The sequence below is a fragment of the Homo sapiens genome, chromosome 7 (genome assembly GCF_000001405.40).
Source record: "Homo sapiens chromosome 7, GRCh38.p14 Primary Assembly".
NCBI classification, from domain to species: domain Eukaryota; kingdom Metazoa; phylum Chordata; class Mammalia; order Primates; family Hominidae; genus Homo; species Homo sapiens.
Window position 1 is genome coordinate 60,756,144 of NC_000007.14, and position 72,089 is coordinate 60,828,232.

The 72,089-nt window shown below is 39.0% G+C and overlaps 1 annotated feature.

The window, feature by feature from the left end:
* Nucleotides 1-72,089: part of a centromere (Linear centromere model derived predominantly from reads generated in PMID: 17803354. This region does not represent an actual centromere sequence, as long-range ordering of repeats and unmapped WGS contigs is not provided by the model. For details of model production, see http://arxiv.org/abs/1307.0035.) that runs on past both edges of the window.

The following is a 72,089-nucleotide window of genomic DNA, read 5'->3' on the forward strand; positions in this document are numbered from 1 at the left end:
AGAAAAGGAAATATCTTCAAATAAAAACTAGACAGAATCATTCTCAGAAACTACTTTGTGATGTGTGCCTTCAACTCACAGAGTTTAACCTTTCTTTTCTTAGAGCAGTTTAGAAACACTCTGCTTGTTATGTCTGCAAGTGGATATTTGGACCTCTTTGAGGCCTTCGTTGCAAACGGGGTTTCTTCTTTCATGCTAGACTAAGAAGAGTTCTCAGTAACTTTTCTGTGTTGTGTGTATTCAACTCACAGAGTTGAACCTTGCTTTAGAGAGAGCAGATTTGAAACACTCTTGCTGTGGCATTTTCAGGTGGAGATTTCAAGCGTTTTGAGGACAATTGCAGAAAAGGAAATATCTTCGTATAATAACCAGACAGAATCATTCTCAGAAAGTGCTTTGTGATGTGTGCGTTCAACTCACAGAGTTTAACCTTTCTTTTCATAGAGGAGTTTGGAAACACACTGTTTGTAAAGTCTGCAAGTGGATATATGGACCTGTTTGAGGCCTTCGTTGGAAACGGGATTTCTTCATTGAATGCTAGACGGAAGAATTCTCAGTAAATTCTTTGTGTTGTGTGCATTCAACTCACAGAGTGGAACTTCCCTTTAGACAGAGCACATTTGAAACACTCTTTTTGCGGAATTTGCAAGTGGAGATTTCTAGCCATTTGATGCCAACAGTAGAAAGGGAAATATCTTCAAATAAAAACTAGACAGAATCATCCTCAGAAAATTCTTTGTGATGTGTGCGTTCAACTCACATAGTTTAACCTTTCTTTTCATAGAGCAGTTTGGAAACACTCTGTTGGTAATGTCTGCAAGTGGATATATGGACCGCTTTGAGGCCTTCGTTGGAAACGGGATTTCTTCATTTCAGGCTAGACAGAAGAATTCTCAGTAACTTCTTTGTGTTGTGTGCATTCAACTCACAGAATGGAACGTCCCTTTACACAGAGCAGATTTGAAACACTCTTTTTGTGGAATTTGCAAGTGGAGATTTCAAGCGATTTGATGCCAACAGTAGAAAAGGAAATATCTGCAAATAAAAACTAGACAGAACCATTCTCAGAAACTACTTTGTGATGTGTGCCTTCAACTCACAGAGTTTAACCTTTCTTTTCTTAGAGCAGTTTAGAAACACTCTGCTTGTTATGTCTGCAAGTGGATATTTGGACCTCTTTGAGGCCTTCGTTGCAAACGGGGTTTCTTCCTTTCATGCTAGACTAAGAAGAGTTCTCAGTAACTTTTTTGTGTTGTGTGTATTCAACTCACAGAGTTGAACCTTGCTTTAGAGAGAGCAGATTTGAAACACTCTTGCTGTGGCATTTTCAGGTGGAGATTTCAAGCGATTTGAGGACAATTGCAGAAAAGGAAATATCTTCGTATAACAACCAGACAGAATCATTCTCAGAAAGTGCTTTGTGATGTGTGCGTTCCACTCACAGAGTTTAACCTTTCTTTTCATAGAGGAGTTTGGAAACACACTGTTTGTAAAGTCTGCAAGTGGATATATGGACCTGTTTGAGGCCTTCGTTGGAAACGGGATTTCTTCATTGAATGCTAGACGGAAGAATTCTCAGTAAATTCTTTGTGTGGTGTGCATTCAACTCACAGAGTGGAACGTCCCTTTAGACAGAGCAGATTTGAAACACTCTTTTTGCGGAATTTGCAAGTGGAGATTTCTAGCCATTTGATGCCAACAGTAGAAAGGGAAATATCTTCAAATAAAAACCAGACAGAATCATTCTCAGAAAATTCTTTGTGATGTGTGCGTTCAACTCACATAGTTTAACCTTTCTTTTCATAGAGCAGTTTGGAAACACTCTGTTTGTAAAGTCTGCAAGTGGATATATGGACCGCATTGAGGCCTTCGTTGGAAACGGGATTTCTTCATTTCATGCTAGACAGAAGAATTCTCAGTAACTTCTTTGTGCTGTGTGTATTCAACTCACAGAGTGGAACGTTCCTTTACACAGAGAAGATTTGAAACACTCTTTTTGTGGAATTTGCAAGTGGAGATTTCAAGCGATTTGATGCCAACAGTAGAAAAGGAAATATCTTCAAATAAAAACTAGACAGAATCATTCTCAGAAACTACTTTGTGATGTGTGCCTTCAACTCACAGAGTTTAACCTTTCTTTTCTTAGAGCAGTTTAGAAACACTCTGCTTGTTATGTCTGCAAGTGGATATTTGGACCTCTTTGAGGCCTTCGTTGCAAACGGGGTTTCTTCCTTTCATGCTAGACTAAGAAGAGTTCTCAGTAACTTTTTTGTGTTGTGTGTATTCAACTCACAGAGCTGAACCTTGCTTTAGAGAGAGCAGATTTGAAACACTCTTGCTGTGGCATTTTCAGGTGGAGATTTCAAGCGATTTGAGGACAATTGCAGAAAAGGAAATATCTTCGTATAACAACCAGACAGAATCATTCTCAGAAAGTGCTTTGTGATGTGTGCATTCAACTCACGGAGTTTAACCTTTCTTTTCATTGAGGAGTTTGTAAACACACTGTTTGTAAAGTCTGCAATTGGATATATGGACCTGTTTGAGGCCTTCGTTGGAAACGGGATTTCTTCATTGAATGCTAGACGGAAGAATTCTCAGTAAATTCTTTGTGTTGTGTGCATTCAACTGACAGAGTGGAACGTCCCTTTAGACAGAGCAGATTTGAAACACTCTTTTTGCGGAATTTGCAAGTGGAGATTTTTAGCCATTTGATGCCAACAGTAGAAAGGGAAATATCTTCAAATAAAAACCAGACAGAATCATTCTCAGAAAATTCTTTGTGATGTGTGCGTTCAACTCACATAGTTTAACCTTTCTTTTCATAGAGCAGTTTGGAAACACTCTGTTTGTAAAGTCTGCAAGTGGATATATGGACCGCATTGAGGCCTTCGTTGGAAACGGGATTTCTTCATTTCATGCTAGACAGAAGAATTCTCAGTAACTTCTTTGTGCTGTGTGTATTCAACTCACAGAGTGGAACGTCCCTTTGCACAGAGCAGATTTGAAACACTCTTTTTGTGGAATTTGCAAGTGGAGATTTCAAGCGATTTGATGCCAACAGTAGAAAAGGAAATATCTTCAAATAAAAACTAGACAGAATCATTCTCAGAAACGACTTTGTGATGTGTGCCTTCAACTCACAGAGTTTAACCTTTCTTTTCTTAGAGCAGTTTAGAAACACTCTGCTTGTTATGTCTGCAAGTGGATATTTGGACCTCTTTGAGGCCTTCGTTGCAAACGGGATTTCTTCCTTTAATGCTAGACTAAGAAGAGTTCTCAGTAACTTTTTTGTGTTGTGTGTATTCAACTCACAGAGTTGAACCTTGCTTTAGAGAGAGCAGATTTGAAACACTCTTGCTGTGGCATTTTCAGGTGGAGATTTCAAGCGATTTGAGGACAATTGCAGAAAAGGAAATATCTTCGTATAATAACCAGACAGAATCATTCTCAGAAAGTGCTTTGTGATGTGTGCGTTCAACTCACAGAGTTTAACCTTTCTTTTCATAGAGGAGTTTGGAAACACACTGTTTGTAAAGTCTGCAAGTGGATATATGGACCGCTTTGAGGCATTCGTTGGAAACGGGATTTCTTCATTGAATGCTAGACAGAAGAATTCTCAGTAAATTCTTTGTGTTGTGTGCATTCAACTGACAGAGTGGAACGTCCCTTTAGACAGAGCAGATTTGAAACACTCTTTTTGCGGAATTTGCAAGTGGAGATTTCTAGCCATTTGATGCCAACAGTAGAAAGGGAAATATCTTCAAATAAAAACCAGACAGAATCATTCTCAGAAAATTCTTTGTGATGTGTGCGTTCAACTCACATAGTTTAACCTTTCTTTTCATAGAGCAGTTTGGAAACACTCTGTTTGTAAAGTCTGCAAGTGGATATATGGACCGCATTGAGGCCTTCGTTGGAAACGGGATTTCTTCATTTCATGCTAGACAGAAGAATTCTCAGTAACTTCTTTGTGCTGTGTGTATTCAACTCACAGAGTGGAACGTCCCTTTACACAGAGCAGATTTGAAACACTCTTTTTGTGGAGTTTGCAAGTGGAGATTTCAAGCGATTTGATGCCAACAGTAGAAAAGGAAATATCTTCAAATAAAAACTAGACAGAATCATTCTCAGAAACTACTTTGTGATGTGTGCCTTCAACTCACAGAGTTTAACCTTTCTTTTCTTAGAGCAGTTTAGAAACACTCTGCTTGTTATGTCTGCAAGTGGATATTTGGACCTCTTTGAGGCCTTCGTTGCAAACGGGGTTTCTTCCTTTCATGCTAGACTAAGAAGAGTTCTCAGTAACTTTTTTGTGTTGTGTGTATTCAACTCACAGAGTTGAACCTTGCTTTAGAGAGAGCAGATTTGAAACACTCTTGCTGTGGCATTTTCAGGTGGAGATTTCAAGCGATTTGAGGACAATTGCAGAAAAGGAAATATCTTCGTATAATAACCAGACAGAATCATTCTCAGAAAGTGCTTTGTGATGTGTGCGTTCCACTCACAGAGTTTAACCTTTCTTTTCATAGAGGAGTTTGGAAACACACTGTTTGTAAAGTCTGCAAGTGGATATATGGACCTGTTTGAGGCCTTCGTTGGAAACGGGATTTCTTCATTGAATGCTAGACGGAAGAATTCTCAGTAAATTCTTTGTGTTGTGTGCATTCAACTGACAGAGTGGAACGTCCCTTTAGACAGAGCAGATTTGAAACACTCTTTTTGCGGAATTTGCAAGTGGAGATTTCTAGCCATTTGATGCCAACAGTAGAAAGGGAAATATCTTCAAATAAAAACCAGACAGAATCATTCTCAGAAAATTCTTTGTGATGTGTGCGTTCAACTCACAATAGTATAACCTTTCTTTTCATAGAGCAGTTTGGAAACACTCTGTTTGTAAAGTCTGCAAGTGGATATATGGACCGCATTGAGGCCTTCGTTGGAAACGGGATTTCTTCATTTCATGCTAGACAGAAGAATTCTCAGTAACTTCTTTGTGCTGTGTGTATTCAACTCACAGAGTGGAACGTCCCTTTACACAGAGCAGATTTGAAACACTCTTTTTGTGGAGTTTGCAAGTGGATATTTCAAGCGATTTGATGCCAACAGTAGAAAAGGAAATATCTTCAAATAAAAACTAGACAGAATCATTCTCAGAAACTACTTTGTGATGTCTGCCTTCAACTCACAGAGTTTAACCTTTCTTTTCTTAGAGCAGTTTAGAAACACTCTGCTTGTTATGTCTGCAAGTGGATATTTGGACCTTCTTTGAGGCCTTCGTTGCAAACGGGGTTTCTTCCTTTCATGCTAGACTAAGAAGAGTTCTCAGTAACTTTTTTGTGTTGTGTGTATTCAACTCACAGAGCTGAACCTTGCTTTAGAGAGAGCAGATTTGAAACACTCTTGCTGTGGCATTTTCAGGTGGAGATTTCAAGCGATTTGAGGACAATTGCAGAAAAGGAAATATCTTCGTATAACAACCAGACAGAATCATTCTCAGAAAGTGCTTTGTGTTGTGTGCGTTCAACTCACAGAGTTTAACCTTTCTTTTCATAGAGGAGTTTGGAAACACACTGTTTGTAAAGTCTGCAATTGGATATATGGACCTGTTTGAGGCCTTCGTTGGAAACGGGATTTCTTCATTGAATGCTAGACGGAAGAATTCTCAGTAAATTCTTTGTGTGGTGTGCATTCAACTCACAGAGTGGAACGTCCCTTTAGACAGAGCAGATTTGAAACACTCTTTTTGCGGAATTTGCAAGTGGAGATTTCTAGCCATTTGATGCCAACAGTAGAAAGGGAAATATCTTCAAATAAAAACCAGACAGAATCATTCTCAGAAAATTCTTTGTGATGTGTGCGTTCAACTCACATAGTTTAACCTTTCTTTTCATAGAGCAGTTTGGAAACACTCTGTTTGTAAAGTCTGCAAGTGGATATATGGACCGCATTGAGGCCTTCGTTGGAAACGGGATTTCTTCATTTCATGCTAGACAGAAGAATTCTCAGTAACTTCTTTGTGCTGTGTGTATTCAACTCACAGAGTGGAACGTCCCTTTGCACAGAGCAGATTTGAAACACTCTTTTTGTGGAATTTGCAAGTGGAGATTTCAAGCGATTTGATGCCAACAGTAGAAAAGGAAATATCTTCAAATAAAAACTAGACAGAATCATTCTCAGAAACTACTTTGTGATGTGTGCCTTCAACTCACAGAGTTTAACCTTTCTTTTCTTAGAGCAGTTTAGAAACACTCTGCTTGTTATGTCTGCAAGTGGATATTTGGACCTCTTTGAGGCCTTCGTTGCAAACGGGGTTTCTTCCTTTCATGCTAGACTAAGAAGAGTTCTCAGTAACTTTTTTGTGTTGTGTGTATTCAACTCACAGAGTTGAACCTTGCTTTAGAGAGAGCAGATTTGAAACACTCTTGCTGTGGCATTTTCAGGTGGAGATTTCAAGCGATTTGAGGACAATTGCAGAAAAGGAAATATCTTCGTATAATAACCAGACAGAATCATTCTCAGAAAGTGCTTTGTGATGTGTGCGTTCCACTCACAGAGTTTAACCTTTCTTTTCATAGAGGAGTTTGGAAACACACTGTTTGTAAAGTCTGCAAGTGGATATATGGACCTGTTTGAGGCCTTCGTTGGAAACGGGATTTCTTCATTGAATGCTAGACGGAAGAATTCTCAGTAAATTCTTTGTGTTGTCTGCATTCAACTCACAGAGTGGAACGTCCTTTTAGACAGAGCAGATTTGAAACACTCTTTGTCTGGAATTTGCAAATGGAGATTTCAAGCGATTTGATGACAACAGTAGAAAAGGAAATATCTTCAAATAAAAACCAGACAGAATCATTCTCAGAAAATTCTTTGTGATGTGTGCGTTCAACTCACATAGTTTAACCTTTCTTTTCATAGAGCAGTTTGGAAACACTCTGTTTGTAAAGTCTGCAAGTGGATATATAGACCGCATTGAGGCCTTCGTTGGAAACGGGATTTCTTCATTTCATGCTAGACAGAAGAATTCTCAGTAACTTCTTTGTGCTGTGTGTATTGAACTCACAGAGTGGAACGTCCCTTTGCACAGAGCAGATTTGAAACACTCTTTTTGTGGAATTTGCAAGTGGAGATTTCAAGCGATCTGATGCCAACAGTAGAAAAGGAAATATCTTCAAATAAAAACTAGACAGAATCATTCTCAGAAACTACTTTGTGATGTGTGCCTTCAACTCACAGAGTTTAACCTTTCTTTTCTTAGAGCAGTTTAGAAACACTCTGCTTGTTATGTCTGCAAGTGGATATTTGGACCTCTTTGAGGCCTTCGTTGCAAACGGGGTTTCTTCCTTTAATGCTAGACTAAGAAGAGTTCTCAGTAACTTTTTTGTGTTGTGTGTATTCAACTCACAGAGTTGAACCTTGCTTTAGAGAGAGCAGATTTGAAACACTCTTGCTGTGGCATTTTCAGGTGGAGATTTCAAGCGATTTGAGGACAATTGCAGAAAAGGAAATATCTTCGTATAATAACCAGACAGAATCATTCTCAGAAAGTGCTTTGTGATGTGTGCGTTCAACTCACAGAGTTTAACCTTTCTTTTCATAGAGGAGTTTGGAAACACACTGTTTGTAACGTCTGCAAGTGGATATATGGACCTGTTTGAGGCCTTCGTTGGAAACGGGATTTCTTCATTGAATGCTAGACGGAAGAATTCTCAGTAAATTCTTTGTGTTGTGTGCATTCAACTCACAGAGTGGAACGTCCCTTTAGACAGAGCAGATTTGAAACACTCTTTTTGTGGAATTTGCAAGTGGAGATTTCTAGCCATTTGATGCCAACAGTAGAAAGGGAAATATCTTCAAATAAAAACCAGACAGAATCATTCTCAGAAAATTCTTTGTGATGTGTGCGTTCAACTCACATAGTTTAACCTTTCTTTTCATAGAGCAGTTTGGAAACACTCTGTTTGTAAAGTCTGCAAGTGGATATATGGACCGCATTGAGGCCTTCGTTGGAAACGGGATTTCTTCATTTCATGCTAGACAGAAGAATTCTCAGTAACTTCTTTGTGCTGTGTGTATTCAACTCACAGAGTGGAACGTCCCTTTGCACAGAGCAGATTTGAAACACTCTTTTTGTGGAGTTTGCAAGTGGAGATTTCAAGCGATTTGATGCCAACAGTAGAAAAGGAAATATCTTCAAATAAAAACTAGACAGAATCATTCTCAGAAACTACTTTGTGATGTGTGCCTTCAACTCACAGAGTTTAACCTTTCTTTTCTTAGAGCAGTTTAGAAACACTCTGCTTGTTATGTCTGCAAGTGGATATTTGGACCTCTTTGAGGCCTTCGTTGCAAACGGGGTTTCTTCCTTTAATGCTAGACTAAGAAGAGTTCTCAGTAACTTTTTTGTGTTGTGTGTATTCAACTCACAGAGTTGAACCTTGCTTTAGAGAGAGCAGATTTGAAACACTCTTGCTGTGGTATTTTCAGGTGGAGATTTCAAGCGATTTGAGGACAATTGCAGAAAAGGAAATATCTTCGTATAACAACCAGACAGATAATCATTCTCAGAAAGTGCTTTGTGATGTGTGCGTTCCACTCACAGAGTTTAACCTTTCTTTTCATAGAGGAGTTTGGAAACACACTGTTTGTAAAGTCTGCAAGTGGATATATGGACCTGTTTGAGGCCTTCGTTGGAAACGGGATTTCTTCATTGAATGCTAGACGGAAGAATTCTCAGTAAATTCTTTGTGTTGTGTGCATTCAACTCACAGAGTGGAACGTCCCTTTAGACAGAGCAGATTTGAAACACTCTTTTTGCGGAATTTGCAAGTGGAGATTTCTAGCCATTTGATGCCAACAGTAGAAAGGGAAATATCTTCAAATAAAAACCAGACAGAATCATTCTCAGAAAATTCTTTGTGATGTGTGCGTTCAACTCACATAGTTTAACCTTTCTTTTCATAGAGCAGTTTGGGAACACTCTGTTTGTAAAGTCTGCAAGTGGATATATGGACCGCATTGAGGCCTTCGTTGGAAACGGGATTTCTTCATTTCATGCTAGACAGAGAATTCTCAGTAACTTCTTTGTGCTGTGTGTATTCAACTCACAGAGTGGAACGTCCCTTTGCACAGAGCAGATTTGAAACACTCTTTTTGTGGAATTTGCAAGTGGAGATTTCAAGCGATTTGATGCCAACAGTAGAAAAGGAAATATCTTCAAATAAAAACTAGACAGAATCATTCTCAGAAACTACTTTGTGATGTGTGCCTTCAACTCACAGAGTTTAACCTTTCTTTTCTTAGAGCAGTTTAGAAACACTCTGCTTGTTATGTCTGCAAGTGGATATTTGGACCTCTTTGAGGCCTTCGTTGCAAACGGGGTTTCTTCCTTTCATGCTAGACTAAGAAGAGTTCTCAGTAACTTTTTTGTGTTGTGTGTATTCAACTCACAGAGTTGAACCTTGCTTTAGAGAGAGCAGATTTGAAACACTCTTGCTGTGGCATTTTCAGGTGGAGATTTCAAGCGTTTTGAGGACAATTGCAGAAAAGGAAATATCTTCGTATAATAACCAGACAGAATCATCCTCAGAAAATTCTTTGTGATGTGTGCGTTCAACTCACATAGTTTAACCTTTCTTTTCATAGACAAGTCTGGAAACACTCTGTTGGTAATATCTGCAAGTGGATATATGGACCGCTTTGAGGACTTCGTTGGAAACGGGATTTCTTAATTTCATGCTAGACAGAAGAATTCTCAGTAACTTCTTTGTGTTGTGTGTATTCAACTGACAGATTGGAATATCCCATTACATAGAGCAGTTTTGAAACACTCTTTTTGTGGAATTTAAAAGTGGAGAATTCAAGCGATTTGATGCCAACAGTTGAAAAGGAAATATCTTCAAATAAAAACTAGACAGAATCATTCTCAGAAAATTCTTTGTGATGTGTGCGTTCAGCTCACATGGTTTAACCTTTCTTTTCATAGAGCAGTTTCGAAACACACTGTAAAATCTGCAAGTGGATATATGTACCGCTTTGAGGCATTCCTTGGAAACGGGATTTCTTCATTGAATGCTAGACAGAAGAATTCTCAGTAACTTCTTTGTGCTGTGTGTATTCAACTCACAGAGTGGAACGTCCCTTTACACAGAGCAGATTTGAAACACTCTTTTTGTGGAGTTTGCAAGTGGAGATTTCAAGCGATTTGATGCCAACAGTAGAAAAGGAAATATCTTCAAATAAAAACTAGACAGAATCATTCTCAGAAACTACTTTGTGATGTGTGCCTTCAACTCACAGAGTTTAACCTTTCTTTTCTTAGAGCAGTTTAGAAACACTCTGCTTGTTATGTCTGCAAGTGGATATTTGGACCTCTTTGAGGCCTTCGTTGCAAACGGGGTTTCTTCCTTTCATGCTAGACTAAGAAGAGTTCTCAGTAACTTTTTTGTGTTGTGTGTATTCAACTCACAGAGTTGAACCTTGCTTTAGAGAGAGCAGATTTGAAACACTCTTGCTGTGGCATTTTCAGGTGGAGATTTCAAGCGATTTGAGGACAATTGCAGAAAAGGAAATATCTTCGTATAATAACCAGACAGAATCATTCTCAGAAAGTGCTTTGTGATGTGTGCGTTCAACTCACAGAGTTTAACCTTTCTTTTCATTGAGGAGTTTGGAAACACACTGTTTGTAAAGTCTGCAATTGGATATATGGACCTGTTTGAGGCCTTCGTTGGAAACGGGATTTCTTCATTGAATGCTAGACGGAAGAATTCTCAGTAAATTCTTTGTGTTGTGTGCATTCAACTCACAGAGTGGAACGTCCCTTTAGACAGAGCAGATTTGAAACACTCTTTTTGCGGAATTTGCAAGTGGAGATTTCTAGCCATTTGATGCCAACAGTAGAAAGGGAAATATCTTCAAATAAAAACCAGACAGAATCATTCTCAGAAAATTCTTTGTGATGTGTGCGTTCAACTCACATAGTTTAACCTTTCTTTTCATAGAGCAGTTTGGAAACACTCTGTTTGTAAGTCTGCAAGTGGATATATGGACCGCATTGAGGCCTTCGTTGGAAACGGGATTTCTTCATTTCATGCTAGACAGAAGAATTCTCAGTAACTTCTTTGTGCTGTGTGTATTCAACTCACAGAGTGGAACGTCCCTTTGCACAGAGCAGATTTGAAACACCTTTTTGTGGAATTTGCAAGTGGAGATTTCAAGCGATTTGATGCCAACAGTAGAAAAGGAAATATCTTCAAATAAAAACTAGACAGAATCATTCTCAGAAACTACTTTGTGATGTGTGCCTTCAACTCACAGAGTTTAACCTTTCTTTTCTTAGAGCAGTTTAGAAACACTCTGCTTGTTATGTCTGCAAGTGGATATTTGGACCTCTTTGAGGCCTTCGTTGCAAACGGGGTTTCTTCCTTTCATGCTAGACTAAGAAGAGTTCTCAGTAACTTTTTTGTGTTGTGTGTATTCAACTCACAGAGTTGAACCTTGCTTTAGAGAGAGCAGATTTGAAACACTCTTGCTGTGGCATTTTCAGGTGGAGATTTCAAGCGATTTGAGGACAATTGCAGAAAAGGAAATATCTTCGTATAATAACCAGACAGAATCATTCTCAGAAAGTGCTTTGTGATGTGTGCGTTCCACTCACAGAGTTTAACCTTTCTTTTCATAGAGGAGTTTGGAAACACACTGTTTGTAAAGTCTGCAAGTGGATATATGGACCTGTTTGAGGCCTTCGTTGGAAACGGGATTTCTTCATTGAATGCTAGACGGAAGAATTCTCAGTAAATTCTTTGTGTTGTGTGCATTCAACTGACAGAGTGGAACGTCCCTTTAGACAGAGCAGATTTGAAACACTCTTTTTGCGGAATTTGCAAGTGGAGATTTCTAGCCATTTGATGCCAACAGTAGAAAGGGAAATATCTTCAAATAAAAACCAGACAGAATCATTCTCAGGAAAATTCTTTGTGATGTGTGCGTTCAACTCACATAGTTTTACCTTTCTTTTCATAGAGCAGTTTGGAAACACTCTGTTTGTAAAGTCTGCAAGTGGATATATGGACCGCATTGAGGCCTTCGTTGGAAACGGGATTTCTTCATTTCCTGCTAGACAGAAGAATTCTCAGTAACTTCTTTGTGCTGTGTGTATTCAACTCACAGAGTGGAACGTCCCTTTACACAGAGCAGATTTGAAACACTCTTTTTGTGGAGTTTGCAAGTGGAGATTTCAAGCGATTTGATGCCAACAGTAGAAAAGGAAATATCTTCAAATAAAAACTAGACAGAATCATTCTCAGAAACTACTTTGTGATGTGTGCCTTCAACTCACAGAGTTTAACCTTTCTTTTCTTAGAGCAGTTTAGAAACACTCTGCTTGTTATGTCTGCAAGTGGATATTTGGACCTCTTTGAGGCCTTCGTTGCAAACGGGGTTTCTTCCTTTCATGCTAGACTAAGAAGAGTTCTCAGTAACTTTTTTGTGTTGTGTGTATTCAACTCACAGAGTTGAACCTTGCTTTAGAGAGAGCAGATTTGAAACACTCTTGCTGTGGCATTTTCAGGTGGAGATTTCAAGCGATTTGAGGACAATTGCAGAAAAGGAAATATCTTCGTATAATAACCAGACAGAATCATTCTCAGAAAGTGCTTTGTGATGTGTGCGTTCCACTCACAGAGTTTAACCTTTCTTTTCATAGAGGAGTTTGGAAACACACTGTTTGTAAAGTCTGCAAGTGGATATATGGACCTGTTTGAGGCCTTCGTTGGAAACGGGATTTCTTCATTGAATGCTAGACGGAAGAATTCTCAGTAAATTCTTTGTGTTGTGTGCATTCAACTCACAGAGTGGAACGTCCCTTTAGACAGAGCAGATTTGAAACACTCTTTTTGCGGAATTTGCAAGTGGAGATTTCTAGCCATTTGATGCCAACAGTAGAAAGGGAAATATCTTCAAATAAAAACCAGACAGAATCATCCTCAGAAAATTCTTTGTGATGTGTGCGTTCAACTCACATAGTTTAACCTTTCTTTTCATAGACCAGTTTGGAAACACTCTGTTGGTAATGTCTGCAAGTGGATATATGGACCGCTTTGAGGACTTCGTTGGAAACGGAATTTCTTAATTTCATGCTAGACAGAAGAATTCTCAGTAACTTCTTTGTGCTGTGTGTATTCAACTCACAGAGTGGAACATCCCTTTACACAGAGCAGATTTGAAACACTCTTTTTGTGGAGTTTGCAAGTGGAGATTTGAAGCGATTTGATGCCAACAGTAGAAAAGGATATATCTTCAAATAAAAACTAGACAGAATCATTCTCAGAAACTACTTTGTGATGTGTGCCTTCAACTCACAGAGTTTAACCTTTCTTTTCTTAGAGCAGTTTAGAAACACTCTGCTTGTTATGTCTGCAAGTGGATATTTGGACCTCTTTGAGGCCTTCGTTGCAAACGGGGTTTCTTCCTTTAATGCTAGACTAAGAAGAGTTCTCAGTAACTTTTTTGTGTTGTGTGTATTCAACTCACAGAGTTGAACCTTGCTTTAGAGAGAGCAGATTTGAAACACTCTTGCTGTGGCATTTTCAGGTGGAGATTTCAAGCGATTTGAGGACAATTGCAGAAAAGGAAATATCTTCGTATAATAACCAGACAGAATCATTCTCAGAAAGTGCTTTGTGATGTGTGCGTTCCACTCACAGAGTTTAACCTTTCTTTTCATAGAGGAGTTTGGAAACACACTGTTTGTAAAGTCTGCAAGTGGATATATGGACCTGTTTGAGGCCTTCGTTGGAAACGGGATTTCTTCATTGAATGCTAGACGGAAGAATTCTCAGTAAATTCTTTGTGTTGTGTGCATTCAACTCACAGAGTGGAACGTCCCTTTAGACAGAGCAGATTTGAAACACTCTTTTTGCGGAATTTGCAAGTGGAGATTTCTAGCCATTTGATGCCAACAGTAGAAAGGGAAATATCTTCAAATAAAAACCAGACAGAATCATTCTCAGAAAATTCTTTGTGATGTGTGCGTTCAACTCACATAGTTTAACCTTTCTTTTCATAGAGCAGTTTGGAAACACTCTGTTTGTAAAGTCTGCAAGTGGATATATGGACCGCATTGAGGCCTTCGTTGGAAACGGGATTTCTTCATTTCATGCTAGACAGAAGAATTCTCAGTAACTTCTTTGTGCTGTGTGTATTCAACTCACAGAGTGGAACGTCCCTTTACACAGAGCAGATTTGAAACACTCTTTTTGTGGAATTTGCAAGTGGAGATTTCAAGCGATTTGATGCCAACAGTAGAAAAAGAAATATCTTCAAATAAAAACTAGACAGAATCATTCTCAGAAACTACTTTGTGATGTGTGCCTTCAACTCACAGAGTTTAACCTTTCTTTTCTTAGAGCAGTTTAGAAACACTCTGCTTGTTATGTCTGCAAGTGGATATTTGGACCTCTTTGAGGCCTTCGTTGCAAACGGGGTTTCTTCCTTTCATGCTAGACTAAGAAGAGTTCTCAGTAACTTTTTTGTGTTGTGTGTATTCAACTCACAGAGTTGAACCTTGCTTTAGAGAGAGCAGATTTGAAACACTCTTGCTGTGGCATTTTCAGGTGGAGATTTCAAGCGATTTGAGGACAATTGCAGAAAAGGAAATATCTTCGTATAATAACCAGACAGAATCATTCTCAGAAAGTGCTTTGTGATGTGTGCGTTCCACTCACAGAGTTTAACCTTTCTTTTCATAGAGGAGTTTGGAAACACACTGTTTGTAAACTCTGCAAGTGGATATATGGACCTGTTTGAGGCCTTCGTTGGAAACGGGATTTCTTCATTGAATGCTAGACGGAAGAATTCTCAGTAAATTCTTTGTGTTGTGTGCATTCAACTCACAGAGTGGATCGTCCCTTTAGACAGAGCAGATTTGAAACACTCTTTTTGCGGAATTTGCAAGTGGAGATTTCTAGCCATTTGATGCCAACAGTAGAAAGGGAAATATCTTCAAATAAAAACCAGACAGAATCATTCTCAGAAAATTCTTTGTGATGTGTGCGTTCAAATCACATAGTTTAAACTTTCTTTTCATAGAGCAGTTTGGAAACACTCTGTTTGCAAAGTCTGCAAGTGGATATATGGACCGCATTGAGGCCTTCGTTGGAAACGGGATTTCTTCATTTCATGCTAGACAGAAGAATTCTCAGTAACTTCTTTGTGCTGTGTGTATTCAACTCACAGAGTGGAACGTCCCTTTGCACAGAGCAGATTTGAAACGCTCTTTTTGTGGAATTTGCAAGTGGAGATTTCAAGCGATTTGATGCCAACAGTAGAAAAGGAAATATCTTCAAATAAAAACTAGACAGAATCATTCTCAGAAACTACTTTGTGATGTGTGCCTTCAACTCACAGAGTTTACCCTTTCTTTTCTTAGAGCAGTTTAGAAACACTCTGCTTGTTATGTCTGCAAGTGGATATTTGGACCTCTTTGAGGCCTTCGTTGCAAACGGGGTTTCTTCCTTTCATGCTAGACTAAGAAGAGTTCTCAGTAACTTTTTTGTGTTGTGTGTATTCAACTCACAGAGTTGAACCTTGCTTTAGAGAGAGCAGATTTGAAACACTCTTGCTGTGGCATTTTCAGGTGGAGATTTCAAGCGATTTGAGGACAATTGCAGAAAAGGAAATATCTTCGTATAATAACCAGACAGAATCATTCTCAGAAAGTGCTTTGTGATGTGTGCGTTCCACTCACAGAGTTTAACCTTTCTTTTCATAGAGGAGTTTGGAAACACACTGTTTGTAAACTCTGCAAGTGGATATATGGACCTGTTTGAGGCCTTCGTTGGAAACGGGATTTCTTCATTGAATGCTAGACGGAAGAATTCTCAGTAAATTCTTTGTGTTGTGTGCATTGAACTCACAGAGTGGAACGTCCCTTTACACAGAGCAGATTTGAAACACTCTTTTTGCGGAATTTGCAAGTGGAGATTTCTAGCCATTTGATGCCAACAGTAGAAAGGGAAATATCTTCAAATAAAAACCAGACAGAATCATTCTCAGAAAATTCTTTGTGATGTGTGCGTTCAACTCACAGAGTTTAACCTTTCTTTTCATAGAGCAGTTTGGAAACACTCTGTTTGTAAAGTCTGCAAGTGGATCTATGGACCGCATTGAGGCCTTCGTTGGAAACGGGATTTCTTCATTTCATGCTAGACAGAAGAATTCTCAGTAACTTCTTTGTGCTGTGTGTATTCAACTCACAGAGTGGAACGTCCCTTTGCACAGAGCAGATTTGAAACACTCTTTTTGTGGAGTTTGCAAGTGGAGATTTCAAGCGATTTGATGCCAACAGTAGAAAAGGAAATATCTTCAAATAAAAACTAGACAGAATCATTCTCAGAAACTACTTTGTGATGTGTGCCTTCAACTCACAGAGTTTAACCTTTCTTTTCTTAGAGCAGTTTAGAAACACTCTGCTTGTTATGTCTGCAAGTGGATATTTGGACCTCTTTGAGGCCTTCGTTGCAAACGGGGTTTCTTCCTTTCATGCTAGACTAAGAAGAGTTCTCAGTAACTTTTTTGTGTTGTGTGTATTCAACTCACAGAGTTGAACCTTGCTTTAGAGAGAGCAGATTTGAAACACTCTTGCTGTGGCATTTTCAGGTGGAGATTTCAAGCGATTTGAGGACAATTGCAGAAAAGGAAATATCTTCGTATAATAACCAGACAGAATCATTCTCAGAAAGTGCTTTGTGATGTGTGCGTTCAACTCACAGAGTTTAACCTTTCTTTTCATAGAGGAGTTTGGAAACACACTGTTTGTAAAGTCTGCAAGTGGATATATGGACCTGTTTGAGGCCTTCGTTGGAAACGGGATTTCTTCATTGAATGCTAGACGGAAGAATTCTCAGTAAATTCTTTGTGTTGTGTGCATTCAACTCACAGAGTGGAACGTCCCTTTAGACAGAGCAGATTTGAAACACTCTTTTTGCGGAATTTGCAAGTGGAGATTTCTAGCCATTTGATGCCAACAGTAGAAAGGGAAATATCTTCAAATAAAAAGCAGACAGAATCATTCTCAGAAAATTCTTTGTGATGTGTGCGTTCAACTCACATAGTTTAACCTTTCTTTTCATAGAGCAGTTTGGAAACACTCTGTTTGTAAAGTCTGCAAGTGGATATATGGACCGCATTGAGGCCTTCGTTGGAAACGGGATTTCTTCATTTCATGCTAGACAGAAGAATTCTCAGTATCTTCTTTGTGCTGTGTGTATTCAACTCACAGAGTGGAACGTCCCTTTGCACAGAGCAGATTTGAAACACTCTTTTTGTGGAGTTTGCAAGTGGAGATTTCAAGCGATTTGATGCCAACAGTAGAAAAGGAAATATCTTCAAATAAAAACTAGACAGAATCATTCTCAGAAACTACTTTGTGATGTGTGCCTTCAACTCACAGAGTTTAACCTTTCTTTTCTTAGAGCAGTTTAGAAACACTCTGCTTGTTATGTCTGCAAGTGGATATTTGGACCTCTTTGAGGCCTTCGTTGCAAACGGGGTTTCTTCCTTTCATGCTAGACTAAGAAGAGTTCTCAGTAACTTTTTTGTGTTGTGTGTATTCAACTCACAGAGTTGAACCTTGCTTTAGAGAGAGCAGATTTGAAACACTCTTGCTGTGGCATTTTCAGGTGGAGATTTCAAGCGATTTGAGGACAATTGCAGAAAAGGAAATATCTTCGTATAATAACCAGACAGAATCATTCTCAGAAAGTGCTTTGTGATGTGTGCGTTCAACTCACAGAGTTTAACCTTTCTTTTCATAGAGGAGTTTGGAAACACACTGTTTGTAAAGTCTGCAATTGGATATATGGACCTGTTTGAGGCCTTCGTTGGAAACGGGATTTCTTCATTGAATGCTAGACGGAAGAATTCTCAGTAAATTCTTTGTGTTGTGTGCATTCAACTCACAGAGTGGAACGTCCCTTTAGACAGAGCAGATTTGAAACACTCTTTTTGCGGAATTTGCAAGTGGAGATTTCTAGCCATTTGATGCCAACAGTAGAAAGGGAAATATCTTCAAATAAAAACCAGACAGAATCATTCTCAGAAAATTCTTTGTGATGTGTGCGTTCAACTCACATAGTTTAACCTTTCTTTTCATAGAGCAGTTTGGAAACACTCTGTTTGTAAAGTCTGCAAGTGGATATATGGACCGCATTGAGGCCTTCGTTGGAAACGGGATTTCTTCATTTCATGCTAGACAGAAGAATTCTCAGTAACTTCTTTGTGCTGTGTGTATTCAACTCACAGAGTGGAACGTCCCTTTGCACAGAGCAGATTTGAAACACTCTTTTTGTGGAGTTTGCAAGTGGAGATTTCAAGCGATTTGATGCCAATAGTAGAAAAGGAAATATCTTCAAATAAAAACTAGACAGAATCATTCTCAGAAACTACTTTGTGATGTCTGCCTTCAACTCACAGAGTTTAACCTTTCTTTTCTTAGAGCAGTTTAGAAACACTCTGCTTGTTATGTCTGCAAGTGGATATTTGGACCTCTTTGAGGCCTTCGTTGCAAACGGGGTTTCTTCCTTTCATGCTAGACTAAGAAGAGTTCTCAGTAACTTTTCTGTGTTGTGTGTATTCAACTCACAGAGTTGAACCTTGCTTTAGAGAGAGCAGATTTGAAACACTCTCGCTGTGGAATTTTCAGGTGGAGATTTCAAGCGATTTGAGGACAATTGCAGAAAAGGAAATATCTTCGTATAATAACCAGACAGAATCATTCTCAGAAAGTGCTTTGTGATGTGTGCGTTCAACTCACAGAGTTTAACCTTTCTTTTCATAGAGGAGTTTGGAAACACACTGTTTGTAAAGTCTGCAATTGGATATATGGACCTGTTTGAGGCCTTCGTTGGAAACGGGATTTCTTCATTGCATGCTAGACGGAAGAATTCTCAGTAAATTCTTTGTGTTGTGTGCATTCAACTCACAGAGTGGAACGTCCCTTTAGACAGAGCAGATTTGAAACACTCTTTTTGCGGAATTTGCAAGTGGAGATTTCTAGCCATTTGATGCCAACAGTAGAAAGGGAAATATCTTCAAATAAAAACCAGACAGAATCATTCTCAGAAAATTCTTTGTGATGTGTGCGTTCAACTCACATAGTTTAACCTTTCTTTTCATAGAGCAGTTTGGAAACACTCTGTTTGTAAAGTCTGCAAGTGGATATATGGACCGCATTGAGGCCTTCGTTGGAAACGGGATTTCTTCATTTCATGCGAGACAGAAGAATTCTCAGTAACTTCTTTGTGCTGTGTGTATTCAACTCACAGAGTGGAACGTCCCTTTACACAGAGCAGATTTGAAACACTCTTTTTGTGGAGTTTGCAAATGGAGATTTCAAGCGATTTGATGCCAACAGTAGAAAAGGAAATATCTTCAAATAAAAACTAGACAGAATCATTCTCAGAAACTACTTTGTGATGTGTGCCTTCAACTCACAGAGTTTAACCTTTCTTTTCTTAGAGCAGTTTAGAAACACTCTGCTTGTTATGTCTGCAAGTGGATATTTGGACCTCTTTGAGGCCTTCGTTGCAAACGGGGTTTCTTCCTTTCATGCTAGACTAAGAAGAGTTCTCAGTAACTTTTTTGTGTTGTGTGTATTCAACTCACAGAGTTGAACCTTGCTTTAGAGAGAGCAGATTTGAAACACTCTTGCTGTGGCATTTTCAGGTGGAGATTTCAAGCGATTTGAGGACAATTGCAGAAAAGGAAATATCTTCGTATAATAACCAGACAGAATCATTCTCAGAAAGTGCTTTGTGATGTGTGCGTTCCACTCACAGAGTTTAACCTTTCTTTTCATAGAGGAGTTTGGAAACAAACTGTTTGTAAACTCTGCAAGTGGATATATGGACCTGTTTGAGGCCTTCGTTGGAAACGGGATTTCTTCATTGAATGCTAGACGGAAGAATTCTCAGTAAATTCTTTGTGTTGTGTGCATTCAACTCACAGAGTGGAACGTCCCTTTAGACAGAGCAGATTTGAAACACTCTTTTTGCGGAATTTGCAAGTGGAGATTTCTAGCCATTTGATGCCAACAGTAGAAAGGGAAATATCTTCAAATAAAAACCAGACAGAATCATTCTCAGAAAATTCTTTGTGATGTGTGCGTTCAACTCACATAGTTTAACCTTTCTTTTCATAGAGCAGTTTGGAAACACTCTGTTTGTAAAGTCTGCAAGTGGATATATGGACCGCATTGAGGCCTTCGTTGGAAACGGGATTTCTTCATTTCATGCTAGACAGAAGAATTCTCAGTAACTTCTTTGTGCTGTGTGTATTCAACTCACAGAGTGGAACGTCCCTTTACACAGAGCAGATTTGAAACACTCTTTTTGTGGAGTTTGCAAGTGGAGATTTCAAGCGATTTGATGCCAGCAGTAGAAAAGGAAATATCTTCAAATAAAAACTAGACAGAATCATTCTCAGAAACTACTTTGTGATGTGTGCCTTCAACTCACAGAGTTCAACCTTTCTTTTCTTAGAGCAGTTTAGAAACACTCTGCTTGTTATGTCTGCAAGTGGATATTTGGACCTCTTTGAGGCCTTCGTTGCAAACGGGGTTTCTTCCTTTCATGCTAGACTAAGAAGAGTTCTCAGTAACTTTTTTGTGTTGTGTGTATTCAACTCACAGAGTTGAACCTTGCTTTAGAGAGAGCAGATTTGAAACACTCTTGCTGTGGCATTTTCAGGTGGAGATTTCAAGCGATTTGAGGACAATTGCAGAAAAGGAAATATCTTCGTATAATAACCAGACAGAATCATTCTCAGAAAGTGCTTTGTGATGTGTGCGTTCAACTCACAGAGTTTAACCTTTCTTTTCATAGAGGAGTTTGGAAACACACTGTTTGTAAAGTCTGCAAGTGGATATATGGACCTGTTTGAGGCCTTCGTTGGAAACGGGATTTCTTCATTGAATGCTAGACGGAAGAATTCTCAGTAAATTCTTTGTGTTGTGTGCATTCAACTCACAGAGTGGAACGTCCCTTTAGACAGAGCAGATTTGAAACACTCTTTTTGCGGAATTTGCAAGTGGAGATTTCTAGCCATTTGATGCCAACAGTAGAAAGGGAAATATCTTCAAATAAAAACCAGACAGAATCATTCTCAGAAAATTCTTTGTGATGTGTGCGTTCAACTCACATAGTTTAACCTTTCTTTTCATAGAGCAGTTTGGGAACACTCTGTTGGTAATGTCTGCAAGTGGATATATGGACCGCTTTGAGGCCTTCGTTGGAAACGGGATTTCTTCATTTCATGCTAGACAGAAGAATTCTCAGTAACTTCTTTGTGCTGTGTGTATTCAACTCACAGAGTGGAACGTCCCTTTGCACAGAGCAGATTTGAAACACTCTTTTTGTGGAGTTTGCAAGTGGAGATTTCAAGCGATTTGATGCCAACAGTAGAAAAGGAAATATCTTCAAATAAAAACTAGACAGAATCATTCTCAGAAACTACTTTGTGATGTGTGCCTTCAACTCACAGAGTTTAACCTTTCTTTTCTTAGAGCAGTTTAGAAACACTCTGCTTGTTATGTCTGCAAGTGGATATTTGGACCTCTTTGAGGCCTTCGTTGCAAACGGGGTTTCTTCCTTTCATGCTAGACTAAGAAGAGTTCTCAGTAACTTTTTTGTGTTGTGTGTATTCAACTCACAGAGTTGAACCTTGCTTTAGAGAGAGCAGATTTGAAACACTCTTGCTGTGGCATTTTCAGGTGGAGATTTCAAGCGTTTTGAGGACAATTGCAGAAAAGGAAATATCTTCGTATAATAACCAGACAGAATCATTCTCAGAAAGTGCTTTGTGATGTGTGCGTTCCACTCACAGAGTTTAACCTTTCTTTTCATAGAGGAGTTTGGAAACACACTGTTTGTAAAGTCTGCAAGTGGATATATGGACCTGTTTGAGGCCTTCGTTGGAAACGGGATTTCTTCATTGAATGCTAGACGGAAGAATTCTCAGTAAATTCTTTGTGTTGTGTGCATTCAACTGACAGAGTGGAACGTCCCTTTAGACAGAGCAGATTTGAAACACTCTTTTTGCGGAATTTGCAAGTGGAGATTTCTAGCCATTTGATGCCAACAGTAGAAAGGGAAATATCTTCAAATAAAAACCAGACAGAATCATTCTCAGAAAATTCTTTGTGATGTGTGCGTTCAACTCACATAGTTTAACCTTTCTTTTCATAGAGCAGTTTGGAAACACTCTGTTTGTAAAGTCTGCAAGTGGATATATGGACCGCATTGAGGCCTTCGTTGGAAACGGGATTTCTTCATTTCATGCTAGACAGAAGAATTCTCAGTAACTTCTTTGTGCTGTGTGTATTCAACTCACAGAGTGGAACGTCCCTTTGCACAGAGCAGATTTGAAACACTCTTTTTGTGGAATTTGCAAGTGGAGATTTCAAGCGATTTGATGCCAACAGTAGAAAAGGAAATATCTTCAAATAAAAACTAGACAGAATCATTCTCAGAAACTACTTTGTGATGTGTGCCTTCAACTCACAGAGTTTAACCTTTCTTTTCTTAGAGCAGTTTAGAAACACTCTGCTTGTTATGTCTGCAAGTGGATATTTGGACCTCTTTGAGGCCTTCGTTGCAAACGGGGTTTCTTCCTTTCATGCTAGACTAAGAAGAGTTCTCAGTAACTTTTTTGTGTTGTGTGTATTCAACTCACAGAGTTGAACCTTGCTTTAGAGAGAGCAGATTTGAAACACTCTTGCTGTGGCATTTTCAGGTGGAGATTTCAAGCGATTTGAGGACAATTGCAGAAAAGGAAATATCTTCGTATAATAACCAGACAGAATCATTCTCAGAAAGTGCTTTGTGATGTGTGCGTTCAACTCACAGAGTTTAATCTTTCTTTTCATAGAGGAGTTTGGAAACACACTGTTTGTAAAGTCTGCAATTGGATATATGGACCTGTTTGAGGCCTTCGTTGGAAACGGGATTTCTTCATTGAATGCTAGACGGAAGAATTCTCAATAAATTCTTTGTGTTGTGTGCATTCAACTGACAGAGTGGAACGTCCCTTTAGACAGAGCAGATTTGAAACACTCTTTTTGCGGAATTTGCAAGTGGAGATTTCTAGCCATTTGATGCCAACAGTAGAAAGGGAAATATCTTCAAATAAAAACCAGACAGAATCATTCTCAGAAAATTCTTTGTGATGTGTGCGTTCAACTCACATAGTTTAACCTTTCTTTTCATAGAGCAGTTTGGAAACACTCTGTTTGTAAAGTCTGCAAGTGGATATATGGACCGCATTGAGGCTTTCGTTGGAAACGGGATTTCTTCATTTCATACTAGACAGAAGAATTCTCAGTAACTTCTTTGTGCTGTGTGTATTCAACTCACAGAGTGGAACTTCCCTTTGCACAGAGCAGATTTGAAACACTCTTTTTGTGGAGTTTGCAAGTGGAGATTTCAAGCGATTTGATGCCAACAGTAGAAAAGGAAATATCTTCAAATAAAAACTAGACAGAATCATTCTCAGAAACTTCTTTGTGATGTGTGCCCTCAACTCACAGAGTTTAACCTTTCTTTTCTTAGAGCAGTTTAGAAACACTCTGCTTGTTATGTCTGCAAGTGGATATTTGGACCTCTTTGAGGCCTTCCTTGCAAACGGGGTTTCTTCCTTTCATGCTAGACTAAGAGAGAGTTCTCAGTAACTTTTTTGTGCTGTGTGTATTCAACTCACAGAGTTGAACCTTGCTTTAGAGAGAGCAGATTTGAAACACTCTTGCTGTGGCATTTTCAGGTGGAGATTTCAAGCGATTTGAGGACAATTGCAGAAAAGGAAATATCTTCGTATAACAACCAGACAGAATCATTCTCAGAAAGTGCTTTGTGATGTGTGCGTTCCACTCACAGAGTTTAACCTTTCTTTTCATAGAGGAGTTTGGAAACACACTGTTTGTAAAGTCTGCAAGTGGATATATGGACCTGTTTGAGGCCTTCGTTGGAAACGGGATTTCTTCATTGAATGCTAGACGGAAGAGTTCTCAGTAACTTTTTTGTGTTGTGTGCATTCAACTCACAGAGTGGAACGTCCCTTTAGACAGAGCAGATTTGAAACACTCTTTTTGCGGAAGTTGCAAGTGGAGATTTCTAGCCATTTGATGCCAACAGTACAAAGGGAAATATCTTCAAATAAAAACTAGACAGAATCATTCTCAGAAAATTCTTTGTGATGTGTGCGTTCAACTCACATAGTTTAACCTTTCTTTTCATAGAGCAGTTTGGAAACACTCTGTTTGTAAAGTCTGCAAGTGGATATATGGACCGCATTGAGGCCTTCATTGGAAACGGGATTTCTTCATTTCATGCTAGACAGAAGAATTCTCAGTAACTTCTTTGTGCTGTGTGTATTCAACTCACAGAGTGGAACGTCCCTTTGCACAGAGCAGATTTGAAACACTCTTTTTGTGGAGTTTGCAAGTGGAGATTTCAAGCGATTTGATGCCAACAGTAGAAAAGGAAATATCTTCAAATAAAAACTAGACAGAATCATTCTCAGAAACTACTTTGTGATGTGTGCCTTCAACTCACAGAGTTTAACCTTTCTTTTCTTAGAGCAGTTTAGAAACACTCTGCTTGTTATGTCTGCAAGTGGATATTTGGACCTCTTTGAGGCCTTCGTTGCAAACGGGGTTTCTTCCTTTCATGCTAGACTAAGAAGAGTTCTCAGTAACTTTTTTGTGTTGTGTGTATTCAACTCACAGAGTTGAACCTTGCTTTAGAGAGAGCAGATTTGAAACACTCTTGCTGTGGCATTTTCAGGTGGAGATTTCAAGCGATTTGAGGACAATTGCAGAAAAGGAAATATCTTCGTATAATAACCAGACAGAATCATTCTCAGAAAGTGCTTTGTGATGTGTGCGTTCAACTCACAGAGTTTAACCTTTCTTTTCATAGAGGAGTTTGGAAACACACTGTTTGTAAAGTCTGCAATTGGATATATGGACCTGTTTGAGGCCTTCGTTGGAAACGGGATTTCTTCATTGAATGCTAGACGGAAGAATTCTCAGTAAATTCTTTGTGTTGTGTGCATTCAACTCACAGAGTGGAACGTCCCTTTAGACAGAGCAGATTTGAAACACTCTTTTTGCGGAATTTGCAAGTGGAGATTTCTAGCCATTTGATGCCAACAGTAGAAAGGGAAATATCTTCAAATAAAAACCAGACAGAATCATTCTCAGAAAATTCTTTGTGATGTGTGCGTTCAACTCACATAGTTTAACCTTTCTTTTCATAGAGCAGTTTGGAAACACTCTGTTTGTAAAGTCTGCAAGTGGATCTATGGACCGCATTGAGGCCTTCGTTGGAAACGGGATTTCTTCATTTCATGCTAGACAGAAGAATTCTCAGTAACTTCTTTGTGCTGTGTGTATTCAACTCACAGAGTGGAACGTCCCTTTACACAGAGCAGATTTGAAACACTCTTTTTGTGGAGTTTGCAAGTGGAGATTTCAAGCGATTTGATGCCAACAGTAGAAAAGGAAATATCTTCAAATAAAAACTAGACAGAATCATTCTCAGAAACTACTTTGTGATGTGTGCCTTCAACTCACAGAGTTTAACCTTTCTTTTCTTAGAGCAGTTTAGAAACACTCTGCTTGTTATGTCTGCAAGTGGATATTTGGACCTCTTTGAGGCCTTCGTTGCAAACGGGGTTTCTTCCTTTCATGCTAGACTAAGAGAAGAGTTCTCAGTAACTTTTTTGTGTTGTGTGTATTCAACTCACAGAGTTGAACCTTGCTTTAGAGAGAGCAGATTTGAAACACTCTTGCTGTGGAATTTTCAGGTGGAGATTTCAAGCGATTTGAGGACAATTGCAGAAAAGGAAATATCTTCGTATAATAACCAGACAGAATCATTCTCAGAAAGTGCTTTGTGATGTGTGCGTTCAACTCACGGAGTTTAACCTTTCTTTTCATAGAGCAGTTTGGAAACACACTGTTTGTAAAATCTACGAGTGGATATTTGGACCTCTTTGAGGCCTTCATTGGAAATGGGATTTTTTCATATAATGCTAGACGGAAGAATTCTCAGTAAATTCTTTGTGTTGTGTGCATTCAACTGACAGAGTGGAACGTCCCTTTAGACAGAGCAGATTTGAAACACTCTTTTTGCGGAATTTGCAAGTGGAGATTTCTAGCCATTTGATGCCAACAGTAGAAAGGGAAATATCTTCAAATAAAAACCAGACAGAATCATTCTCAGAAAATTCTTTGTGATGTGTGCGTTCAACTCACATAGTTTAACCTTTCTTTTCATAGAGCAGTTTGGGAACACTCTGTTGGTAATGTCTGCAAGTGGATATATGGACCGCTTTGAGGCCTTCGTTGGAAACGGGATTTCTTCATTTCATGCTAGACAGAAGAATTCTCAGTAACTTCTTTGTGCTGTGTGTATTCAACTCACAGAGTGGAACGTCCCTTTGCACAGAGCAGATTTGAAACACTCTTTTTGTGGAGTTTGCAAGTGGAGATTTCAAGCGATTTGATGCCAACAGTAGAAAAGGAAATATCTTCAAATAAAAACTAGACAGAATCATTCTCAGAAACTACTTTGTGATGTGTGCCTTCAACTCACAGAGTTTAACCTTTCTTTTCTTAGAGCAGTTTAGAAACACTCTGCTTGTTATGTCTGCAAGTGGATATTTGGACCTCTTTGAGGCCTTCGTTGCAAACGGGGTTTCTTCCTTTCATGCTAGACTAAGAAGAGTTCTCAGTAACTTTTTTGTGTTGTGTGTATTCAACTCACAGAGTTGAACCTTGCTTTAGAGAGAGCAGATTTGAAACACTCTTGCTGTGGCATTTTCAGGTGGAGATTTCAAGCGATTTGAGGACAATTGCAGAAAAGGAAATATCTTCGTATAATAACCAGACAGAATCATTCTCAGAAAGTGCTTTGTGATGTGTGCGTTCAACTCACAGAGTTTAACCTTTCTTTTCATAGAGGAGTTTGGAAACACACTGTTTGTAAAGTCTGCAAGTGGATATATGGACCTGTTTGAGGCCTTCGTTGGAAACGGGATTTCTTCATTGAATGCTAGGCGGAAGAATTCTCAGTAAATTCTTTGTGTTGTGTGCATTCAACTCACAGAGTGGAACGTCCCTTTAGACAGAGCAGATTTGAAACACTCTTTTTGCGGAATTTGCAAGTGGAGATTTCTAGCCATTTGATGCCAACAGTAGAAAGGGAAATATCTTCAAATAAAAACCAGACAGAATCATTCTCAGAAAATTCTTTGTGATGTGTGCGTTCAACTCACATAGTTTAACCTTTCTTTTCATAGAGCAGTTTGGAAACACTCTGTTTGTAAAGTCTGCAAGTGGATCTATGGACCGCATTGAGGCCTTCGTTGGAAACGGGATTTCTTCATTTCATGCTAGACAGAAGAATTCTCAGTAACTTCTTTGTGCTGTGTGTATTCAACTCACAGAGTGGAACGTCCCTTTGCACAGAGCAGATTTGAAACACTCTTTTTGTGGAATTTGCAAGTGGAGATTTCAAGCGATTTGATGCCAACAGTAGAAAAGGAAATATCTTCAAATAAAAACTAGACAGAATCATTCTCAGAAACTACTTTGTGATGTGTGCCTTCAACTCACAGAGTTTAACCTTTCTTTTCTTAGAGCAGTTTAGAAACACTCTGCTTGTTATGTCTGCAAGTGGATATTTGGACCTCTTTGAGGCCTTCGTTGCAAACGGGGTTTCTTCCTTTAATGCTAGACTAAGAAGAGTTCTCAGTAACTTTTTTGTGTTGTGTGTATTCAACTCACAGAGCTGAACCTTGCTTTAGAGAGAGCAGATTTGAAACACTCTTGCTGTGGCATTTTCAGGTGGAGATTTCAAGCGATTTGAGGACAATTGCAGAAAAGGAAATATCTTCGTATAACAACCAGACAGAATCATTCTCAGAAAGTGCTTTGTGATGTGTGCGTTCAACTCACACAGTTTAACCTTTCTTTCCATAGAGGAGTTTGGAAACACACTGTTTGTAAAGTCTGCAAGTGGATATATGGACCTGTTTGAGGCCTTCGTTGGAAACGGGATTTCTTCATTGAATGCTAGACGGAAGAATTCTCAGTAAATTCTTTGTGTTGTGTGCATTCAACTCACAGAGTGAAACATCCCTTTAGACAGAGCAGATTTGAAACACTCTTTTTGCGGAATTTGCAAGTGGAGATTTCTAGCCATTTGATGCCAACAGTAGAAAGGGAAACATCTTCAAATAAAAACCAGACAGAATCATTCTCAGAAAATTCTTTGTGATGTGTGCGTTCAACTCACATAGTTTAACCTTTCTTTTCATAGAGCAGTTTGGAAACACTCTGTTTGTAAAGTCTGCAAGTGGATATATGGACCGCATTGAGGCCTTCGTTGGAAACGGGATTTCTTCATTTCATGCTAGACAGAAGAATTCTCAGTAACTTCTTTGTGCTGTGTGTATTCAACTCACAGAGTGGAACGTCCCTTTGCACAGAGCAGATTTGAAACACTCTTTTTGTGGAATTTGCAAGTGGAGATTTCAAGCGATTTGATGCCAACAGTAGAAAAGGAAATATCTTCAAATAAAAACTAGACAGAATCATTCTCAGAAACTACTTTGTGATGTGTGCCTTCAACTCACAGAGTTTAACCTTTCTTTTCTTAGAGCAGTTTAGAAACACTCTGCTTGTTATGTCTGCAAGTGGATATTTGGACCTCTTTGAGGCCTTCGTTGCAAACGGGGTTTCTTCCTTTCATGCTAGACTAAGAAGAGTTCTCAGTAACTTTTTTGTGTTGTGTGTATTCAACTCACAGAGCTGAACCTTGCTTTAGAGAGAGCAGATTTGAAACACTCTTGCTGTGGCATTTTCAGGTGGAGATTTCAAGCGATTTGAGGACAATTGCAGAAAAGGAAATATCTTCGTATAACAACCAGACAGAATCATTCTCAGAAAGTGCTTTGTGATGTGTGCGTTCAACTCACAGAGTTTAACCTTTCTTTTCATAGAGGAGTTTGGAAACACACTGTTTGTAAAGTCTGCAATTGGATATATGGACCTGTTTGAGGCCTTCGTTGGAAACGGGATTTTATCATATAATGATAGACGGAAGAATTCTCAGTAAATTCTTTGTGTTGTGTGCATTCAACTCACAGAGTGGAACGTCCCTTTAGACAGAGCAGATTTGAAACACTCTTTTTGCGGAATTTGCAAGTGGAGATTTCTAGCCATTTGATGCCAACAGTAGAAAGGGAAATATCTTCAAATAAAAACCAGACAGAATCATTCTCAGAAAATTCTTTGTGATGTGTGCGTTCAACTCACATAGTTTAACCTTTCTTTTCATAGAGCAGTTTGGAAACACTCTGTTTGTAAAGTCTGCAAGTGGATATATGGACCGCATTGAGGCCTTCGTTGGAAACGGGATTTCTTCATTTCATGCTAGACAGAAGAATTCTCAGTAACTTCTTTGTGCTGTGTGTATTCAACTCACAGAGTGGAACGTCCCTTTGCACAGAGCAGATTTGAAACACTCTTTTTGTGGAGTTTGCAAGTGGAGATTTCAAGCGATTTGATGCCAACAGTAGAAAAGGAAATATCTTCAAATAAAAACTAGACAGAATCATTCTCAGAAACTACTTTGTGATGTGTGCCTTCAACTCACAGAGTTTAACCTTTCTTTTCTTAGAGCAGTTTAGAAACACTCTGCTTGTTATGTCTGCAAGTGGATATTTGGACCTCTTTGAGGCCTTCGTTGCAAACGGGGTTTCTTCCTTTCATGCTAGACTAAGAAGAGTTCTCAGTAACTTTTTTGTGTTGTGTGTATTCAACTCACAGAGTTGAACCTTGCTTTAGAGAGAGCAGATTTGAAACACTCTTGCTGTGGCATTTTCAGGTGGAGATTTCAAGCGATTTGAGGACAATTACAGAAAAGGAAATATCTTCGTATAACAACCAGACAGAATCATTCTCAGAAAGTGCTTTGTGATGTGTGCGTTCAACTCACAGAGTTTAACCTTTCTTTTCATAGAGGAGTTTGGAAACACACTGTTTGTAAAGTCTGCAAGTGGATATATGGACCTGTTTGAGGCCTTCGTTGGAAACGGGATTTCTTCATTGAATGCTAGACAGAAGAATTCTCAGTAAATTCTTTGTGTTGTGTGCATTCAACTCACAGAGTGGAACGTCCCTTTAGACAGAGCAGATTTGAAACACTCTTTTTGCGGAATTTGCAAGTGGAGATTTCTAGCCATTTGATGCCAACAGTAGAAAGGGAAATATCTTCAAATAAAAACCAGACAGAATCATTCTCAGAAAATTATTTGTGATGTGTGCGTTCAACTCACATAGTTTAACCTTTCTTTTCATAGAGCAGTTTGGAAACACTCTGTTTGTAAAGTCTGCAAGTGGATATATGGACCGCATTGAGGCCTTCGTTGGAAACGGGATTTCTTCATTTCATGCTAGACAGAAGAATTCTCAGTAACTTCTTTGTGCTGTGTGTATTCAACTCACAGAGTGGAACGTCCCTTTGCACAGAGCAGATTTGAAACACTCTTTTTGTGGAATTTGCAAGTGGAGATTTCAAGCGATTTGATGCCAACAGTAGAAAAGGAAATATCTTCAAATAAAAACTAGACAGAATCATTCTCAGAAACTACTTTGTGATGTGTGCCTTCAACTCACAGAGTTTAACCTTTCTTTTCTTAGAGCAGTTTAGAAACACTCTGCTTGTTATGTCTGCAAGTGGATATTTGGACCTCTTTGAGGCCTTCGTTGCAAACGGGGTTTCTTCCTTTCATGCTAGACTAAGAAGAGTTCTCAGTAACTTTTCTGTGTTGTGTGTATTCAACTCACAGAGTTGAACCTTGCTTTAGAGAGAGCAGATATGAAACACTCTTGCTGTGACATTTTCAGGTGGAGATTTCAAGCGATTTGAGGACAATTGCAGAAAAGGAAATATCTTCGTATAACAACCAGACAGAATCATTCTCAGAAAGTGCTTTGTGATGTGTGCGTTCCACTCACAGAGTTTAACCTTTCTTTTCATAGAGGAGTTTGGAAACACACTGTTTGTAAAGTCTGCAAGTGGATATATGGACCTGTTTGAGGCCTTCGTTGGAAACGGGATTTCTTCATTGAATGCTAGACGGAAGAATTCTCAGTAAATTCTTTGTGTTGTGTGCATTCAACTCACAGAGTGGAACGTCCCTTTAGACAGAGCAGATTTGAAACACTCTTTTTGCGGAATTTGCAAGTGGAGATTTCTAGCCATTTGATGCCAACAGTAGAAAGGGAAATATCTTCAAATAAAAACCAGACAGAATCATTCTCAGAAAATTCTTTGTGATGTGTGCGTTCAACTCACATAGTTTAACCTTTCTTTTCATAGAGCAGTTTGGAAACACTCTGTTTGTAAAGTCTGCAAGTGGATATATGGACCGCATTGAGGCCTTCGTTGGAAACGGGATTTCTTCATTTCATGCTAGACAGAAGAATTCTCAGTAACTTCTTTGTGCTGTGTGTATTCAACTCACAGAGTGGAACGTCCCTTTGCACAGAGCAGATTTGAAACACTCTTTTTGTGGAATTTGCAAGTGGAGATTTCAAGCGATTTGATGCCAACAGTAGAAAAGGAAATATCTTCAAATAAAAACTAGACAGAATCATTCTCAGAAACTACTTTGTGATGTGTGCCTTCAACTCACAGAGTTTAACCTTTCTTTTCTTAGAGCAGTTTAGAAACACTCTGCTTGTTATGTCTGCAAGTGGATATTTGGACCTCTTTGAGGCCTTCGTTGCAAACGGGGTTTCTTCCTTTCATGCTAGACTAAGAAGAGTTCTCAGTAACTTTTTTGTGTTGTGTGTATTCACCTCACAGAGTTGAACCTTGCTTTAGAGAGAGCAGATTTGAAACACTCTCGCTGTGGCATTTTCAGGTGGAGATTTCAAGCGATTTGAGGACAATTGCAGAAAAGGAAATATCTTCGTATAATAACCAGACAGAATCATTCTCAGAAAGTGCTTTGTGATGTGTGCGTTCAACTCACAGAGTTTAACCTTTCTTTTCATAGAGGAGTTTGGAAACACACTGTTTGTAAAGTCTGCAATTGGATATATGGACCTGTTTGAGGCCTTCGTTGGAAACGGGATTTCTTCATTGAATGCTAGACGGAAGAATTCTCAGTAAATTCTTTGTGTTGTGTGCATTCAACTGACAGAGTGGAACGTCCCTTTAGACAGAGCAGATTTGAAACACTCTTTTTGCGGAATTTGCAAGTGGAGATTTCTAGCCATTTGATGCCAACAGTAGAAAGGGAAATATCTTCAAATAAAAACCAGACAGAATCATTCTCAGAAAATTCTTTGTGATGTGTGCGTTCAACTCACATAGTTTAACCTTTCTTTTCATAGAGCAGTTTGGAAACACTCTGTTTGTAAAGTCTGCAAGTGGATATATGGACCGCATTGAGGCCTTCGTTGGAAACGGGATTTCTTCATTTCATGCTAGACAGAAGAATTCTCAGTAACTTCTTTGTGCTGTGTGTATTCAACTCACAGAGTGGAACGTCCCTTTGCACAGAGCAGATTTGAAACACTCTTTTTGTGGAATTTGCAAGTGGAGATTTCAAGCGATTTGATGCCAACAGTAGAAAAGGAAATATCTTCAAATAAAAACTAGACAGAATCATTCTCAGAAACTACTTTGTGAAGTATGCCTTCAACTCACAGAGTTTAACCTTTCTTTTCTTAGAGCCGTTTAGAAACACTCTGCTTGTTATGTCTGCAAGTGGATATTTGGACCTCTTTGAGGCCTTCGTTGCAAACGGGATTTCTTCATTTAATTCTAGACTAATTCGAGTTCTCAGTAACTTTTTTGTGTTGTGTGTATTCAACTCACAGGGTTGAACCTTGCTTTAGAGAGAGCAGATTTGAAACACTCTTGCTGTGGTATTTTCAGTTGGAGATTTCAAGCGATTTGAGGACAATTGCAGAAAAGGAAATGTCTTCGTATAAAAACCAGACAGAATCATTCTCCGAAAGTGCTTTGTGATGTGTGCGTTCAACTCACAGAGTTTAACCTTTCTTTTCATAGAGGAGTTTGGAAACACACTGTTTGTAAAGTCTGCAAGTGGATATATGGACCTGTTTGAGGCCTTCGTTGGAAACGGGATTTCATCATATAATGCTAGACGGAAGAATTCTCAGTAAATTCTTTGTGTTGTGTGCATTCAACTCACAGAGTGGAACGTCCCTTTAGACAGAGCAGATTTGAAACACTCTTTTTGCGGAATTTGCAAGTGGAGATTTCTAGCCATTTGATGCCAACAGTAGAAAGGGAAATATCTTCAAATAAAAACCAGACAGAATCATTCTCAGAAAATTCTTTGTGATGTGTGCGTTCAACTCACATAGTTTAACCTTTCTTTTCATAGAGCAGTTTGGAAACACTCTGTTTGTAAAGTCTGCAAGTGGATATATGGACCGCATTGAGGCCTTCGTTGGAAACGGGATTTCTTCATTTCATGCTAGACAGAAGAATTCTCAGTAACTTCTTTGTGCTGTGTGTATTCAACTCACAGAGTGGAACGTCCCTTTGCACAGAGCAGATTTGAAACACTCTTTTTGTGGAGTTTGCAAGTGGAGATTTCAAGCGATTTGATGCCAACAGTAGAAAAGGAAATATCTTCAAATAAAAACTAGACAGAATCATTCTCAGAAACTACTTTGTGATGTGTGCCTTCAACTCACAGAGTTTAACCTTTCTTTTCTTAGAGCAATTTAGAAACACTCTGCTTGTTATGTCTGCTAGTTGATATTTGGACCTCTTTGAGGCCTTCGTTGCAAACGGGGTTTCTTCCTTTCATGCTAGACTAAGAAGAGTTCTCAGTAACTTTTTTGTGTTGTGTGTATTCAACTCACAGAGTTGAACCTTGCTTTAGAGAGAGCAGATTTGAAACACTCTTGCTGTGGCATTTTCAGGTGGAGATTTCAAGCGATTTGAGGACAATTGCAGAAAAGGAAATATCTTCGTATAATAACCAGACAGAATCATTCTCAGAAAGTGCTTTGTGATGTGTGCGTTCAACTCACAGAGTTTAACCTTTCTTTTCATAGAGGAGTTTGGAAACACACTGTTTGTAAAGTCTGCAATTGGATATATGGACCTGTTTGAGGCCTTCGTTGGAAACGGGATTTCTTCATTGAATGCTAGACGGAAGAATTCTCAGTAAATTCTTTGTGTTGTGTGCATTCAACTCACAGAGTGGAACGTCCCTTTAGACAGAGCAGATTTGAAACACTCTTTTTGCGGAATTTGCAAGTGGAGATTTCTAGCCATTTGATGCCAACAGTAGAAAGGGAAATATCTTCAAATAAAAACCAGACAGAATCATTCTCAGAAAATTCTTTGTGATGTGTGCGTTCAACTCACATAGTTTAACCTTTCTTTTCATAGAGCAGTTTGGAAACACTCTGTTTGTAAAGTCTGCAAGTGGATATATGGACCGCATTGAGGCCTTCGTTGGAAACGGGATTTCTTCATTTCATGCTAGACAGAAGAATTCTCAGTAACTTCTTTGTGCTGTGTGTATTCAACTCACAGAGTGGAACGTCCCTTTACACAGAGCAGATTTGAAACACTCTTTTTGTGGAGTTTGCAAGTGGAGATTTCAAGCGATTTGATGCCAACAGTAGAAAAGGAAATATCTTCAAATAAAAACTAGACAGAATCATTCTCAGAAACTACTTTGTGATGTGTGCCTTCAACTCACAGAGTTTAACCTTTCTTTTCTTAGAGCAGTTTAGAAACACTCTGCTTGTTATGTCTGCAAGTGGATATTTGGACCTCTTTGAGGCCTTCGTTGCAAACGGGGTTTCTTCCTTTCATGCTAGACTAAGAAGAGTTCTCAGTAACTTTTTTGTGTTGTGTGTATTCAACTCACAGAGTTGAACCTTGCTTTAGAGAGAGCAGATTTGAAACACTCTTGCTGTGGCATTTTCAGGTGGAGATTTCAAGCGATTTGAGGACAATTGCAGAAAAGGAAATATCTTCGTATAATAACCAGACAGAATCATTCTCAGAAAGTGCTTTGTGATGTGTGCGTTCAACTCACAGAGTTTAACCTTTCTTTTCATAGAGGAGTTTGGAAACACACTGTTTGTAAAGTCTGCAATTGGATATATGGACCTGTTTGAGGCCTTCTTTGGAAACGGGATTTCTTCATTGAATGCTAGACGGAAGAATTCTCAGTAAATTCTTTGTGTTGTGTGCATTCAACTGACAGAGTGGAACGTCCCTTTAGACAGAGCAGATTTGAAACACTCTTTTTGCGGAATTTGCAAGTGGAGATTTCTAGCCATTTGATGCCAACAGTAGAAAGGGAAATATCTTCAAATAAAAACCAGACAGAATCATTCTCAGAAAATTCTTTGTGATGTGTGCGTTCAACTCACATAGTTTAACCTTTCTTTTCATAGAGCAGTTTGGAAACACTCTGTTTGTAAAGTCTGCAAGTGGATATATGGACCGCATTGAGGCCTTCGTTGGAAACCGGATTTCTTCATTTCATGCTAGACAGAAGAATTCTCAGTAACTTCTTTGTGCTGTGTGTATTCAACTCACAGAGTGGAACGTCCCTTTACACAGAGCAGATTTGAAACACTCTTTTTGTGGAGTTTGCAAGTGGAGATTTCAAGCGATTTGATGCCAACAGTAGAAAAGGAAATATCTTCAAATAAAAACTAGACAGAATCATTCTCAGAAACTACTTTGTGATGTGTGCCTTCAACTCACAGAGTTTAACCTTTCTTTTCTTAGAGCAGTTTAGAAACACTCTGCTTGTTATGTCTGCAAGTGGATATTTGGACCTCTTTGAGGCCTTCGTTGCAAACGGGGTTTCTTCCTTTCATGCTAGACTAAGAAGAGTTCTCAGTAACTTTTTTGTGTTGTGTGTATTCAACTCACAGAGTTGAACCTTGCTTTAGAGAGAGCAGATTTGAAACACTCTTGCTGTGGCATTTTCAGGTGGAGATTTCAAGCGATTTGAGGACAATTGCAGAAAAGGAAATATCTTCGTATAATAACCAGACAGAATCATTCTCAGAAAGTGCTTTGTGATGTGTGCGTTCAACTCACAGAGTTTAACCTTTCTTTTCATAGAGGAGCTTGGAAACACACTGTTTGTAAAGTCTGCAATTGGATATATGGACCGCATTGAGGCCTCCGTTGGAAACGGGATTTCTTCATTGAATGCTAGACGGAAGAATTCTCAGTAAATTCTTTGTGTTGTGTGCATTCAACTCACAGAGTGGAACGTCCCTTTAGACAGAGCAGATTTGAAACACTCTTTTTGCGGAATTTGCAACTGGAGATTTCTAGCCATTTGATGCCAAGAGTAGAAAGGGAAATATCTTCAAATAAAAACCAGACAGAATCATTCTCAGAAAATTCTTTGTGATGTGTGCGTTCAACTCACATAGTTTAACCTTTCTTTTCATAGAGCAGTTTGGAAACACTCTGTTTGTAAAGTCTGCAAGTGGATATATGGACCGCATTGAGGCCTTCGTTGGAAACGGGATTTCTTCATTTCATGCTAGACAGAAGAATTCTCAGTAACTTCTTTGTGCTGTGTGTATTCAACTCACAGAGTGGAACGTCCCTTTACACAGAGCAGATTTGAAACACTCTTTTTGTGGAGTTTGCAAGTGGAGATTTCAAGCGATTTGATGCCAACAGTAGAAAAGGAAATATCTTCAAATAAAAACTAGACAGAATCATTCTCAGAAACTACTTTGTGATGTGTGCCTTCAACTCACAGAGTTTAACCTTTCTTTTCTTAGAGCAGTTTAGAAACACTCTGCTTGTTATGTCTGCAAGTGGATATTTGGACCTCTTTGAGGCCTTCGTTGCAAACGGGGTTTCTTCCTTTCATGCTAGACTAAGAAGAGTTCTCAGTAACTTTTTTGTGTTGTGTGTATTCAACTCACAGAGTTGAACCTTGCTTTAGAGAGAGCAGATTTGAAACACTCTCGCTGTGGAATTTTCATGTGGAGATTTCAAGCGATTTGAGGACAATTGCAGAAAAGGAAATATCTTCGTATAATAACCAGACAGAATCATTCTCAGAAAGTGCTTTGTGATGTGTGCGTTCCACTCACAGAGTTTAACCTTTCTTTTCATAGAGGAGTTTGGAAACACACTGTTTGTAAAGTCTGCAAGTGGATATATGGACCTCTTTGAGGCCTTCGTTGGAAACGGGATTTCTTCATTGAATGCTAGACGGAAGAATTCTCAGTAAACTCTTTTTGTTGTGTGCATTCAACTCACTGAGTGGAACGTCCCTTTAGACAGAGCAGATTTGAAACACTCTTTTTGCGAAATTTGGAAGTGCAGATTTCAAGCCATTTGATGCCAACAATAGAAAGGGAAATATCTTCAAATAAAAACTAGACAGAATCATTCTCAGAAAATTCTTTGTGATGTGTGCGTTCAACTCACATAGTTTAACCTTTCTTTTCATAGAGCAGTTTGGAAACACTCTCTTTGTAAAGTCTGCAAGTAGATATATGGACCGCTTTGAGGCCTTCGTTGGAAACGGGTTTTCTTCATTTCATGCTAGACAGAAGAATTCTCAGTAACTTCTTTCTGCTGTGTGTATTCAACTCACAGAGTGCAACGTCCCTTTACACAGAGCAGATTTGAAACACTCTTTTTGTGGAATTTGCAAGTGGAGATTTCAAGCGATATGATGCCAACAGTAGAAAAGGAAATATCTTGAAATAAAAACTAGACAGAATCATTCTCAGAAACTACTATGTGATGTGTGCCTTCAACTCGCAGAGTTTAACCTTTCTTTTCTTAGAGCAGTTTAGAAACACTCTGCTTGTTATGTCTGCAAGTGGATATTTGGACCTCTTTGAGGCCTTCGTTGCAAACGGGATTTCTTCCTTTAATGCTAGACTAAGAAGAGTTCTCAGTAACTTTTTTGTGTTGTGTGTATTCAACTCACAGAGTTGAACCTTGCTTTAGAGAGAGCAGATTTGAAACACTCTTGCTGTGGCATTTTCAGGTGGAGATTTCAAGCGATTTGAGGACAATTGCAGAAAAGGAAATATCTTCGTATAACAACCAGACAGAATCATTCTCAGAAAGTGCTTTGTGATGTGTGCGTTCAACTCACAGAGTTTAACCTTTCTTTTCATAGAGGAGTTTGGAAACACACTGTTTGTAAAGTCTGCAATTGGATATATGGACCTGTTTGAGGCCTTCGTTGGAAACGGGATTTCTTCATTGCATGCTAGACGGAAGAATTCTCAGTAAATTCTTTGTGTTGTGTGCATTCAACTCACAGAGTGGAACGTCCCTTTAGACACAGCAGATTTGAAACACTCTTTTTGCGGAATTTGCAAGTGGAGATTTCTAGCCATTTGATGCCAACAGTAGAAAGGGAAATATCTTCAAATAAAAACCAGACAGAATCATTCTCAGAAAATTCTTTGTGATGTGTGCGTTCAACTCACATAGTTTAACCTTTCTTTTCATAGAGCAGTTTGGAAACACTCTGTTTGTAAAGTCTGCAAGTGGATATATGGACCGCATTGAGGCCTTCGTTGGAAACGGGATTTCTTCATTTCATGCTAGACAGAAGAATTCTCAGTAACTTCTTTGTGCTGTGTGTATTCAACTCACAGAGTGCAACGTCCCTTTACACAGAGCAGATTTGAAACACTCTTTTTGTGGAATTTGCAAGTGGAGATTTCAAGCGATTTGATGCCAACAGTAGAAAAGGAAATATCTTCAAATAAAAACTAGACAGAATCATTCTCAGAAACTACTTTGTGATGTGTGCCTTCAACTCACAGAGTTTAACCTTTCTTTTCTTAGAGCAGTTTAGAAACACTCTGCTTGTTATGTCTGCAAGTGGATATTTGGACCTCTTTGAGGCCTTCGTTGCAAACGGGGTTTCTTCCTTTCATGCTAGACTAAGAAGAGTTCTCAGTAACATTTCTGTGTTGTGTGTATTCAACTCACAGAGTTGAACCTTGCTTTAGAGAGAGCAGATTTGAAACACTCTTGCTGTGGCATTTTCAGGTGGAGATTTCAATCGTTTTGAGGACAATTGCAGAAAAGGAAATATCTTCGTATAATAACCAGACAGAATCATTCTCAGAAAGTGCTTTGTGATGTGTGCGTTCAACTCACAGAGTTTAACCTTTCTTTTCATAGAGGAGTTTGGAAACACACTGTTTGTAAAGTCTGCAATTGGATATATGGACCTGTTTGAGGCCTTCGTTGGAAACGGGATTTCTTCATTGAATGCTAGACGGAAGAATTCTCAGTAAATTCTTTGTGTTGTGTGCATTCAACTCACACAGTGGAACGTCCCTTTAGACAGAGCAGATTTGAAACACTCTTTTTGCGGAATTTGCAAGTGGAGATTTCTAGCCATTTGATGCCAACAGTAGAAAGGGAAATATCTTCAAATAAAAACCAGACAGAATCATTCTCAGAAAATTCTTTGTGATGTGTGCGTTCAACTCACATAGTTTAACCTTTCTTTTCATAGAGCAGTTTGGAAACACTCTGTTTGTAAAGTCTGCAAGTGGATCTATGGACCGCATTGAGGCCTTCGTTGGAAACGGGATTTCTTCATTTCATGCTAGACAGAAGAATTCTCAGTAACTTCTTTGTGCTGTGTGTATTCAACTCACAGAGTGGAACGTCCCTTTGCACAGAGCAGATTTGAAACACTCTTTTTGTGGAATTTGCAAGTGGAGATTTCAAGCGATTTGATGCCAACAGTAGAAAAGGAAATATCTTCAAATAAAAACTAGACAGAATCATTCTCAGAAACTACTTTGTGATGTGTGCCTTCAACTCACAGAGTTTAACCTTTCTTTTCTTAGAGCAGTTTAGAAACACTCTGCTTGTTATGTCTGCAAGTGGATATTTGGACCTCTTTGAGGCCTTCGTTGCAAACGGGGTTTCTTCCTTTCATGCTAGACTAAGAAGAGTTCTCAGTAACTTTTTTGTGTTGTGTGTATTCAACTCACAGAGCTGAACCTTGCTTTAGAGAGAGCAGATTTGAAACACTCTTGCTGTGGCATTTTCAGGTGGAGATTTCAAGCGATTTGAGGACAATTGCAGAAAAGGAAATATCTTCGTATAACAACCAGACAGAATCATTCTCAGAAAGTGCTTTGTGTTGTGTGCGTTCAACTCACAGAGTTTAACCTTTCTTTTCATAGAGGAGTTTGGAAACACACTGTTTGTAAAGTCTGCAATTGGATATATGGACCTGTTTGAGGCCTTCGTTGGAAACGGGATTTCTTCATTGAATGCTAGACGGAAGAATTCTCAGTAAATTCTTTGTGTTGTGTGCATTCAACTGACAGAGTGGAACGTCCCTTTAGACAGAGCAGATTTGAAACACTCTTTTTGCGGAATTTGCAAGTGGAGATTTCTAGCCATTTGATGCCAACAGTAGAAAGTGAAATATCTTCAAATAAAAACCAGACAGAATCATTCTCAGAAAATTCTTTGTGATGTGTGCGTTCAACTCACATAGTTTAACCTTTCTTTTCATAGAGCAGTTTGGAAACACTCTGTTTGTAAAGTCTGCAAGTGGATATATGGACCGCATTGAGGCCTTCGTTGGAAACGGGATTTCTTCATTTCATGCTAGACAGAAGAATTCTCAGTAACTTCTTTGTGCTGTGTGTATTCAACTCACAGAGTGGAACGTCCCTTTGCACAGAGCAGATTTGAAACACTCTTTTTGTGGAGTTTGCAAGTGGAGATTTCAAGCGATTTGATGCCAACAGTAGAAAAGGAAATATCTTCAAATAAAAACTAGACAGAATCATTCTCAGAAACTACTTTGTGATGTGTGCCTTCAACTCACAGAGTTTAACCTTTCTTTTCTTAGAGCAGTTTAGAAACACTCTGCTTGTTATGTCTGCAAGTGGATATTTGGACCTCTTTGAGGCCTTCGTTGCAAACGGGGTTTCTTCCTTTCACGCTAGACTAAGAAGAGTTCTCACTAACTTTTTTGTGTTGTGTGTATTCAACTCACAGAGTTGAACCTTGCTTTAGAGAGAGCAGATTTGAAACACTCTTGCTGTGGCATTTTCAGGTGGAGATTTCAAGCGATTTGAGGACAATTGCAGAAAAGGAAATATCTTCGTATAATAACCAGACAGAATCATTCTCAGAAAGTGCTTTGTGTTGTGTGCGTTCAACTCACAGAGTTTAACCTTTCTTTTCATAGAGGAGTTTGGAAACACACTGTTTGTAAAGTCTGCAATTGGATATATGGACCTGTTTGAGGCCTTCGTTGGAAACGGGATTTCTTCATTGAATGCTAGACGGAAGAATTCTCAGTAAATTCTTTGTGTTGTGTGCATTCAACTCACAGAGTGGAACGTCCCTTTAGACAGAGCAGATTTGAAACACTCTTTTTGCGGAATTTGCAAGTGGAGATTTCTAGCCATTTGATGCCAACAGTAGAAAGGGAAATATCTTCCAATAAAAACCAGACAGAATCATTCTCAGAAAATTCTTTGTGATGTGTGCGTTCAACTCACATAGTTTAACCTTTCTTTTCATAGAGCAGTTTGGAAACACTCTGTTTGTAAAGTCTGCAAGTGGATATATGGACCGCATTGAGGCCTTCGTTGGAAACGGGATTTCTTCATTTCATGCTAGACAGAAGAATTCTCAGTAACTTCTTTGTGCTGTGTGTATTCAACTCACAGAGTGGAACGTCCCTTTGCACAGAGCAGATTTGAAACACTCTTTTTGTGGAGTTTGCAAGTGGAGATTTCAAGCGATTTGATGCCAACAGTAGAAAAGGAAATATCTTCAAATAAAAACTAGACAGAATCATTCTCAGAAACTACTTTGTGATGTGTGCCTTCAACTCACAGAGTTTAACCTTTCTTTTCTTAGAGCAGTTTAGAAACACTCTGCTTGTTATGTCTGCAAGTGGATATTTGGACCTCTTTGAGGCCTTCGTTGCAAACGGGGTTTCTTCCTTTCATGCTAGACTAAGAAGAGTTCTCAGTAACTTTTTTGTGTTGTGTGTATTCAACTCACAGAGTTGAACCTTGCTTTAGAGAGAGCAGATTTGAAACACTCTTGCTGTGGCATTTTCAGGTGGAGATTTCAAGCGATTTGAGGACAATTGCAGAAAAGGAAATATCTTCGTATAATAACCAGACAGAATCATTCTCAGAAAGTGCTTTGTGATGTGTGCGTTCCACTCACAGAGTTTAACCTTTCTTTTCATAGAGGAGTTTGGAAACACACTGTTTGTAAAGTCTGCAAGTGGATATATGGACCTGTTTGAGGCCTTCGTTGGAAACGGGATTTCTTCATTGAATGCTAGACGGAAGGATTCTCAGTAAATTCTTTGTGTTGTGTGCATTCAACTCACAGAGTGGAACGTCCCTTTAGACAGAGCAGATTTGAAACACTCTTTTTGCGGAATTTGCAAGTGGAGATTTCTAGCCATTTGATGCCAACAGTAGAAAGGGAAATATCTTCAAATAAAAACCAGACAGAATCATTCTCAGAAAATTCTTTGTGATGTGTGCGTTCAACTCACATAGTTTAACCTTTCTTTTCATAGAGCAGTTTGGAAACACTCTGTTTGTAAAGTCTGCAAGTGGATATATGGACCGCATTGAGGCCTTCGTTGGAAACGGGATTTCTTCATTTCATACTAGACAGAAGAATTCTCAGTAACTTCTTTGTGCTGTGTGTATTCAACTCACAGAGTGGAACGTCCCTTTACACAGAGCAGATTTGAAACACTCTTTTTGTGGAGTTTGCAAGTGGAGATTTCAAGCGATTTGATGCCAACAGTAGAAAAGGAAATATCTTCAAATAAAAACTAGACAGAATCATTCTCAGAAACTACTTTGTGATGTGTGCCTTCAACTCACAGAGTTTAACCTTTCTTTTCTTAGAGCAGTTTAGAAACACTCTGCTTGTTATGTCTGCAAGTGGATATTTGGACCTCTTTGAGGCCTTCGTTGCAAACGGGGTTTCTTCCTTTCATGCTAGACTAAGAAGAGTTCTCAGTAACTTTTTTGTGTTGTGTGTATTCAACTCACAGAGCTGAACCTTGCTTTAGAGAGAGCAGATTTGAAACACTCTTGCTGTGGCATTTTCAGGTGGAGATTTCAAGCGATTTGAGGACAATTGCAGAAAAGGAAATATCTTCGTATAACAACCAGACAGAATCATTCTCAGAAAGTGCTTTGTGATGTGTGCGTTCAACTCACAGAGTTTAACCTTTCTTTTCATAGAGGAGTTTGGAAACACACTGTTTGTAAAGTCTGCAATTGGATATATGGACCTGTTTGAGGCCTTCGTTGGAAACGGGATTTCTTCATTGAATGCTAGACGGAAGAATTCTCAGTAAATTCTTTGTGTTGTGTGCATTCAACTCACAGAGTGGAACGTCCCTTTAGACAGAGCAGATTTGAAACACTCTTTTTGCGGAATTTGCAAGTGGAGATTTCTAGCCATTTGATGCCAACAGTAGAAAGGGAAATATCTTCAAATAAAAACCAGACAGAATCATTCTCAGAAAATTCTTTGTGATGTGTGCGTTCAACTCACATAGTTTAACCTTTCTTTTCATAGAGCAGTTTGGAAACACTCTGTTTGTAAAGTCTGCAAGTGGATATATGGACCGCATTGAGGCCTTCGTTGGAAACGGGATTTCTTCATTTCATGCTAGACAGAAGAATTCTCAGTAACTTCTTTGTGCTGTGTGTATTCAACTCACAGAGTGGAACGTCCCTTTACACAGAACAGATTTGAAACACTCTTTTTGTGGAATTTGCAAGTGGAGATTTCAAGCGATTTGATGCCAACAATAGAAAAGGAAATATCTTCAAATAAAAACTAGACAGAATCATTCTCAGAAACTACTTTGTGATGTGTGCCTTCAACTCACAGAGTTTAACCTTTCTTTTCTTAGAGCAGTTTAGAAACACTCTGCTTGTTATGTCTGCAAGTGGATATTTGGACCTCTTTGAGGCCTTCGTTGCAAACGGGGTTTCTTCCTTTCATGCTAGACTAAGAAGAGTTCTCAGTAACTTTTTTGTGTTGTGTGTATTCAACTCACAGAGTTGAACCTTGCTTTAGAGAGAGCAGATTTGAAACACTCTTGCTGTGGCATTTTCAGGTGGAGATTTCAAGCGATTTGAGGACAATTGCAGAAAAGGAAATATCTTCGTATAATAACCAGACAGAATCATTCTCAGAAAGTGCTTTGTGATGTGTGCGTTCAACTCACAGAGTTTAACCTTTCTTTCCATAGAAGGGTTTGGAAACACACTGTTTGTAAAGTCTGCAATTGGATATATGGACCTCTTTGAGGCCTTCGTTGGAAACGGGATTTCTTCATTGAATGCTAGACGGAAGAATTCTCAGTAAATTCTTTGTGTTGTGTGCATTCAACTCACAGAGTGGAACGTCCCTTTAGACAGAGCAGATTTGAAACACTCTTTTTGCGGAATTTGCAAGTGGAGATTTCTAGCCATTTGATGCCAACAGTAGAAAGGGAAATATCTTCAAATAAAAACCAGACAGAATCATTCTCAGAAAATTCTTTGTGATGTGTGCGTTCAACTCACATAGTTTAACCTTTCTTTTCATAGAGCAGTTTGGAAACACTCTGTTTGTAAAGTCTGCAAGTGGATATATGGACCGCATTGAGGCCTTCGTTGGAAACGGGATTTCTTCATTTCATGCTAGACAGAAGAATTCTCAGTAACTTCTTTGTGCTGTGTGTATTCAACTCACAGAGTGGAACGTCCCTTTGCACAGAGCAGATTTGAAACACTCTTTTTGTGGAATTTGCAAGTGGAGATTTCAAGCGATTTGATGCCAACAGTAGAAAAGGAAATATCTTCAAATAAAAACTAGACAGAATCATTCTCAGAAACTACTTTGTGATGTGTGCCTTCAACTCACAGAGTTTAACCTTTCTTTTCTTAGAGCAGTTTAGAAACACTCTGCTTGTTATGTCTGCAAGTGGATATTTGGACCTCTTTGAGGCCTTCGTTGCAAACGGGGTTTCTTCCTTTCATGCTAGACTAAGAAGAGTTCTCAGTAACTTTTTTGTGTTGTGTGTATTCAACTCACAGAGTTGAACCTTGCTTTAGAGAGAGCAGATTTGAAACACTCTTGCTGTGGCATTTTCAGGTGGAGATTTCAAGCGATTTGAGGACAATTGCAGAAAAGGAAATATCTTCGTATAATAACCAGACAGAATCATTCTCAGAAAGTGCTTTGTGATGTGTGCGTTCCACTCACAGAGTTTAACCTTTCTTTTCATAGAGGAGTTTGGAAACACACTGTTTGTAAAGTCTGCAAGTGGATATATGGACCTGTTTGAGGCCTTCGTTGGAAACGGGATTTCTTCATTGAATGCTAGACGGAAGAATTCTCAGTAAATTCTTTGTGTTGTGTGCATTCAACTCACAGAGTGGAACGTCCCTTTAGACAGAGCAGATTTGAAACACTCTTTTTGCGGAATTTGCAAGTGGAGATTTCTAGCCATTTGATGCCAACAGTAGAAAGGGAAATATCTTCAAATAAAAACCAGACAGAATCATTCTCAGAAACTACTTTGTGATGTGTGCCTTCAACTCACAGAGTTTAACCTTTCTTTTCATAGAGCAGTTTGGAAACACTCTGTTTGTAAAGTCTGCAAGTGGATATATGGACCGCATTGAGGCCTTCGTTGGAAACGGGATTTGCTTCATTTCATGCTAGACAGAAGAATTCTCAGTAACTTCTTTGTGCTGTGTGTATTCAACTCACAGAGTGGAACGTCCCTTTGCACAGAGCAGATTTGAAACACTCTTTTTGTGGAGTTTGCAAGTGGAGATTTCAAGCGATTTGATGCCAACAGTAGAAAAGGAAATATCTTCAAATAAAAACTAGACAGAATCATTCTCAGAAACTACTTTGTGATGTGTGCCTTCAACTCACAGAGTTTAACCTTTCTTTTCTTAGAGCCGTTTAGAAACACTCTGCTTGTTATGTCTGCAAGTGGATATTTGGACCTCTTGAGGCCTTCGTTGCAAACGGGGTTTCTTCCTTTCATGCTAGACTAAGAAGAGTTCTCAGTAACTTTTTTGTGTTGTGTGTATTCAACTCACAGAGTTGAACCTTGCTTTAGAGAGAGCAGATTTGAAACACTCTTGCTGTGGCATTTTCAGGTGGAGATTTCAAGCGATTTGAGGACAATTGCAGAAAAGGAAATATCTTCGTATAATAACCAGACAGAATCATTCTCAGAAAGTGCTTTGTGATGTGTGCGTTCCACTCACAGAGTTTAACCTTTCTTTTCATAGAGGAGTTTGGAAACACACTGTTTGTAAAGTCTGCAAGTGGATATATGGACCTGTTTGAGGCCTTCGTTGGAAACGGGATTTCTTCATTGAATGCTAGACGGAAGAATTCTCAGTAAATTCTTTGTGTTGTGTGCATTCAACTCACAGAGTGGAACGTTCCTTTAGACAGAGCAGATTTGAAACACTCTTTTTGCGGAATTTGCAAGTGGAGATTTCTAGCCATTTGATGCCAACAGTAGAAAGGGAAATATCTTCAAATAAAAACCAGACAGAATCATTCTCAGAAAATTCTTTGTGATGTGTGCGTTCAACTCACATAGTTTAAACCTTTCTTTTCATAGAGCAGTTTGGAAACACTCTGTATGTAAAGTCTGCAAGTGGATATATGGACCGCATTGAGGCCTTCGTTGGAAACGGGATTTCTTCATTTCATGCTAGACAGAAGAATTCTCAGTAACTTCTTTGTGCTGTGTGTATTCAACTCACAGAGTGGAACGTCCCTTTACACAGAGCAGATTTGAAACACTCTTTTTGTGGAGTTTGCAAGTGGAGATTTCAAGCGATTTGATGCCAACAGTAGAAAAGGAAATATCTTCAAATAAAAACTAGACAGAATCATTCTCAGAAACTACTTTGTGATGTGTGCCTTCAACTCACAGAGTTTAACCTTTCTTTTCTTAGAGCAGTTTAGAAACACTCTGCTTGTTATGTCTGCAAGTGGATATTTGGACCTCTTTGAGGCCTTCGTTGCAAACGGGGTTTCTTCCTTTCATGCTAGACTAAGAAGAGTTCTCAGTAACTTTTTTGTGTTGTGTGTATTCAACTCACAGAGTTGAACCTTGCTTTAGAGAGAGCAGATTTGAAACACTCTTGCTGTGGCATTTTCAGGTGGAGATTTCAAGCGATTTGAGGACAATTGCAGAAAAGGAAATATCTTCGTATAATAACCAGACAGAATCATTCTCAGAAAGTGCTTTGTGATGTGTGCGTTCAACTCACAGAGTTTAACCTTTCTTTTCATAGAGGAGTTTGGAAACACACTGTTTGTAAAGTCTGCAAGTGGATATATGGACCTGTTTGAGGCCTTCGTTGGAAACGGGATTTCTTCATTGAATGCTAGACGGAAGAATTCTCAGTAAATTCTTTGTGTTGTGTGCATTCAACTCACAGAGTGGAACGTCCCTTTAGACAGAGCAGATTTGAAACACTCTTTTTGCGGAATTTGCAAGTGGAGATTTCTAGCCATTTGATGCCAACAGTAGAAAGGGAAATATCTTCAAATAAAAACCAGACAGAATCATTCTCAGAAAATTCTTTGTGATGTGTGCGTTCAACTCACATAGTTTAACCTTTCTTTTCATAGAGCAGTTTGGAAACACTCTGTTTGTAAAGTCTGCAAGTGGATCTATGGACCGCATTGAGGCCTTCGTTGGAAACGGGATTTCTTCATTTCATGCTAGACAGAAGAATTCTCAGTAACTTCTTTGTGCTGTGTGTATTCAACTCACAGAGTGGAACGTCCCTTTGCACAGAGCAGATTTGAAACACTCTTTTTGTGGAGTTTGCAAGTGGAGATTTCAAGCGATTTGATGCCAACAGTAGAAAAGGAAATATCTTCAAATAAAAACTAGACAGAATCATTCTCAGAAACTACTTTGTGATGTGTGCCTTCAACTCACAGAGTTTAACCTTTCTTTTCTTAGAGCAGTTTAGAAACACTCTGCTTGTTATGTCTGCAAGTGGATATTTGGACCTCTTTGAGGCCTTCGTTGCAAACGGGGTTTCTTCCTTTAATGCTAGACTAAGAAGAGTTCTCAGTAACTTTTTTGTGTTGTGTGTATTCAACTCACAGAGTTGAACCTTGCTTTAGAGAGAGCAGATTTGAAACACTCTTGCTGTGGCATTTTCAGGTGGAGATTTCAAGCGATTTGAGGACAATTGCAGAAAAGGAAATATCTTCCGTATAATAACCAGACAGAATCATTCTCAGAAAGTGCTTTGTGATGTGTTCGGTTCAACTCACAGAGTTGAACCTTTCTTTTCATAGAGGAGTTTGGAAACACACTGTTTGTAAAGTCTGCAAGTGGATATATGGACCTGTTTGAGGCCTTCGTTGGAAACGGCATTTCTTCATTGAATGCTAGACGGAAGAATTCTCAGTAAATTCTTTGTGTTGTGTGCATTCAACTCACAGAGTGGAACGTCCCTTTAGACAGAGCAGATTTGAAACACTCTTTTTGCGGAATTTGCAAGTGGAGATTTCTAGCCATTTGATGCCAACAGTAGAAAGGGAAATATCTTCAAATAAAAACCAGACAGAATCATTCTCAGAAAATTCTTTGTGATGTGTGCGTTCAACTCACATAGTTTAACCTTTCTTTTCATAGAGCAGTTTGGAAACACTCTGTTTGTAAAGTCTGCAAGTGGATATATGGACCGCATTGAGGCCTTCGTTGGAAACGGGATTTCTTCATTTCATGCTAGACAGAAGAATTCTCAGTAACTTCTTTGTGCTGTGTGTATTCAACTCACAGAGTGGAACCGTCCCTTTGCACAGAGCAGATTTGAAACACTCTTTTTGTGGAGTTTGCAAGTGGAGATTTCAAGCGATTTGATGCCAACAGTAGAAAAGGAAATATCTTCAAATAAAAACTAGACAGAATCATTCTCAGAAACTACTTTGTGATGTGTGCCTTCAACTCACAGAGTTTAACCTTTCTTTTCTTAGAGCAGTTTAGAAACACTCTGCTTGTTATGTCTGCAAGTGGATATTTGGACCTCTTTGAGGCCTTCGTTGCAAACGGGGTTTCTTCCTTTCATGCTAGACTAAGAAGAGTTCTCAGTAACTTTTTTGTGTTGTGTGTATTCAACTCACAGAGTTGAACCTTGCTTTAGAGAGAGCAGATTTGAAACACTCTTGCTGTGGCATTTTCAGGTGGAGATTTCAAGCGATTTGAGGACAATTGCAGAAAAGGAAATATCTTCGTATAATAACCAGACAGAATCATTCTCAGAAAGTGCTTTGTGATGTGTGCGTTCCACTCACAAGAGTTTAACCTTTCTTTTCATAGAGGAGTTTGGAAACACACTGTTTGTAAAGTCTGCAAGTGGATATATGGACCTGTTTGAGGCCTTCGTTGGAAACGGGATTTCTTCATTGAATGCTAGACGGAAGAATTCTCAGTAAATTCTTTGTGTTGTGTGCATTCAACTCACAGAGTGGAACGTCCCTTTAGACAGAGCAGATTTGAAACACTCTTTTTGCGGAATTTGCAAGTGGAGATTTCTAGCCATTTGATGCCAACAGTAGAAAGGGAAATATCTTCAAATAAAAACCAGACAGAATCATTCTCAGAAAATTCTTTGTGATGTGTGCGTTCAACTCACATAGTTTAACCTTTCTTTTCATAGAGCAGTTTGGAAACACTCTGTTTGTAAAGTCTGCAAGTGGATATATGGACCGCATTGAGGCCTTCGTTGGAAACGGGATTTCTTCATTTCATGCTAGACAGAAGAATTCTCAGTAACTTCTTTGTGCTGTGTGTATTCAACTCACAGAGTGGAACGTCCCTTTACACAGAGCAGATTTGAAACACTCTTTTTGTGGAGTTTGCAAGTGGAGATTTCAAGCGATTTGATGCCAACAGTAGAAAAGGAAATATCTTCAAATAAAAACTAGACAGAATCATTCTCAGAAACTACTTTGTGATGTGTGCCTTCAACTCACAGAGTTTAACCTTTCTTTTCTTAGAGCAGTTTAGAAACACTCTGCTTGTTATGTCTGCAAGTGGATATTTGGACCTCTTTGAGGCCTTCGTTGCAAACGGGGTTTCTTCCTTTCATGCTAGACTAAGAAGAGTTCTCAGTAACTTTTTTGTGTTGTGTGTATTCAACTCACAGAGTTGAACCTTGCTTTAGAGAGAGCAGATTTGAAACACTCTTGCTGTGGCATTTTCAGGTGGAGATTTCAAGCGATTTGAGGACAATTGCAGAAAAGGAAATATCTTCGTATAATAACCAGACAGAATCATTCTCAGAAAGTGCTTTGTGATGTGTGCGTTCAACTCACAGAGTTTAACCTTTCTTTTCATAGAGGAGTTTGGAAACACACTGTTTGTAAAGTCTGCAATTGGATATATGGACCTGTTTGAGGCCTTCGTTGGAAACGGGATTTCTTCATTGAATGCTAGACGGAAGAATTCTCAGTAAATTCTTTGTGTTGTGTGCATTCAACTCACAGAGTGGAACGTCCCTTTAGACAGAGCAGATTTGAAACACTCTTTTTGCGGAATTTGCAAGTGGAGATTTCTAGCCATTTGATGCCAACAGTAGAAAGGGAAATATCTTCAAATAAAAACCAGACAGAATCATTCTCAGAAAATTCTTTGTGATGTGTGCGTTCAACTCACATAGTTTAACCTTTCTTTTCATAGAGCAGTTTGGAAACACTCTGTTTGTAAAGTCTGCAAGTGGATATATGGACCGCATTGAGGCCTTCGTTGGAAACGGGATTTCTTCATTTCATGCTAGACAGAAGAATTCTCAGTAACTTCTTTGTGCTGTGTGTATTCAACTCACAGAGTGGAACGTCCCTTTACACAGAGCAGATTTGAAACACTCTTTTTGTGGAATTTGCAAGTGGAGATTTCAAGCGATTTGATGCCAACAGTAGAAAAGGAAATATCTTCAAATAAAAACTAGACAGAATCATTCTCAGAAACTACTTTGTGATGTGTGCCTTCAACTCACAGAGTTTAACCTTTCTTTTCTTAGAGCAGTTTAGAAACACTCTGCTTGTTATGTCTGCAAGTGGATATTTGGACCTCTTTGAGGCCTTCGTTGCAAACGGGGTTTCTTCCTTTCATGCTAGACTAAGAAGAGTTCTCAGTAACTTTTTTGTGTTGTGTGTATTCAACTCACAGAGTTGAACCTTGCTTTAGAGAGAGCAGATTTGAAACACTCTTGCTGTGGCATTTTCAGGTGGAGATTTCAAGCGATTTGAGGACAATTGCAGAAAAGGAAATATCTTCGTATAATAACCAGACAGAATCATTCTCAGAAAGTGCTTTGTGATGTGTGCGTTCCACTCACAGAGTTTAACCTTTCTTTTCATAGAGGAGTTTGGAAACACACTGTTTGTAAAGTCTGCAAGTGGATATATGGACCTGTTTGAGGCCTTCGTTGGAAACGGGATTTCTTCATTGAATGCTAGACGGAAGAATTCTCAGTAAATTCTTTGTGTTGTGTGCATTCAACTCACAGAGTGGAACGTCCCTTTAGACAGAGCAGATTTGAAACACTCTTTTTGCGGAATTTGCAAGTGGAGATTTCTAGCCATTTGATGCCAACAGTAGAAAGGGAAATATCTTCAAATAAAAACCAGACAGAATCATTCTCAGAAAATTCTTTGTGATGTGTGCGTTCAACTCACATAGTTTAACCTTTCTTTTCATAGAGCAGTTTGGAAACACTCTGTTTGTAAAGTCTGCAAGTGGATATATGGACCGCATTGAGGCCTTCGTTGGAAACGGGATTTCTTCATTTCATGCTAGACAGAAGAATTCTCAGTAACTTCTTTGTGCTGTGTGTATTCAACTCACAGAGTGGAACGTCCCTTTGCACAGAGCAGATTTGAAACACTCTTTTTGTGGAGTTTGCAAGTGGAGATTTCAAGCGATTTGATGCCAACAGTAGAAAAGGAAATATCTTCAAATAAAAACTAGACAGAATCATTCTCAGAAACTACTTTGTGATGTGTGCCTTCAACTCACAGAGTTTAACCTTTCTTTTCTTAGAGCAGTTTAGAAACACTCTGCTTGTTATGTCTGCAAGTGGATATTTGGACCTCTTTGAGGCCTTCGTTGCAAACGGGGTTTCTTCCTTTCATGCTAGACTAAGAAGAGTTCTCAGTAACTTTTTTGTGTTGTGTGTATTCAACTCACAGAGTTGAACCTTGCTTTAGAGAGAGCAGATTTGAAACACTCTTGCTGTGGCATTTTCAGGTGGAGATTTCAAGCGATTTGAGGACAATTGCAGAAAAGGAAATATCTTCGTATAATAACCAGACAGAATCATTCTCAGCAAAGTGCTTTGTGATGTGTGCGTTCCACTCACAGAGTTTAACCTTTCTTTTCATAGAGGAGTTTGGAAACACACTGTTTGTAAACTCTGCAAGTGGATATATGGACCTGTTTGAGGCCTTCGTTGGAAACGGGATTTCTTCATTGAATGCTAGACGGAAGAATTCTCAGTAAATTCTTTGTGTTGTGTGCATTCAACTCACAGAGTGGAACGTCCCTTTAGACAGAGCAGATTTGAAACACTCTTTTTGCGGAATTTGCAAGTGGAGATTTCTAGCCATTTGATGCCAACAGTAGAAAGGGAAATATCTTCAAATAAAAACCAGACAGAATCATTCTCAGAAAATTCTTTGTGATGTGTGCGTTCAACTCACATAGTTTAACCTTTCTTTTCATAGAGCAGTTTGGAAACACTCTGTTTGTAAAGTCTGCAAGTGGATATATGGACCGCATTGAGGCCTTCGTTGGAAACGGGATTTCTTCATTTCATGCTAGACAGAAGAATTCTCAGTAACTTCTTTGTGCTGTGTGTATTCAACTCACAGAGTGGAACGTCCCTTTGCACAGAGCAGATTTGAAACACTCTTTTTGTGGAGTTTGCAAGTGGAGATTTCAAGCGATTTGATGCCAACAGTAGAAAAGGAAATATCTTCAAATAAAAACTAGACAGAATCATTCTCAGAAACTACTTTGTGATGTGTGCCTTCAACTCACAGAGTTTAACCTTTCTTTTCTTAGAGCAGCTTAGAAACACTCTGCTTGTTATGTCTGCAAGTGGATATTTGGACCTCTTTGAGGCCTTCGTTGCAAACGGGGTTTCTTCCTTTAATGCTAGACTAAGAAGAGTTCTCAGTAACTTTTTTGTGTTGTGTGTATTCAACTCACAGAGTTGAACCTTGCTTTAGAGAGAGCAGATTTGAAACACTCTTGCTGTGGCATTTTCAGGTGGAGATTTCAAGCGATTTGAGGACAATTGCAGAAAAGGAAATATCTTCGTATAATAACCAGACAGAATCATTCTCAGAAAGTGCTTTGTGATGTGTGCGTTCAACTCACAGAGTTTAACCTTTCTTTTCATAGAGGAGTTTGGAAACACACTGTTTGTAAAGTCTGCAATTGGATATATGGACCTGTTTGAGGCCTTCGTTGGAAACGGGATTTCTTCATTGAATGCTAGACGGAAGAATTCTCAGTAAATTCTTTGTGTTGTGTGCATTCAACTCACAGAGTGGAACGTCCCTTTAGACAGAGCAGATTTGAAACACTCTTTTTGCGGAATTTGCAAGTGGAGATTTCTAGCCATTTGATGCCAACAGTAGAAAGGGAAATATCTTCAAATAAAAACCAGACAGAATCATTCTCAGAAAATTCTTTGTGATGTGTGCGTTCAACTCACATAGTTTAACCTTTCTTTTCATAGAGCAGTTTGGAAACACTCTGTTTGTAAAGTCTGCAAGTGGATATATGGACCGCATTGAGGCCTTCGTTGGAAACGGGATTTCTTCATTTCATGCTAGACAGAAGAATTCTCAGTAACTTCTTTGTGCTGTGTGTATTCAACTCACAGAGTGGAACGTCCCTTTGCACAGAGCAGATTTGAAACACCTTTTTGTGGAATTTGCAAGTGGAGATTTCAAGCGATTTGATGCCAACAGTAGAAAAGGAAATATCTTCAAATAAAAACTAGACAGAATCATTCTCAGAAACTACTTTGTGATGTGTGCCTTCAACTCACAGAGTTTAACCTTTCTTTTCTTAGAGCAGTTTAGAAACACTCTGCTTGTTATGTCTGCAAGTGGATATTTGGACCTCTTTGAGGCCTTCGTTGCAAACGGGGTTTCTTCCTTTCATGCTAGACTAAGAAGAGTTCTCAGTAACTTTTTTGTGTTGTGTGTATTCAACTCACAGAGTTGAACCTTGCTTTAGAGAGAGCAGATTTGAAACACTCTTGCTGTGGCATTTTCAGGTGGAGATTTCAAGCGATTTGAGGACAATTGCAGAAAAGGAAATATCTTCGTATAATAACCAGACAGAATCATTCTCAGAAAGTGCTTTGTGATGTGTGCGTTCCACTCACAGAGTTTAACCTTTCTTTTCATAGAGGAGTTTGGAAACACACTGTTTGTAAAGTCTGCAATTGGATATATGGACCTGTTTGAGGCCTTCGTTGGAAACGGGATTTCTTCATTGAATGCTAGACGGAAGAATTCTCAGTAAATTCTTTGTGTTGTGTGCATTCAACTCACAGAGTGGAACGTCCCTTTAGACAGAGCAGATTTGAAACACTCTTTTTGCGGAATTTGCAAGTGGAGATTTCTAGCCATTTGATGCCAACAGTAGAAAGGGAAATATCTTCAAATAAAAACCAGACAGAATCATTCTCAGAAAATTCTTTGTGATGTGTGCGTTCAACTCACATAGTTTAACCTTTCTTTTCATAGAGCAGTTTGGAAACACTCTGTTTGTAAAGTCTGCAAGTGGATATATGGACCGCATTGAGGCCTTCGTTGGAAACGGGATTTCTTCATTTCATGCTAGACAGAAGAATTCTCAGTAACTTCTTTGTGCTGTGTGTATTCAACTCACAGAGTGGAACGTCCCTTTGCACAGAGCAGATTTGAAACACTCTTTTTGTGGAGTTTGCAAGTGGAGATTTCAAGCGATTTGATGCCAACAGTAGAAAAGGAAATATCTTCAAATAAAAACTAGACAGAATCATTCTCAGAAACTACTTTGTGATGTGTGCCTTCAACTCACAGAGTTTAACCTTTCTTTTCTTAGAGCAGTTTAGAAACACTCGGCTTGTTATGTCTGCAAGTGGATATTTGGACCTCTTTGAGGCCTTCGTTGCAAACGGGGTTTCTTCCTTTCATGCTAGACTAAGAAGAGTTCTCAGTAACTTTTTTGTGTTGTGTGTATTCAACTCACAGAGTTGAACCTTGCTTTAGAGAGAGCAGATTTGAAACACTCTTGCTGTGGAATTTTCAGGTGGAGATTTCAAGCGATTTGAGGACAATTGCAGAAAAGGAAATATCTTCGTATAATAACCAGACAGAATCATTCTCAGAAAGTGCTTTGTGATGTGTGCGTTCCACTCACAGAGTTTAACCTTTCTTTTCATAGAGGAGTTTGGAAACACACTGTTTGTAAAGTCTGCAACTGGATATATGGACCTGTTTGAGGCCTTCGTTGGAAACGGGATTTCTTCTTTGCATGCTAGACGGAAGAATTCTCAGTAAATTCTTTGTGTTGTGTGCATTCAACTCACAGAGTGGAACGTCCCTTTAGACAGAGCAGATTTGAAACACTCTTTTTGCGGAATTTGCAAGTGGAGATTTCTAGCCATTTGATGCCAACAGTAGAAAGGGAAATATCTTCAAATAAAAACCAGACAGAATCATTCTCAGAAAATTCTTTGTGATGTGTGCGTTCAACTCACATAGTTTAACCTTTCTTTTCATAGAGCAGTTTGGAAACACTCTGTTTGTAAAGTCTGCAAGTGGATATATGGAGCGCATTGAGGCCTTCGTTGGAAACGGGATTTCTTCATTTCATGCTAGACAGAAGAATTCTCAGTAACTTCTTTGTGCTGTGTGTATTCAACTCACAGAGTGGAACGTCCCTTTGCACAGAGCAGATTTGAAACACTCTTTTTGTGGAGTTTGCAAGTGGAGATTTCAAGCGATTTGATGCCAACAGTAGAAAAGGAAATATCTTCAAATAAAAACTAGACAGAATCATTCTCAGAAACTACTTTGTGATGTGTGCCTTCAACTCACAGAGTTTAACCTTTCTTTTCTTAGAGCAGTTTAGAAACACTCTGCTTGTTATGTCTGCAAGTGGATATTTGGACCTCTTTGAGGCCTTCGTTGCAAACGGGGTTTCTTCCTTTCATGCTAGACTAAGAAGAGTTCTCAGTAACTTTTTTGTGTTGTGTGTATTCAACTCACAGAGTTGAACCTTGCTTTAGAGAGAGCAGATTTGAAACACTCTTGCTGTGGCATTTTCAGGTGGAGATTTCAAGCGATTTGAGGACAATTGCAGAAAAGGAAATATCTTCGTATAATAACCAGACAGAATCATTCTCAGAAAGTGCTTTGTGATGTGTGCGTTCCACTCACAGAGTTTAACCTTTCTTTTCATAGAGGAGTTTGGAAACACACTGTTTGTAAAGTCTGCAAGTGGATATATGGACCTGTTTGAGGCCTTCGTTGGAAACGGGATTTCTTCATTGAATGATAGACGGAAGAATTCTCAGTAAATTCTTTGTGTTGTGTGCATTCAACTCACAGAGTGGAACGTCCCTTTAGACAGAGCAGATTTGAAACACTCTTTTTGCGGAATTTGCAAGTGGAGATTTCTAGCCATTTGATGCCAACAGTAGAAAGGGAAATATCTTCAAATAAAAACCAGACAGAATCATTCTCAGAAAATTCTTTGTGATGTGTGCGTTCAACTCACATAGTTTAACCTTTCTTTTCATAGAGCAGTTTGGAAACACTCTGTTTGTAAAGTCTGCAAGTGGATATATGGACCGCATTGAGGCCTTCGTTGGAAACGGGATTTCTTCATTTCATGCTAGACAGAAGAATTCTCAGTAACTTCTTTGTGCTGTGTGTATTCAACTCACAGAGTGGAACGTCCCTTTACACAGAGCACATTTGAAACACTCTTTTTGTGGAGTTTGCAAGTGGAGATTTCAAGCGATTTGATGCGAACAGTAGAAAAGGAAATATCTTCAAATAAAAACTAGACAGAATCATTCTCAGAAACTACTTTGTGATGTGTGCCTTCAACTCACAGAGTTTAACCTTTCTTTTCTTAGAGCACTTTAGAAACACTCTGCTTGTTATGTCTGCAAGTGGATATTTGGACCTCTTTGAGGCCTTCGTTGCAAACGGGGTTTCTTCCTTTCATGCTAGACTAAGAAGAGTTCTCAGTAACTTTTTTGTGTTGTGTGTATTCAACTCACAGAGTTGAACCTTACTTTAGAGAGAGCAGATTTGAAACACTCTTGCTGTGGCATTTTCAGGTGGAGATTTCAAGCGATTTGAGGACAATTGCAGAAAAGGAAATATCTTCGTATAATAACCAGACAGAATCATTCTCAGAAAGTGCTTTGTGATGTGTGCGTTCCACTCACAGAGTTTAACCTTTCTTTTCATAGAGGAGTTTGGAAACACACTGTTTGTAAAGTCTGCAAGTGGATATATGGACCTGTTTGAGGCCTTCGTTGGAAACGGGATTTCTTCATTGAATGCTAGACGGAAGAATTCTCAGTAAATTCTTTGTGTTGTGTGCATTCAACTCACAGAGTGGAACGTCCCTTTAGACAGAGCAGATTTGAAACACTCTTTTTGCGGAATTTGCAAGTGGAGATTTCTAGCCATTTGATGCCAACAGTAGAAAGGGAAATATCTTCAAATAAAAACCAGACAGAATCATTCTCAGAAAATTCTTTGTGATGTGTGCGTTCAACTCACATAGTTTAACCTTTCTTTTCATAGAGCAGTTTGGAAACACTCTCTTTGTAAAGTCTGCAAGTGGATATATGGACCGCATTGAGGCCTTCGTTGGAAACGGGATTTCTTCATTTCATGCTAGACAGAAGAATTCTCAGTAACTTCTTTGTGCTGTGTGTATTCAACTCACAGAGTGGAACGTCCCTTTGCACAGAGCAGATTTAAAACACTCTTTTTGTGGAGTTTGCAAGTGGAGATTTCAAGCGATTTGATGCCAACAGTAGAAAAGGAAATATCTTCAAATAAAAACTAGACAGAACCATTCTCAGAAACTACTTTGTGATGTGTGCCTTCAACTCACAGAGTTTAACCTTTCTTTTCTTAGAGCAGTTTAGAAACACTCTGCTTGTTATGTCTGCAACTGGATATTTGGACCTCTTTGAGGCCTTCGTTGCAAACGGGGTTTCTTCCTTTCATGCTAGACTAAGAAGAGTTCTCAGTAACTTTTTTGTGTTGTGTGTATTCAACTCACAGAGTTGAACCTTGCTTTAGAGAGAGCAGATTTGAAACACTCTTGCTGTGGCATTTTCAGGTGGAGATTTCAAGCGATTTGAGGACAATTGCAGAAAAGGAAATATCTTCGTATAACAACCAGACAGAATCATTCTCAGAAAGTGCTTTGTGATGTGTGCGTTCCACTCACAGAGTTTAACCTTTCTTTTCATAGAGGAGTTTGGAAACACACTGTTTGTAAAGTCTGCAAGTGGATATATGGACCTGTTTGAGGCCTTCGTTGGAAACGGGATTTCTTCATTGAATGCTAGACGGAAGAATTCTCAGTAAATTCTTTGTGTTGTGTGCATTCAACTCACAGAGTGGAACGTCCCTTTAGACAGAGCAGATTTGAAACACTCTTTTTGCGGAATTTGCAAGTGGAGATTTCTAGCCATTTGATGCCAACAGTAGAAAGGGAAATATCTTCAAATAAAAACCAGACAGAATCATTCTCAGAAAATTCTTTGTGATGTGTGCGTTCAACTCACATAGTTTAACCTTTCTTTTCATAGAGCAGTTTGGAAACACTCTGTTTGTAAAGTCTGCAAGTGGATATATGGACCGCATTGAGGCCTTCGTTGGAAACGGGATTTCTTCATTTCATGCTAGACAGAAGAATTCTCAGTAACTTCTTTGTGCTGTGTGTATTCAACTCACAGAGTGGAACGTCCCTTTGCACAGAGCAGATTTGAAACACTCTTTTTGTGCAGTTTGCAAGTGGAGATTTCAAGCGATTTGATGCCAACAGTAGAAAATGAAATATCTTCAAATAAAAACTAGACAGAATCATTCTCAGAAACTACTTTGTGATGTGTGCCTTCAACTCACAGAGTTTAACCTTTCTTTTCTTAGAGCAGTTTAGAAACACTCTGCTTGTTATGTCTGCAAGTGGATATTTGGACCTCTTTGAGGCCTTCGTTGCAAACGGGGTTTCTTCCTTTCATGCTAGACTAAGAAGAGTTCTCAGTAACTTTTTTGTGTTGTGTGTATTCAACTCACAGAGTTGAACCTTGCTTTAGAGAGAGCAGATTTGAAACACTCTTGCTGTGGCATTTTCAGGTGGAGATATCAAGCGATTTGAGGACAATTGCAGAAAAGGAAATATCTTCGTATAATAACCAGACAGAATCATTCTCAGAAAGTGCTTTGTGATGTGTGCGTTCAACTCACAGAGTTTAACCTTTCTTTTCATAGAGGAGTTTGGAAACACACTGTTTGTAAAGTCTGCAATTGGATATATGGACCTGTTTGAGGCCTTCGTTGGAAACGGGATTTCTTCATTGAATGCTAGACGGAAGAATTCTCAGTAAATACATTGTGTTGTGTGCATTCAACTGACAGAGTGGAACGTCCCTTTAGACAGAGCAGATTTGAAACACTCTTTTTGCGGAATTTGCAAGTGGAGATTTCTAGCCATTTGATGCCAACAGTAGAAAGGGAAATATCTTCAAATAAAAACCAGACAGAATCATTCTCAGAAAATTCTTTGTGATGTGTGCGTTCAACTCACATAGTTTAACCTTTCTTTTCATAGAGCAGTTTGGAAACACTCTGTTTGTAAAGTCTGCAAGTGGATATATGGACCGCATTGAGGCCTTCGTTGGAAACGGGATTTCTTCATTTCATGCTAGACAGAAGATTCTCAGTAACTTCTTTGTGCTGTGTGTATTCAACTCACAGAGTGGAACGTCCCTTTGCACAGAGCAGATTTGAAACACTCTTTTTGTGGAGTTTGCAAGTGGAGATTTCAAGCGATTTGATGCCAACAGTAGAAAAGGAAATATCTTCAAATAAAAACTAGACAGAATCATTCTCAGAAACTACTTTGTGATGTGTGCCTTCAACTCACAGAGTTTAACCTTTCTTTTCTTAGAGCAGTTTAGAAACACTCTGCTTGTTATGTCTGCAAGTGGATATTTGGACCTCTTTGAGGCCTTCGTTGCAAACGGGGTTTCTTCCTTTCATGCTAGACTAAGAAGAGTTCTCAGTAACTTTTTTGTGTTGTGTGTATTCAACTCACAGAGTTGAACCTTGCTTTAGAGAGAGCAGATTTGAAACACTCTTGCTGTGGCATTTTCAGGTGGAGATTTCAAGCGATTTGAGGACAATTGCAGAAAAGGAAATATCTTCGTATAATAACCAGACAGAATCATTCTCAGAGAGTGCTTTGTGATGTGTGCGTTCAACTCACAGAGTTTAACCTTTCTTTTCATAGAGGAGTTTGGAAACACACTGTTTGTAAAGTCTGCAATTGGATATATGGACCTGTTTGAGGCCTTCGTTGGAAACGGGATTTCTTCATTGACTGCTAGACGGAAGAATTCTCAGTAAATTCTTTGTGTTGTGTGCATTCAACTCACAGAGTGGAACGTCCCTTTAGACAGAGCAGATTTGAAACACTCTTTTTGCGGAATTTGCAAGTGGAGATTTCTAGCCATTTGATGCCAACAGTAGAAAGGGAAATATCTTCAAATAAAAACCAGACAGAATCATTCTCAGAAAATTCTTTGTGATGTGTGCGTTCAACTCACATAGTTTAACCTTTCTTTTCATAGAGCAGTTTGGAAACACTCTGTTTGTAAAGTCTGCAAGTGGATATATGGACCGCATTGAGGCCTTCGTTGGAAACGGGATTTCTTCATTTCATGCTAGACAGAAGAATTCTCAGTAACTTCTTTGTGCTGTGTGTATTGAACTCACAGAGTGGAACGTCCCTTTGCACAGAGCAGATTTGAAACACTCTTTTTGTGGAATTTGCAAGTGGAGATTTCAAGCGATCTGATGCCAACAGTAGAAAAGGAAATATCTTCAAATAAAAACTAGACAGAATCATTCTCAGAAACTACTTTGTGATGTGTGCCTTCAACTCACAGAGTTTAACCTTTCTTTTCTTAGAGCAGTTTAGAAACACTCTGCTTGTTATGTCTGCAAGTGGATATTTGGACCTCTTTGAGGCCTTCGTTGCAAACGGGGTTTCTTCCTTTCATGCTAGACTAAGAAGAGTTCTCAGTAACTTTTTTGTGTTGTGTGTATTCAACTCACAGAGTTGAACCTTGCTTTAGAGAGAGCAGATTTGAAACACTCTTGCTGTGGCATTTTCAGGTGGAGATTTCAAGCGATTTGAGGACAATTGCAGAAAAGGAAATATCTTCGTATAATAACCAGACAGAATCATTCTCAGAAAGTGCTTTGTGATGTGTGCGTTCAACTCACAGAGTTTAACCTTTCTTTTCATAGAGGAGTTTGGAAACACACTGTTTGTAAAGTCTGCAATTGGATATATGGACCTGTTTGAGGCCTTCGTTGGAAACGGGATTTCTTCATTGAATGCTAGACGGAAGAATTCTCAGTAAATTCTTTGTGTTGTGTGCATTCAACTCACAGAGTGGAACGTCCCTTTAGACAGAGCAGATTTGAAACACTCTTTTTGCGGAATTTGCAAGTGGAGATTTCTAGCCATTTGATGCCAACAGTAGAAAGGGAAATATCTTCAAATAAAAACCAGACAGAATCATTCTCAGAAAATTCTTTGTGATGTGTGCGTTCAACTCACATAGTTTAACCTTTCTTTTCATAGAGCAGTTTGGAAACACTCTGTTTGTAAAGTCTGCAAGTGGATATATGGACCGCATTGAGGCCTTCGTTGGAAACGGGATTTCTTCATTTCATGCTAGACAGAAGAATTCTCAGTAACTTCTTTGTGCTGTGTGTATTCAACTCACAGAGTGGAACGTCCCTTTGCACAGAGCAGATTTGAAACACTCTTTTTGTGGAGTTTGCAAGTGGAGATTTCAAGCGATTTGATGCCAACAGTAGAAAAGGAAATATCTTCAAATAAAAACTAGACAGAATCATTCTCAGAAACTACTTTGTGATGTGTGCCTTCAAGTCACAGAGTTTAACCTTTCTTTTCTTAGAGCAGTTTAGAAACACTCTGCTTGTTATGTCTGCAAGTGGATATTTGGACCTCTTTGAGGCCTTCGTTGCAAACGGGGTTTCTTCCTTTAATGCTAGACTAAGAAGAGTTCTCAGTAACTTTTTTGTGTTGTGTGTATTCAACTCACAGAGTTGAACCTTGCTTTAGAGAGAGCAGATTTGAAACACTCTTGCTGTGGCATTTTCAGGTGGAGATTTCAAGCGTTTTGAGGACAATTGCAGAAAAGGAAATATCTTCGTATAATAACCAGACAGAATCATTCTCAGAAAGTGCTTTGTGATGTGTGCGTTCAACTCACAGAGTTTAACCTTTCTTTTCATAGAGGAGTTTGGAAACACACTGTTTGTAAAGTCTGCAATTGGATATATGGACCTGTTTGAGGCCTTCGTTGGAAACGGGATTTCTTCATTGCATGCTAGACGGAAGAATTCTCAGTAAATTCTTTGTGTTGTGTGCATTCAACTCACAGAGTGGAACGTCCCTTTAGACAGAGCAGATTTGAAACACTCTTTTTGCGGAATTTGCAAGTGGAGATTTCTAGCCATTTGATGCCAACAGTAGAAAGGGAAATATCTTCAAATAAAAACCAGACAGAATCATTCTCAGAAAATTCTTTGTGATGTGTGCGTTCAACTCACATAGTTTAACCTTTCTTTTCATAGAGCAGTTTGGAAACACTCTGTTTGTAAAGTCTGCAAGTGGATATATGGACCGCATTGAGGCCTTCGTTGGAAACGGGATTTCTTCATTTCATGCTAGACAGAAGAATTCTCAGTAACTTCTTTGTGCTGTGTGTATTCAACTCACAGAGTGGAACGTCCCTTTACACAGAGCAGATTTGAAACACTCTTTTTGTGGAGTTTGCAAGTGGAGATTTCAAGCGATTTGATGCCAACAGTAGAAAAGGAAATATCTTCAAATAAAAACTAGACAGAATCATTCCCAGAAACTACTTTGTGATGTGTGCCTTCAACTCACAGAGTTTAACCTTTCTTTTCTTAGAGCAGTTTAGAAACACTCTGCTTGTTATGTCTGCAAGTGGATATTTTGACCTCTTTGAGGCCTTCGTTGCAAACGGGGTTTCTTCTTTTCATGCTAGACTAAGAAGAGTTCTCAGTAACTTTTTTGTGTTGTGTGTATTCAACTCACAGAGTTGAACCTTGCTTTAGAGAGAGCAGATTTGAAACACTCTTGCTGTGGCATTTTCAGGTGGAGATTTCAAGCGATTTGAGGACAATTGCAGAAAAGGAAATATCTTCGTATAATAACCAGACAGAATCATTCTCAGAAAGTGCTTTGTGATGTGTGCGTTCAACTCACAGAGTTTAACCTTTCTTTTCATAGAGGAGTTTGGAAACACACTGTTTGTAAAGTCTGCAAGTGGATATATGGACCTGTTTGAGGCCTTCGTTGGAAACGGGATTTCTTCATTGAATGCTAGACGGAAGAATTCTCAGTAAATTCTTTGTGTTGTGTGCATTCAACTCACAGAGTGGAACGTCCCTTTAGACAGAGCAGATTTGAAACACTCTTTTTGCGGAATTTGCAAGTGGAGATTTCTAGCCATTTGATGCCAACAGTAGAAAGGGAAATATCTTCAAATAAAAACCAGACAGAATCATTCTCAGAAAATTCTTTGTGATGTGTGCGTTCAACTCACATAATTTAACCTTTCTTTTCATAGAGCAGTTTGGAAACACTCTGTTTGTAAAGTCTGCAAGTGGATATATGGACCGCATTGAGGCCTTCGTTGGAAACGGGATTTCTTCATTTCATGCTAGACAGAAGAATTCTCAGTAACTTCTTTGTGCTGTGTGTATTCAACTCACAGAGTGGAACGTCCCTTTGCACAGAGCAGATTTGAAACACTCTTTTTGTGGAATTTGCAAGTGGAGATTTCAAGCGATTTGATGCCAACAGTAGAAAAGGAAATATCTTCAAATAAAAACTAGACAGAATCATTCTCAGAAACTACTTTGTGATGTGTGCCTTCAACTCACAGAGTTTAACCTTTCTTTTCTTAGAGCAGTTTAGAAACACTCTGCTTGTTATGTCTGCAAGTGGATATTTGGACCTCTTTGAGGCCTTCGTTGCAAACGGGGTTTCTTCCTTTCATGCTAGACTAAGAAGAGTTCTCAGTAACTTTTCTGTGTTGTGTGTATTCAACTCACAGAGTTGAACCTTGCTTTAGAGAGAGCAGATTTGAAACACTCTTGCTGTGACATTTTCAGGTGGAGATTTCAAGCGATTTGAGGACAATTGCAGAAAAGGAAATATCTTCGTATAACAACCAGACAGAATCATTCTCAGAAAGTGCTTTGTGATGTGTGCGTTCAACTCACAGAGTTTAACCTTTCTTTCCATAGAGGAGTTTGGAAACACACTGTTTGTAAAGTCTGCAATTGGATATATGGACCTGTTTGAGGCCTTCGTTGGAAACGGGATTTCTTCATTGAATGCTAGACGGAAGAATTCTCAGTAAATTCTTTGTGTTGTGTGCATTCAACTCACAGAGTGGAACGTCCCTTTAGACAGAGCAGATTTGAAACACTCTTTTTGCGGAATTTGCAAGTGGAGATTTCTAGCCATTTGATGCCAACAGTAGAAAGGGAAATATCTTCAAATAAAAACCAGACAGAATCATTCTCAGAAAATTCTTTTTGATGTGTGCGTTCAACTCACATAGTTTAACCTTTCTTTTCATAGAGCAGTTTGGAAACACTCTGTTTGTAAAGTCTGCAAGTGGATATATGGACCGCATTGAGGCCTTCGTTGGAAACGGGATTTCTTCATTTCATGCTAGACAGAAGAATTCTCAGTAACTTCTTTGTGCTGTGTGTATTCAACTCACAGAGTGGAACGTCCCTTTACACAGAGCAGATTTGAAACACTCTTTTTGTGGAATTTGCAAGTGGAGATTTCAAGCGATTTGATGCCAACAGTAGAAAAGGAAATATCTTCAAATAAAAACTAGACAGAATCATTCTCAGAAACTACTTTGTGATGTGTGCCTTCAACTCACAGAGTTTAACCTTTCTTTTCTTAGAGCAGTTTAGAAACACTCTGCTTGTTATGTCTGCAAGTGGATATTTGGACCTCTTTGAGGCCTTCGTTGCAAACGGGGTTTCTTCCTTTCATGCTAGACTAAGAAGAGTTCTCAGTAACTTTTTTGTGTTGTGTGTATTCAACTCACAGAGTTGAACCTTGCTTTAGAGAGAGCAGATTTGAAACACTCTCGCTGTGGAATTTTCAGGTGGAGATTTCAAGCGATTTGAGGACAATTGCAGAAAAGGAAATATCTTCGTATAATAACCAGACAGAATCATTCTCAGAAAGTGCTTTGTGATGTGTGCGTTCCACTCACAGAGTTTAACCTTTCTTTTCATAGAGGAGTTTGGAAACACACTGTTTGTAAAGTCTGCAAGTGGATATATGGACCGCTTTGAGGCCTTCGTTGGAAACGGGATTTCTTCATTGAATGCTAGGCGGAAGAATTCTCAGTAAATTCTTTGTGTTGTGTGCATTCAACTCACAGAGTGGAACGTCCCTTTAGACAGAGCAGATTTGAAACACTCTTTTTGCGGAATTTGCAAGTGGAGATTTCTAGCCATTTGATGCCAACAGTAGAAAGGGAAATATCTTCAAATAAAAACCAGACAGAATCATTCTCAGAAAATTCTTTGTGATGTGTGCGTTCAACTCACATACTTTAACCTTTCTTTTCATAGAGCAGTTTGGAAACACTCTGTTTGTAAAGTCTGCAAGTGGATCTATGGACCGCATTGAGGCCTTCGTTGGAAACGGGATTTCTTCATTTCATGCTAGACAGAAGAATTCTCAGTAACTTCTTTGTGCTGTGTGTATTCAACTCACAGAGTGGAATGTCTCTTTACAGAGAGCAGATTTGAAACACTCTTTTTGTGGAATTTGCAAGTGGAGATTTCAAGCGATTTGATGCCAACAGTAGAAAAGGAAATATCTTCAAATAAAAACTAGACAGAATCATTCTCAGAAACTACTTTGTGATGTGTGCCTTCAACTCACAGAGTTTAACCTTTCTTTTCTTAGAGCAGTTTAGAAACACTCTGCTTGTTATGTCTGCAAGTGGATATTTGGACCTCTTTGAGGCCTTCGTTGCAAACGGGGTTTCTTCCTTTCATGCTAGACTAAGAAGAGTTCTCAGTAACTTTTTTGTGTTGTGTGTATTCAACTCACAGAGTTGAACCTTGCTTTAGAGAGAGCAGATTTGAAACACTCTTGCTGTGGCATTTTCAGGTGGAGATTTCAAGCGGTTTGAGGACAATTGCAGAAAAGGAAATATATTCGTATAATAACCAGACAGAATCATTCTCAGAAAGTGCTTTGTGATGTGTGCGTTCAACTCACAGAGTTTAACCTTTCTTTTCATAGAGGAGTTTGGAAACACACTGTTTGTAAAGTCTGCAAGTGGATATATGGACCTGTTTGAGGCCTTCGTTGGAAACGGGATTTCTTCATTGAATGCTAGACGGAAGAATTCTCAGTAAATTCTTTGTGTTGTGTGCATTCAACTCACAGAGTGGAACGTCCCTTTAGACAGAGCAGATTTGAAACACTCTTTTTGCGGAATTTGCAAGTGGAGATTTCTAGCCATTTGATGCCAACAGTAGAAAGGGAAATATCTTCAAATAAAAACCAGACAGAATCATTCTCAGAAAATTCTTTGTGATGTGTGCGTTCAACTCACATAGTTTAACCTTTCTTTTCATAGAGCAGTTTGGAAACACTCTGTTTGTAAAGTCTGCAAGTGGATCTATGGACCGCATTGAGGCCTTCGTTGGAAACGGGATTTCTTCATTTCATGCTAGACAGAAGAATTCTCAGTAACTTCTTTGTGCTGCGTGTATTCAACTCACAGAGTGGAACGTCCCTTTGCACAGAGCAGATTTGAAACACTCTTTTTGTGGAGTTTGCAAGTGGAGATTTCAAGCGATTTGATGCCAACAGTAGAAAAGGAAATATCTTCAAATAAAAACTAGAGAGAATCATTCTCAGAAACTACTTTGTGATGTGTGCCTTCAACTCACAGAGTTTAACCTTTCTTTTCTTAGAGCAGTTTAGAAACACTCTGCTTGTTATGTCTGCAAGTGGATATTTGGACCTCTTTGAGGCCTTCGTTGCAAACGGGGTTTCTTCCTTTAATGCTAGACTAAGAAGAGTTCTCAGTAACTTTTTTGTGTTGTGTGTATTCAACTCACAGAGTTGAACCTTGCTTTAGAGAGAGCAGATTTGAAACACTCTTGCTGTGGCATTTTCAGGTGGAGATTTCAAGCGATTTGAGGACAATTGCAGAAAAGGAAATATCTTCGTATAATAACCAGAGAGAATCATTCTCAGAAAGTGCTTTGTGATGTGTGCGTTCAACTCACAGAGTTTAACCTTTCTTTCCATAGAGGAGTTTGGAAACACACTGTTTGTAAAGTCTGCAAGTGGATATATGGACCTGTTTGAGGCCTTCTTTGGAAACGGGATTTCTTCATTGAATGCTAGACGGAAGAATTCTCAGTAAATTCTTTGTGTTGTGTGCATTCAACTCACAGAGTGGAACGTCCCTTTAGACAGAGCAGATTTGAAACACTCTTTTTGCGGAATTTGCAAGTGGAGATTTCTAGCCATTTGATGCCAACAGTAGAAAGGGAAATATCTTCAAATAAAAACCAGACAGAATCATTCTCAGAAAATTCTTTGTGATGTGTGCGTTCAACTCACATAGTTTAACCTTTCTTTTCATAGAGCAGTTTGGAAACACTCTGTTTGTAAAGTCTGCAAGTGGATATATGGACCGCATTGAGGCCTTCGTTGGAAACGGGATTTCTTCATTTCATGCTAGACAGAAGAATTCTCAGTAACTTCTTTGTGCTGTGTGTATTCAACTCACAGAGTGGAACGTCCCTTTACACAGAGCAGATTTGAAACACTCTTTTTGTGGAGTTTGCAAGTGGAGATTTCAAGCGATTTGATGCCAACAGTAGAAAAGGAAATATCTTCAAATAAAAACTAGACAGAATCATTCTCAGAAACTACTTTGTGATGTGTGCCTTCAACTCACAGAGTTTAACCTTTCTTTTCTTAGAGCAGTTTAGAAACACTCTGCTTGTTATGTCTGCAAGTGGATATTTGGACCTCTTTGAGGCCTTCGTTGCAAACGGGGTTTCTTCCTTTCATGCTAGACTAAGAAGAGTTCTCAGTAACTTTTTTGTGTTGTGTGTATTCAACTCACAGAGTTGAACCTTGCTTTAGAGAGAGCAGATTTGAAACACTCTTGCTGTGGCATTTTCAGGTGGAGATTTCAAGCGTTTTGAGGACAATTGCAGAAAAGGAAATATCTTCGTATAATAACCAGACAGAATCATTCTCAGAAAGTGCTTTGTGATGTGTGCGTTCCACTCACAGAGTTTAACCTTTCTTTTCATAGAGGAGTTTGGAAACACACTGTTTGTAAAGTCTGCAAGTGGATATATGGACCTGTTTGAGGCCTTCGTTGGAAACGGGATTTCTTCATTGAATGCTAGACGGAAGAATTCTCAGTAAATTCTTTGTGTTGTGTGCATTCAACTCACAGAGTGGAACGTCCCTTTAGACAGAGCAGATTTGAAACACTCTTTTTGCGGAATTTGCAAGTGGAGATTTCTAGCCATTTGATGCCAACAGTAGAAAGGGAAATATCTTCAAATAAAAACCAGACAGAATCATTCTCAGAAAATTCTTTGTGATGTGTGCGTTCAACTCACATAGTTTAACCTTTCTTTTCATAGAGCAGTTTGGAAACACTCTGTTTGTAAAGTCTGCAAGTGGATATATGGACCGCATTGAGGCCTTCGTTGGAAACGGGATTTCTTCATTTCATGCTAGACAGAAGAATTCTCAGTAACTTCTTTGTGCTGTGTGTATTCAACTCACAGAGTGGAACGTCCCTTTGCACAGAGCAGATTTGAAACACTCTTTTTGTGGAGTTTGCAAGTGGAGATTTCAAGCGATTTGATGCCAACAGTAGAAAAGGAAATATCTTCAAATAAAAACTAGACAGAATCATTCTCAGAAACTACTTTGTGATGTGTGCCTTCAACTCACAGAGTTTAACCTTTCTTTTCTTAGAGCAGTTTAGAAACACTCTGCTTGTTATGTCTGCAAGTGGATATTTGGACCTCTTTGAGGCCTTCGTTGCAAACGGGGTTTCTTCCTTTCATGCTAGACTAAGAAGAATTCTCAGTAACTTTTTTGTGTTGTGTGTATTCAACTGACAGAGTTGAACCTTGCTTTAGAGAGAGCAGATTTGAAACACTCTTGCTGTGGCATTTTCAGGTGGAGATTTCAAGCGATTTGAGGACAATTGCAGAAAAGGAAATATCTTCGTATAATAACCAGACAGAATCATTCTCAGAAAGTGCTTTGTGATATGTGCGTTCAACTCACAGAGTTTAACCTTTCTTTTCATAGAGGAGTTTGGAAACACACTGTTTGTAAAGTCTGCAATTGGATATATGGACCTGTTTGAGGCCTCCGTTGGAAACGGGATTTCTTCATTGAATGCTAGACGGAAGAATTCTCAGTAAATTCTTTGTGTTGTGTGCATTCAACTCACAGAGTGGAACGTCCCTTTAGACAGAGCAGATTTGAAACACTCTTTTTGCGGAATTTGCAAGTGGAGATTTCTAGCCATTTGATGCCAACAGTAGAAAGGGAAATATCTTCAAATAAAAACCAGACAGAATCATTCTCAGAAAATTCTTTGTGATGTGTGCGTTCAACTCACATAGTTTAACCTTTCTTTTCATAGAGCAGTTTGGAAACACTCTGTTTGTAAAGTCTGCAAGTGGATATATGGACCGCATTGAGGCCTTCGTTGGAAACGGGATTTCTTCATTTCATGCTAGACAGAAGAATTCTCAGTAACTTCTTTGTGCTGTGTGTATTGAACTCACAGAGTGGAACGTCCCTTTGCACAGAGCAGATTTGAAACACTCTTTTTGTGGAATTTGCAAGTGGAGATTTCAAGCGATCTGATGCCAACAGTAGAAAAGGAAATATCTTCAAATAAAAACTAGACAGAATCATTCTCAGAAACTACTTTGTGATGTGTGCCTTCAACTCACAGAGTTTAACCTTTCTTTTCTTAGAGCAGTTTAGAAACACTCTGCTTGTTATGTCTGCAAGTGGATATTTGGACCTCTTTGAGGCCTTCGTTGCAAACGGGGTTTCTTCCTTTCATGCTAGACTAAGAAGAGTTCTCAGTAACTTTTTTGTGTTGTGTGTATTCAACTCACAGAGTTGAACCTTGCTTTAGAGAGAGCAGATTTGAAACACTCTTGCTGTGGCATTTTCAGGTGGAGATTTCAAGCGATTTGAGGACAATTGCAGAAAAGGAAATATCTTCGTATAATAACCAGACAGAATCATTCTCAGAAAGTGCTTTGTGATGTGTGCGTTCCACTCACAGAGTTTAACCTTTCTTTTCATAGAGGAGTTTGGAAACACACTGTTTGTAAAGTCTGCAAGTGGATATATGGACCTGTTTGAGGCCTTCGTTGGAAACGGGATTTCTTCATTGAATGCTAGACGGAAGAATTCTCAGTAAATTCTTTGTGTTGTGTGCATTCAACTCACAGAGTGGAACGTCCCTTTAGACAGAGCAGATTTGAAACACTCTTTTTGCGGAATTTGCAAGTGGAGATTTCTAGCCATTTGATGCCAACAGTAGAAAGGGAAATATCTTCAAATAAAAACCAGACAGAATCATTCTCAGAAAATTCTTTGTGATGTGTGCGTTCAAATCACATAGTTTAACCTTTCTTTTCATAGAGCAGTTTGGAAACACTCTGTTTGTAAAGTCTGCAAGTGGATATATGGACCGCATTGAGGCCTTCGTTGGAAACGGGATTTCTCCATTTCATGCTAGACAGAAGAATTCTCAGTAACTTCTTTGTGCTGTGTGTATTTAACTCACAGAGTGGAACGTCCCTTTGCACAGAGCAGATTTGAAACACTCTTTTTGTGGAATTTGCAAGTGGAGATTTCAAGCGATTTGATGCCAACAGTAGAAAAGGAAATATCTTCAAATAAAAACTAGGAAGAATCATTCTCAGAAACTACTTTGTGATGTGTGCCTTCAACTCACAGAGTTTAACCTTTCTTTTCTTAGAGCAGTTTAGAAACACTCTGCTTGTTATGTCTGCAAGTGGATATTTGGACCTCTTTGAGGCCTTCGTTGCAAACGGGGTTTCTTCCTTTCATGCTAGACTAAGAAGAGTTCTCAGTAACTTTTTTGTGTTGTGTGTATTCAACTCACAGAGTTGAACCTTGCTTTAGAGAGAGCAGATTTGAAACACTCTTGCTGTGGCATTTTCAGGTGGAGATTTCAAGCGATTTGAGGACAATTGCAGAAAAGGAAATATCTTCGTATAATAACCAGACAGAATCATTCTCAGAAAGTGCTTTGTGATGTGTGCGTTCAACTCACAGAGTTTAACCTTTCTTTTCATAGAGGAGTTTGGAAACACACTGTTTGTAAAGTCTGCAATTGGATATATGGACCTGTTTGAGGCCTTCGTTGGAAACGGGATTTCTTCATTGACTGCTAGACG